At 42.9% G+C, this 72,089-nt stretch overlaps 2 protein-coding genes across 2 annotated transcripts; both read left to right on the plus strand.

Annotated features, from left to right (window-relative positions):
* Positions 1 to 1,814: 1,814 nt before the first annotated feature.
* LOC139405836 (ectonucleoside triphosphate diphosphohydrolase 3-like) lies at positions 1,815 to 19,374 on the plus strand. Its single transcript, XM_071148273.1, has 10 exons — positions 1,815 to 1,876; positions 3,871 to 3,990; positions 5,787 to 5,904; positions 7,798 to 7,957; positions 8,262 to 8,421; positions 11,609 to 11,839; positions 12,531 to 12,791; positions 12,908 to 13,018; positions 13,759 to 13,896; positions 17,762 to 19,374. The coding sequence occupies exons 2-10, from the start codon at positions 3,874 to 3,876 to the stop codon at positions 17,951 to 17,953; spliced, it is 1,488 nt and encodes a 495-aa protein (XP_071004374.1). The 5' UTR covers positions 1,815 to 1,876; positions 3,871 to 3,873; the 3' UTR covers positions 17,954 to 19,374.
* Positions 19,375 to 20,684: 1,310 nt separating this feature from the next.
* LOC139405837 (Golgi-associated kinase 1A-like) lies at positions 20,685 to 49,423 on the plus strand. Its single transcript, XM_071148274.1, has 5 exons — positions 20,685 to 20,775; positions 33,043 to 34,548; positions 47,784 to 47,906; positions 48,279 to 48,382; positions 48,790 to 49,423. The coding sequence occupies exons 1-5, from the start codon at positions 20,773 to 20,775 to the stop codon at positions 48,992 to 48,994; spliced, it is 1,941 nt and encodes a 646-aa protein (XP_071004375.1). The 5' UTR covers positions 20,685 to 20,772; the 3' UTR covers positions 48,995 to 49,423.
* Positions 49,424 to 72,089: the final 22,666 nt, after the last annotated feature.

Consider the following 72,089-nt stretch of genomic DNA (forward strand, 5'->3'; position numbering starts at 1 on the left):
TATCAACCCATTAGGTTCCATAAATTGAATCATGTGTTTTAGTGCTGGGCTGGAACAGAAGCCTGCACACCCAGCAGACATCCTGGAGTAGGGTTGGCCTGCTCCAGTTGTAATAGGGTTATACATTGTGTGTCACTTTTATCTGTATACTGCTTTTGGTAACATACACTCTTAGAATAAAAGTTGCTACCTAGAACCTAAAAGGGTTCTTCCGCTGTCCCCGTAGGAGAACCCTTTGAAGAACCCTTTTTGTTTCCAGAACCATTTCCACAGAGGGTTCCACCTGGAACCAAAAAGTGTTATATTATGGGGACAGCCGAAGAACCCTTTAGGAACCCTTTTCTCTAAGACTGTAGGTATACATATAACCCAGTATACAAGGATACCCTTAGTCTCTTGGGACATTCATTAGGACCTCATCTGAAGACAGGCTTTCATAGCTCTCCGCATCTGAGGACAGAAAACATCACAAAGAAACAGACTTCATTATGCAAAAATTAGACGGGCACTGTATATTATATTGCTCTTATCTCTCTGTCCTAATAGTTTCCCTTACTAAGGACTGGAACTGGAGAATCTTTTCATAATGTCCTCCCAGGAAATGACCTGCCGTATCCAGTAGCCAACTCTCTCCCTTTTCTGACAGCTGGAGCTGCAGTCCTTTCACCCTCTTCCATGGCATCTACATGCATTTGGATCTTGTGATTTTACCTTACAATTCTAAGAACTTCAAGTTAGCTAGCTAATAGGAAGTTAGCTAGCTGATGATATTTCATTCACTTAGCTACACAGTAAAGTCAGCTAGCTAGCAGCTCATACACAGTGGCATATCTGTTTGCTTTGCCACACCAGTGGAACCTTTCCAGGTCAAAAAGGTTCCATGAGGAACCAATCTGAGAAGGGTCTTCAAGGAACCTCCGTGTAAAGGTACAAACCACAACATTTTGGTGATGGGAGAGGTTCAATTTTGAACCTTTTTAATAATATATTGTAGAGGTGGCAGCCTATCAGAAGATTGGAGGCATGGATTATTGGAGGCATGGATTATTGGAGGCATGGATTATTGGAGGCATGGCTTTCAGATTGTTATTTTTGGCTACCCGTTAGAGTAAATGTCATATTAAGTTGTTACACTGCAAATTTCTACATACCTTGAATAATTATGCATATTCTTCCAATATAATATTAATATTTTAAGGTTACTGATTACATATAGTCATAGAATGGTAACCATTCCAACTTTGGATTTGCATAAACTCTTGAAGATCTCCAGGGTTCCTCGAGTCACCACAAATTCTAAGAGTATACTATACTGTATGTCAAATAGGTTGGGTTGATTCACTTACCTCACCTGTGTTGGAGGGTGAAACTAAACTTGCTACAGTGCACCCAATATTGGGTCAAATTCTAACTAATGTTCCATGCATTGTTTTCTTCACTGGGTTTCTGTAGAACTCTGCCTTGTGTTTAAACAATCAATCAATAAATGAAACACTTACCAAACACCCAATTGCAGTCAGTGTATGAGAGTGATCTACTGTAAATATTTAACTCTGGTCATTATTGCAAAAGAGAATGTGTTCTCAGTGACTTACCTAGTTAAATAAAGGCTGTTGTGTGATAGATTATCTCTATTGTCTATTTCTCGTAATATAAATTAAACAAACATCCACCGCTTTCTTGATATTTGTCTTCTCAGATGGGAAGGGCCTCTGTTGGGTGTTGCTGGCCTGTGCTTGAGGCCCCTCCTTCTTGGAGTACAAGTCTCCTGGCCTGTTAGGCTGATCAATGAGGAATGAGGAGCTGTATTCTTCAGAACACTTACTTATGCTCTGCTGCTTCCAACTGACGAAGGAAGGTCAACACTCACTCTGAGGTAAGCTAACAGATCTGCTCATTCATTCAGAAAAAGACCAGGGCGGATGTATTGTTATCTGCAGGGTAAGATACTGTGTGAGACTACTCATTCTGACCTTTCATATTTAAGCCTATCATTTTTCCTATCCGTTTTTTTGTGTATTGCAGTTCATTTGAGTAATTCATGAAGGTAATGTAATAACGATTAATTAATAATATCAATACGCTTTATTCCAATTTTGTATTGTCCTTTGAAGGAATACACCTTCAAACCATACTGTGTTAATTAAGCAAATGTTGAACTTTAAGAGATTAACAAAATGAACATGCATGTTTAACTAGGTAAAGAGGTGCAGAAGGACAGGTTTTGCCTTATTCCAAGCACCACAGCAAGAAACACTGTCTTGGTGTGCATGTTCTCGTGGAACTCTTTACCCGTAGCAAGTCATGTGAATAAAAACATTGCTGGTATTGTGCCTTGCCTTGGGGTGGAGACTGCTCAGTAGAGACGGAGAGTAGTAAGGTGCTTGGGGCACAGTGCCAATAGGTTGGGGGAGGTCAACATCTCACCCTCAGACACTAAAGGCAACATGATACATAGAAAGCAGCAGTATAATGCATTCTCACTGTTCCCAATTAAAGATTATTGGTTAGTTAACCTGCTGAATTTGATATGCATTCTGCTTCAGTATACACATTTCTCCATGTAAGAATGTGCAGGACAGTTAATACTCTGTGGTTTGTATTATTTCCATGTATGAAGATGAAGTGAATGAAACAACAACATGTTCTGTATCTTAATTCATTCAAATCAGTGATTATGTAAGCTCTTTCAAAGCAGGTAGGCCTAATGCTTTGTGACCTCGATTTTGTGTATACTCCATATGGTATTTGAGGAAGTAAAATAATATATTTGTTGTTGGCTACTTTGTAGTCATCCTTGACATTAGGATGCAGTTACAACAGTGGTTACCAAGATGGTCCGAATTAAAAGGTCAGAGGTTAGGACTGTAACCCTATATGAAACTTCATGTCTTTCAGCAGGCAAAAACTTAAGAGTTTAGTGTTTTGGGGGGGGACAACATTACCACTGCACTACATTACATATCAGATCGCTATGCAATTAGAAAAGGTCTACAGCAGGGGTACTCTACTCTTACACTACGAGTTCCGGAGAATGCTGGTTTTCTGTTCTTCCTGATTATTAATTGCAAGCACCTGGTATAAATCAGAAGGGAACAATGACAAAATACAGTGGAACTGGTTTCGAGATCCAGAGTTGAGTTTGAGGGGCCTACAGTATCCTTGTAAGAAAGAACAACAGCCTTGTTGTTAATTTAACATTAGAAAACATCCCTTACAAGGTGTGAAAAACATTGGATTACCTCTGAGTCTGTGAAAGGCTTTAGCTCTGGAAATAGCTCCCACAGAGTCTGTCATCTCACAAATGACAACTGTGACCAGTGTGCTTGTTCACAGAGATAAACAGAAACAGTCACTTTATGGCTAAACTAGACCACTGACAGTCCTGTAGCTGATGACACAGCGCCCATGTCCCAAATGGCATCCTACTCCCTGTATAGTGCACACATTTTGATCAGTGCCTATAGGGCTCTTGTCAAAAGTAGTGCACTATGTAGGGAATAGGGTGCCATTTGGGACACAAACAATAGGTGATGACACTGACACACAGAAGAAAGAGATACTGGTGATATAATTGCTGTATTTATCAGCAGTTGCAAGCATGTAATTACTGTGTCATAACGTTCTCAAAAAAACAAAACAAAACAAAAAACATACTGTTTATTTAGCTTATCAACCAGCTTATTATTAGAATCAGGTGTGCTAGATTATAGGGTTGGTGCCAAAACCTACAGGATGGTATAGCGCTCCAGGTACAGGGTTCAGCAGCCCTGCTTATTGCATTGGGGTTTGTTCAGTCTGTGTAAGGCCTGGACAACATGATAAATGTCAAATGTCAATGGCTAAAACATGCTGTCCTCTGCCCTACAGGAAATGGCAGGCAAGTTTTGGACATATCTAGCTTTCTTCTTTCTCCTGGCTAGTCTGGCTGTCATCATTACTATGTCCCTGATCCAGGGTCATAAGCGTGTCTTTGAGTCACGTCTGAAGGTAAAAACAACAAACACATTTCTGATCCTTCTCTTCTCAAAAATCTGTGTTGACAGTGTAAAGCATTTGCTAAATGACTAAAATGTAAATGAATTACCTAGTATTTACCCAGACATCAAGACAATCATCACAAACAGAAGGTGACAGATCAGACTGGGTCTCTACAGCCTGTTTAGGAGTCAGGCCAAACTACAGTGAATGGGGGCAGTTAGCGTAGATGGCATTATAAAGACCAGGGTGGTTTGTATTCATGGCAGGTTGGTGTTGGGGAAACATTTGCTGCGAGTGGGACACATTCAAAAGGAAGGACAAAGGGACACTTGACTAGTTGACTTGATACAGCTTTGGGTAACAGGGTTAATACATGACTTCCTATTAATCAAAAGATGACTAACGTTTAATAACTCTGTGAAATGGAAACCAATCACCTTTAGTCAGCACACCAGGTCTATATAAGAGAAGGGAAAACTAACTTCAACTCTGCAGGAACTGAGACTCTGAGGTTGGTTCAAATAGTATTTGTTTTCTTTCCAAAAAATGTAGCAGTGCTTTATTTAATCTTACTTGACGCAATGGAATGGTACTAATGGAAGTAATCCACAAAAGTGCAAAACCTGCCCATCTACCACTCCAGGACAGGCTCAAACAAACACTCAAAGATAGCAAATACTTGGCCTGTTTGAATCCATGTCTGGGTCTGGAATGTGTATTGTTGCTGCCTTTTTACATTTTTTATTAGGATCCCCATTAGCCAACACCAATGGCAACAGCTAGTCTTACTGGGGCCTGACACATAACATTTACCATTTACATACATTTAAAAACAATAACATGTAGTGTGGGCATGTGTTTGCATCTATCAGTACATGTCAGCACATACACACAAAAAATACACACAATCAGTCCTTTTGGACAGACGTGAGGACACACTTGAACCAGATTCTAGTTCCAGAGGGCAGAGCAAATCATTTCTATGGATTTGTCTTCATGCCTGAGTGAGTGTTTCCTGTGTTTACAGAGTAGCTGCATTTTTCATGTCTTTACGTTCTGTCCCTGTTCTCAGCTTTATGGAAGTAATAATCACACCATAATGGAGTGCAATCATTGTGCTTCTAGTCAATCAGGAACGGAGTGCAATAACTGTGTGATAATGATGAGGCATTTGATGGACTGTACTTTAGGGGATAGTGGTTGTTTACCATAACATACATGATTGCCTTTCATTATACAACGATTATGTGCGTGCCACTGCATCATTTCATCATCTGATAGAATCCTCCTCCTCTTGGACAGCAGTAAAGAGTATGTTTTATCAATTGACTTTGACCTGTTTCGTTGTAAGAGTGAAGTAATCCTGCAGCAGGAGGATTTGATCATTCCAAACCAGAACATCTGATCATTTCTAACTGGAAATGAGTTTTGATAGGCTAGAGTAGGCTATAATTTAGGTGTAGCCTATGGTTGCATTTCGGATACACTTGTATATCGTAGTAGAGATCAATATCTATCTTGTGTTATTGAGCTATATAAAACAAAGGTTGTGTATGGCTGCATTTCAGATACATTTCTGTACGTTTGAATGTTGCAGCAGTAAGACCTAAGGTAGTAAGGCATTTATTCTGTCTGGTTCTTTAGCGTTTGAGCCAGCGAGAGAGAAAGAGAACTGTGGGTTTTCAGTGAATTAATAGCAAGGCTCATCTGCAACAAACAAAGTGATCAAATGAAGATAAAACATCTGTATATGAACTAGCATCTTGGATATGTAGTGTGATTTCCCTGCTCTCCTCTATATGCAGTATGGCATAGTAATCGACTCAGGCTCCTCCCGCTCTACTATGTATCTGTATCAATGGCCAGCCGAGAAGCAAAATAACACTGGAGTGGTGAGCCAGACACTCAGATGCATGGTCGCTGGTGAGTCTGCATGTTTTTTAAATGGTATTTTATTGGCCCAACCCTCTTCAGAGAACTAAAGAAATGTTTTATTTTCACAGCTATTTTGTGAAATAGACATTTTACATATATGCACAGTATTACAAAAACAGAAATATATGTTTGGGATAAACACATTAAATGTGGATACATAATACTGAGACATATCCGGTGTACATGATAGTGTTTTTGGTCCTAACTATTCTAGAGCATCAGCTTTTAATCCCACCCCTCAGCTACTTTCAGCCCATCCCACCTATCTCTTGATTTCAATGTGACATATATTTTTCAACTGTGCTGTGATGTCTTACATCAATTCTGAACCTTTCCAATTGCATAGTATCCACAAATTGTAAGTTAAAGATGAATATATTTGCTGAGAGTATTATTATATTGCTGATATATTGACTTTTGCTTTCCAAATCGTCCAATGGTACAATTTGTAGGGTTAATTTTAGATGAATGTTGTTATTTTTCAGCCTCTCCTGAACCTGTGACCCCAACAAGCTACATGGGGGCAAAACCAGAATCAATTATCAAATGATTATGTCTCTTCGCAGTTAAATCTGCAGAGCTGAGATGGTTGTATGCCTCATATACTGTATACTGTCTAACATTATGCAGCAAGAATGCTGTATAATAATTTACATTTAAAAACGGAGTCTGTATGTTCATATTGAGATGCAGTGTCACTGGTGAGTCTGCATCGTAATGTGATGAACCTGACACATTCTCACGCAGGTCACAATCTTGTCCTCATATTTTATTTTTTTTTTCTTGTATTTTACCCCCTTTTTCTCCCCAATTTTGATCTTGTCTTATCGCTGCTACTCCCCAATGGGATCGGCAGACAAAGGTTGAGTCATGCATCCTCTGAAACATGACCCGCCAAACCGCGCTTCTTAACACCTGCCCGCTTAACTCGGAAGCCAGCTGCAGGAAACACTGTACAACTAACGACCAAGGTCAGCCTGCCTGGCCTGCCAGAGCGTGATGAGACAACTAAAGCCCCCCCAGCCAAACTCTCCCCTAACCTGGACGACGCTGGGCCAATTGTGCTCCGCCTTATGGGACTCCCGATCACGGCCAGTTGTGACACAGCCTGGGATCAAACCCAGGTCTGTAGTGACACCTCTGGCACTGTGATGCAGAGCCATAGACCGCTGCGCCACTCGGGATGCCCTTGTACTTATCCTTTTTATGAAGATGCCATAATACATTACATTTTGGAAAAGGACTTGCATGTGAAATGCACTTATCATCATTCAGCCTTTCAGTACTGTATGTCATACTCCTTTTATATACTATGTTGAAGGACAATTCCGCCACTTTTCAACCTCATATTCATCATCTCCAGCACCAACAAGTGTCTTAATATGTGAAAAAAAGCGTGTTTCTATGATATGTGGTTAAAAAGGTAAGAAGAAAGGTCCTAAAACAACGCTTCTCTGTGACATCACAAGGTAGGATGAAAAGTTTAAAAAACAGCGATTTTCAAAACCAGCAACCTAAGTTTCTAGACCAAGGGAGGGTCTTTTCTTGCTCCCACGTCACTGCGAACCTCATAGTGTTTGAAAATAACAGTTTTTTTTACTTTTGATGATGTCATCTGGTAGAACTTTTTAACTTAATATTTTTTTCTACAAAACATGTACTGCTTTCACAAATGTTGAAACTGGTCTTGTGCTGGAGATAATGAAAATGAGGTTGAAAAGTGGTGGAGTTGCCGCTTAAGCACCTGGTTTAAAAGCACTATACATTTAATCCAGTGTTGTATAGTGATGCAGACTTGCTAGCTATCTAGTGCATCAATTGCTTGTGACTTTGAGAACAGGTATTGTATGACTCTGAGCTCAGTCTGATTTGATTCCCTAGGCCCTGGAATCTCGGATATGTTAGTTGACAATGCACAGGACCAACAGTCCTGGGTGTCGATCAGAGAATGTATGAACAACATCACAAAAATCGTCCCCGCAGACCAACACAATTCAACCATCCTCTACCTTGGGGCAACTGCTGGGATGAGACTGCTACAGTGAGTTGTGGGTTTGTCTTCCTCCAGTGTGAGCGTACCTCACCAATCTTCTAGGTATGGAGTCCTTTACAGTCTATCTGGCTGACCTATCTCTGTTGTTGCACTTCTGGGAATGGATCCATGGTAGATACAGAAGTAGACGTGTGCATGCGCACACATGCACACACATACTGATCCCACACACAGAATACTAATAGGTTTTACACCATATTGAATCAACCTACTGTAGGTCTATTATTGACCTCTACATTCTCTACTGGAGATAATATACAACCTCAAAATGTATCTCTCTCTTGATTACAAGTTCACAGAATGAAACTAAATCCAATGAGATCTTAAAGAACCTGCAGAACTACCTCCAATCTCTGCCGTTTAACTTCCAAAACGCCTCCATCATGTCAGGGGATGAGGAGGGGCTGTACGGCTGGATCACCGTCAACTATCTGATGGGAAACTTCCTGGAGGTACATTACAATTTTACATTAACTTCAAAACCTTTACAATAACTTTAGAATTACCTAAATAACTCGTAGGCATACAGTGGGGCAAAAAAGTATTTAGTCAGCCACCAATTGTGCAAGTTCTCCCACTTAAAAAGATGAGAGAGGCCTGTCATTTTCATCATAGGTACACTTCAACTATGACAGACAAAATTAGATTTTTTTTCTCCAGAAAATCACATTGTAGGATTTTTAATGAATTTATTTGCAAATTATGCTGGAAAATAAGTATTTGGTCAATAACAAAAGTTTATCTCAATACTTTGTTATATACCCTTTGTTGGCAATGACAGAGGTCGAACGTTTTCTGTAAGTCTTCACAAGGTTTTCACACACTGTTGCTGGTATTTTGTCCCATTCCTCCATGCAGATCTCCTCTAGAGCAGTGATGTTTTGGGGCTGTTGCTGGGCAACACAGACTTTCAACTCCCTCCAAAGATTTTCTATGGGGTTGAGATCTGGAGACTGGTTGAGATCTGGAGACTGGCTAAGCCACTCCAGGACCTTGAAATGCTTCTTACGAAGCCACTCCTTCTTGTTTGGGATCATTGTCTTGCTGAAAGACCGAGCCACGTATCATCTTCAATGCCCTTGCTGATGGAAGGAGGTTTTCACTCAAAATCTCACGATGCATGGCCCCATTCATTCTTTCCTTTACACGGATCAGTCGTCCTGGTCCCTTTACAGAAAAACAGCCCCAAAGCATGATGTTTCCACCCCCATGCTTCACAGTAGGTATCGATCCAACTCAGCATTCTTTGTCCTGCAAACACGACGAGTTGAGTTTTTACCAAAAAGTTATATTTTGGTTTCATCTGACCATATGACATTCTCCCAATCTTCTTCTGGATCATCCAAATGCTCTCTAGCAAACTTCAGACGGGCCTGGACATGTACTGGCTTAAGCAGGGGGACACGTCTGGCACTGCAGGATTTGAGTCCCTGGCGGCGTAGTGTGTTACTGATGGTAGGCTTTGTTACTTTGGTCCCAGCTCTCTGCAGGTCATTCACTAGGTCCCCCCGTGTGGTTCTGGGATTTTTACTCACCATTCTTGTGATCATTTTGACCCCACGGGGTGAGATCTTGTGTGGAGCCCCAGATCGAGGGAGATTATCAGTGGTCTTGTATGTCTTCCATTTCCTAATAATTGCTCCCACAGTTGATTTCTTCAAACCAAGCTGCTTACCTATTGCAGATTCAGTCTTCCCAGCCTGGTGCAGGTCTACAATTTTGTTTCTGATGTCCTTTGACAGCTCTTTGGTGTTGGCCATAGTGGAGTTTGGAGTGTGACTGTTTGTGGTTGTGGACAGGTGTCTTTCATACTGATAACAAGTTCAAACAGGTGCCATTAATACAGGTAACGAGTGGAGGACAGAGGAGCCTCTTAAAGAAGAAGTTACAGGTCTGTGAGAGCCAGAAATCTTGCTTGTTTGTAGGTGACCAAATACTTATTTTCCACCATAATTTGCAAATTAATTCATTAAAAATCCTACAATGTGATTTTCTGGATTTTTTTTCTCATTTTGTCTGTCATAGTTGAAGTGTACCTATGATGAAAATTACAGGCCTCTCTCATCTTTTTAAGTGGGAGAACTTGCACAATTGGTGGCTGACTAAATACTTTTTTGCCCCACTGTATGTATATGTACTGATGTGTAACTGTCAGTAATGTGTGTAAGTGTATGTTGGAACTATTTTTGGTTATATTGTTCTTATTTAAAATGTGTGTCGTTCTGTCCTTGACCTGTTCTTGTTTATTGATGCTCTGTATTATGTAATGTTTTATGTTTTGTGTGGATCCCAGGAAGAGTAACTGCTGCTTCAGCAACAGCTAATGTGGATCAAAAAAATAAATAAAAAATAAAAAAATGGAAATTTGAACACAAAATCAATGTTTATACAGTATATACTGTATAAATGTAGGGGTTAGATCAGCTTAAATATTGCAGACAGATTGTGGTTTATATCAGTGTAATAATTATATGGAAAGTGGAAATCAAAACTGGATGGTTTTGAAGGAAAATATGTATATTTAAAATATATATATATATATATATATATATATATATATGGGGGGATTGGAAATGATGCAGACAATTATTTCCAATCCCCCACATATTTTTTCTTATTTTTAAAATATATTTTCCTTCTTTATTATTTGACCATAACCCTACCACCCCTCCCCTAATTGAAGTTAACTCATGGACAACAATACTTAGGCTCCTACTTCCAGCTTTAAAACATACCATATACATTTTATGGACACGGTACAGTTTACATCAGTTACCTTTTATTTGATACATTTTTTACCCTTCAGCTACCCTCAACCCCTCATTTATTTCTATTTGCAATTTTTTCTTTAACTGCGCTGTGATGCTTCACAAAAGTTCTGAACCTTACTATTCTCAGTTTCTATAGATTGTAAATGAAAGATGATTTTTATAAAAAATAGTTATATTATATCATTGATCGAATGACCATGGCTTTCCATGTCACCCAGCAGTGCTTTTAGCAGAGTTAGCTTTAGGTAAATGTTGTGATTTTTCAGACATTCCTGAACCTGCGACCAAAAACAAGCTACTGCTATGTGCAGTACCAAAACAAGTGACCTAATGAATCTGTCTCCTTGCAGCAAAATCTGCAGAACTGGGATGGTTGTATCCCCCAATCCATTAAATTGGTTGCAAGGATTTTGTATAATCATTTAAATTGAAAAACTCAAAGTTTTGAATCCGGCGTTGTTTTGTATATCAGTTAATAAACCATGTGCTATGGAATCAGCACATCAAACATCTCTTCCCATCTACTTTGCAACCTGTATGGCGCAGCTGTCATTTTTTGTCCTTAAATGGAACTGGTGTATTTTTTTATTGATCCAAAAAGATTTTGACCAACTTTGGTCTTCAATGCAGGGCCGACAGACAAGTTCCTTAGCTTCTACAATGCTTAAAATAAGACTGTTTTGCAGCTCTATATTGAACCTTTTTGAGGGCCATGCATGAAGCGAGCCATTGAACCCTTCAATATTTATTCTATCAGTGTAGGGTTTATATCTGAATGAATTTATCACAATAGAGTACAGTTCTTATCACTGTGTTTCATAAAGATCATAATTGATTTGAAAACATCAATCTATCCTCTGGTTTGTAGAGAAACATATGGAACATGTGGGTGCGTCCTGCCGGAGGTAAGATGGTGGGCTCCATGGATCTAGGAGGGGCGTCCACCCAGATAGCGTTCACCCTCCCAGATCCCAACGCCCGGGGAACAGACATCATGCGGGTCTCCCTCTATGGCTACGAATACAACATCTACACTCACAGCTTCCTGTGTTATGGGAAGAACGAGGCAGAGAAGAGAGTCCTTGCTGCTTTAGTGAAGGTACTGTGTAAAGGAAATTTGGGTTTACTTCAAATAGTATTTGTTTTCTTCCAAATACCTGATTGGTCAAGCCTGGAGTGCGAAATGGGCTGGGACTATTCCAGCGGTAAAGTAGTTGAAAGAAAATAAACACTATTTGAACCCAGAATCTGTTAGGATGTCATCCCTCACATTCATTCCTGGCAGCATTGTCAACATGATGATGATGATGCTGCTTTTATACTTAGCTAAGTGTTGTTTTTTGTGTAATTAATGCAATCCCTCTGGCTAAGTCCACAACACCCATTAATATCTAATTACCACACCCTATGAAATCTGAGGACACCTCATTACCTTGACACTTTACTGTCTCTCGGAGATGAGGCAAAGTGCATTATGGTATTAACCGTATTGATCTGTCCATTTCTATATGGTTTGCTTTGCAAGCTTGGTCGAAAAGTGTCTGTTTTGCTAGGATGGTAGATAATGCATGCACAACTGAAGACAGCCATTTTGAGGAGACAACAATGTAAATAGTGGTCCCACTTTACTTATAGTAGTTCTTATACCTGTGTAGCCTAGTAACACTGTAATTACTACAGTAGACAAGAGGTTCAAGCTCAGCTATTGATCCTTTGGATTCCTTCTTCATGAATGTTCAAGTGACATACTGTAAATACTTTTACTGTGCTCTCTTTGTCTCACTGATCAGAACTCTGAGAACGCTACACATGTGACCAACCCCTGCTTCAATCTTGGTTACAACATGACTGTGTCGGCTGAGTCCATCTTTGGGACTGAGTGCATAAAAACGCCTGCCGACTATGACCCCAAGCAGATGATCACCCTGAAGGGGTCATCAGACAACGGAGCCTGTAGGGATGTGGTGCAATCCATATTTGACCTGACCTGCACGAAGAACTGTTCCTTTGACAGAGTATACCAACCATCCGTGGGACCCGGGGACTTTCTGGTACACGCGTGCACGCACACAGACAGACAGACATACTGTATATATAGGGCATATTTTGCAGTTATCCATAAAATCTTGTGTCTGTCTGAGCTCCTAACGTGTGTTCCATCCCTCAGGCCTATGCTGGGTTCTTCTACACTGCTCAGGCTGTTGGGCTGAAAGGCATTTCACAACTGGACCAGTGGAACTCCTCTACCTGGGAATTCTGCTCCTGGGATTGGCCCACCGTGAGTCCATGTTGTTGTTGTAGTTGTTGAGGTTTTTGTTGTTGGTGGTGGTAGAGGTCACTCTGCTCCATGGACTGGACCCCTGGGAGTCCTTTTACACTGGCAGCTACTGACGTAGGATCTTAATTTGAGCCAGTGTGCTACAGCAGGAAAATAATCCTGCAGCAACAGGAAATGTGAATTATTATGTGGATTATAATTAATTGTATTTTTTGTAGGGGATTATACTTTTTTTGTTAGGGCAAATCAAGTCTGAAATTTCAAAACTAGAATACACTACACGTTTCTCAGCAACAAAAGAGTGGTCATATTAAGATCCTACATCTGTGCAGCAATTTTCACATTTATAGCTGTGACAGAGAAAGGGAAGAGCTTGACATTAGCTAAAATAGGGGTAAGCATAGAAGTAAAATATGAGTAAATAGATGTTCTATTTAATGATGTGGGGTAAGCTTACTCCACCTGAGAAAGAGTGGCCATGCATTCCACTGTACTGTACCATCTGAGGTTAATTTATGAGGACCTTTCCTGGGTGCTGTTTTACATGGAACTTCATACAGACAACAGAGACATATTTTGTAAGACGGGTGCTGTCCAACAATTATCAAGGTTATTGCAATTATTAGATGGTTATTGTACTATTAGAAATGTATCAGAAGAAATTATTAGAAAATTGCCTCAACACATGGAAAATATAATGGATAGACAAATGGAATGTTGTTTTTTCTCTTCTTTTTTAGCTCACGCTAAAAAAGGGCTGGATAGCTGAAAAATACAGAAGGTCCTACTGCTATTCAGCACATTACGTCCAGACATTACTTGTAAATGGCTACAAGTTCAATAAAGACACTTGGAAACACATTGACTTCCAAAAACAGGTAAGTGTGGCAGAATACAGCCAGGTACCTTGGAGGATCCAAACACATGCTTCCAAATGAAACGCATGTTTTTATGGTCATATACTGTACTGCAAAAAGAGAAACCAATATAAATGGTGGGTATACTTTCATTAACAGAGGTCAAGATCTTGACAAGGATGCGGCTAGAATCGTTTCCTATGCCCCCAGGAAATGGAACTTGTGATGGAAGTCCAGACTGGAACTTCCAGCTGAAGTCTTTGCCTGTTAGACTCAATTAAGTTTTCTTTCAAAATCAAAGCACAACACAGACTGGTTACAGTAGCTTGTTTGACATGATGAAAAATGGGGGATTTGTCCCCCAAGATGACTATTCTCTGTTTTTCATTCTTACAAACAAGCGAGCTACTGTCTCTCTGTCCTTTGTGTTTTGGGTGTCAGGAGAAATTGATGCCCTTTGTCCCATCATCAGAGGGGATTGAAAGGCATGATTTCTTCAGTGGAAGAAAATACAGATTTTAGAGTCATTTTCCCCCTGGGGGGCATAGTTTGCCTCAATTATTTATAAACGGCAATTACTCTTCTAACTTGTAATGTTCATTATTCATTGTTGTCTTTCAGCCTTTTCCAATAGACTATTGATGTTAAAAAAGAAGGCAGGTCGCCCTAGATACAAGTCAGTATTCCAAGTCCATCCATGTCTGATGATGTTGGGAGACGATGTGGAAACCGGCCAGTAGGGGCAACAGTGAGCTCTGTTATCTTCAATTAGGTTTAGGTTTTGCTAGGGCGTTGTTGACGGGATGGCGAATGGGCGTAAGCATCTATAACTTCGAAATTTGACGTTTGAGAAACATGGATGAACGTCTAATTCTGATGTGAGACTGTGAGAGCTTGTAGCAAAAAAAGATATGATAGAGGATGCCATAATTGGGAAAAGGGTCAGGATTTCTGAACTCCAAATCGACCACTAGTCCCTACTCTCCTGCCACTCATGTAGATCAGAGAGGATTGGAGAGGTGGAAGTAGTAAGGAGATATTTCCACCTAGCCAATCAGAAGGTAATATTGACCTAATTTTTATACTGTATCCATCCAATCCTATCAGATCTAATGTAGTAATGTGACCATTTGGAATTTAGCAATAATCTGTTTTTAAGTCTGTTTGTCCCATAAATCTTAGGCTGGGGTGGGGTGATGGGGTGATGGAGATAGGGGTTTATAGGTGTGGCAGTGAAACATTTGAGGTTTTGCAAAGATAGGTTTAAGCTTCCTCAACTACATAAACCGAGGCAATGCATTCCATGACTATTGGGATCTGTAGATAAATAAGGAGAACAGGTCAGTTGAGTTGAACCATCTGGGGTTAATTTATGAGGACCTCAGGTAGCCTAGCCTAATGGTTAGAGCATTGGGCCAGTAACCGGAAAGTTGCTGGATTGAATCCCAAAGCTGACAAGGTAAAAATCTGTCGTTCTACCCCTGAGCAAGGCAGTTAACCCACTCTTCCCCGGGCGCTGAAGACGCGAATGCCGATTAAGGCAGGTCCCTGCACCTCTCTGATTCAGAGGGGTTGGGTTAAATGCGGAAGACACATTTCAGTTGAATACATTTAGTTGGATAACTGACTAGGTATCCCCCTTCCCCTGTCTTGTCTGTCCCCTAGGGTGTAGGAGACAGTGGTATTCAAAGGTGGGATTGCCAAATTTAAAACGTTTTTAAAATTAAGAGTACATACTATTTTATTGGACAATATAATTTTTTTTTTTTGTGAAAGATCATTTGAAACTACAATTTTATGGAATAAATGTGTTTATTGCTTCTCTTCATTTTTATAAGAGAGCTGAACATTTCATGAATTTAAGGTTATTTGTTGATGTGAAAATCAAAATATACCAATTTTAAGGTTGTATTATTAGATTTGGGGTGGGCTGGGATCGCCATAATTTCTAACGAAAAAAATGGGGCACCCAGAAATTCCTTGTTCCGTTTCCGGTTCTTGTTTTATCATCTCTTCATATGGGACCCAGAACTTAATCGAGAAGCTGACCAAAGAATGTAGTTTTGGGTTAACCAAGATTAGGTTGTAGGGCAGGGCAGACTAAACTGGGGCCCGTGGACCAACGTTTGGTTTGACCCGCCAGAATAATTTTTTAAGCTTAGTCAGAGTTAGAAAAGTAGAATACACAAGGTGCAATTTCGAAATTTGGTAGTGCATTAGGAGTCTACAATTCTACTAGTAATCATCACCAAATGAACAACCAGGCACACAGGGCATGTTCCCTGGAGCCCTGACCTCTAGGGGGGCCCCATTGATTTAGTTAGTCACTCAGAAAACATATGAACATGGCATAAGTCATGGCAAAATGTGTAGAACGGCAGGAAATTACCTTTGAAACTGCAACATTTTCTCAACTTCCAATGGAAACATGAATAGAATTGCATGAAAATTGTTTTAAAACTGCCACATTTCTCTACACCTATGGCAAATGTGTAGAATTGCAGAGAATTTACTTTAACACTGAAAAAAAAAAAATACCAAGAGGGGTGGCACTAAAATGTTTTGCCCACGAGGTGGGTGGGTGGGCCTTCCAACCAAATGTCGATTAGGGTCCCCAAAATGGCGCTTCTGCCTGATGTTTTCCTGAAGGTTCCAATACCTTTCTGATGCATTTCTGTTACTTCCTGCTGAAAATACAAATTGTTACACCTTCCTATTTTCAAGTTATGAGCCTTATGAACATATAGACCGTTTCTGTGCCACAACGGTTACATTTTTTCATTCATCTTTAATACTGGTAATAAGAATGTGTTGATAGGTGTCAAGTTATATTGCTACAATTTTATTAATGCTTGAAGTGTGATTTTACGATGGCTTACTGAAAAGTTGTTGTTTAAATACCCTAAAAAGCTATTGTTTACCTGTCATTTTTCTAAATAGATAATGTCTATTTGTTCAGCCTGTGGCCCATCACTCAGATTATATTTTGGCCCACCAAGCCCAAAAGTGTGATCACCCCTGGTGTAGGGGCTATGGTGTAAGGCAGGGGTCCCCAAACATTTTTGGTCTGTGATCCCATTTTGATATCAATAAAATGTTCGCCACCCCATCATGCAAAAAAAGTGATGTAGTCAACGGCCAATATTAACTTTTTAAATAGGTGCTATGACAGTTTATTACAAATCAGTCTGACAGAACTTCAATCTGAAGAAAGTATAGTTTGAAGTGGCTGAATTGCATCAGAAAGGTATTGGGAGGGTCAGAAGATCATCAGGCAATAATATTGTATGATCTTCTGTGTAGAAAATAACACATAATTGATGTTCTCCCCCCCCCCCCCCCCCCCACTATGATTTAGTATTGTCCACTCTGTTCTAATGAGGCTTGTGGACATTGTGGAGGGAAACAGACACATACGTGTTCCTGAGAGTCTCATCTTTCAGTGATGGGGTCATAGTATTTTGTTAAAACAGTTAACAAGTTAAAACAGCTTAAACAGTTCAAAAGATAGAGCCACATGTGTAGGCAGAAAACAGAAACTCTGTTCTTTATTACAACCACATCTAGCGGCTACCAGAAGTTACTGACACAATAAATCAAGCGACCCCGGTTTAGTTTCACTCGCGACCCCATTTTCAAATCAGGAGACCCCTAGTTTGGGAAACACATGTCTGTTTTAAGTGAGTCTGTCTGTCTTCAAACTGTCTTGTCAATCCTCTACTGTGTGGTGTGCCCCCGAGGGGTCGGCAGGGGGGCACCGGGTAAAATGACCCAAGTGAAAAAGTCTGGGAACCCCTATTCGCAGGTGTAGGGGCTTGTGGTCAATAGTCTGTTTTAAGTGAGTGTCTGTCTGTCTCTCCTCACGCTGTCTCTCTGTCCCCTCCAGGTACATAACACAAGTATAGGCTGGAGTCTGGGCTACATGCTACATACATCTAACATGATCCCTGCTGAGGCCAAGCTGGTGCGTCTGCCCATGGCCAACTCTGTGTTCAGTGGCCTCCTCTTCCTCTTCACCGCCCTCACCATCGTCAGTGTCATGTTTCTGATCATCAAGGCTGTGCGTGCCTGCTACTGACCCCCACTAGAGGGCAGAGTGTTCAAATTACAGTTACACCTAGGGTTGCAAAATTACAGTAACTTTCCCAAAATGTGTTTTTTCCAGAAATCCGGGTTGGAAGATTCCTGGAATCAGGAGGGAATGAGCAGGAAATCTGGGAATCCTCCAACTGGGATTTCTAGAAAACCTTGGAATTTTGGGAAAGTTACAGCAGTTTTTCAACCATAGTTACACCCGATGGAGGAAAGTGCTTCTGGTCCCACCCAGACACAGTTACAGCAGGCAACAATAGAACATGGATAGGAGGAAGGTATTATCACCAGGTATTATCATCATCAGTTAAAGAGATTTAACAGGATCTTAAAGCTCCCATGCAGTCTTATTCATTTTATTTTTTAAATCAACACTATATGTCTAATAAATCACTGTGTGTGTTTATTTCATGAAAATAACTCCACATATATTTGCTATTATTTATTTTCCTGAGCCTCCTTTTGCCATTGAAATGCTCAGTCTGATCGTGTGGGTGTGTTGATACAAATGTAAATATATTTACATACACATCCCTGATTGGCAGATAGGATCGTCTAGACTCTAGACTAGAGCCTACCCCGCTTACCCCTTCAAAGTAGGATGAAACATATGCAAATAAAAGTTGACTGGTCATTGGTCAAAATAATCAGATTGTGTTGTCATACTGTGGGCCAAAACTTCCCTCCCACCTAAACAGTGTTGTTTTGACCTCATAGTGTAGAAATATAATTTAAAAAAAGGGGAAATCACGTTTTGACTGCACTGCCCCTTTAAGCACTTACAAAAGCATAACATATTGTACAAATTTAAATTCGTAACATATCATATGCATTGCAGGGGAATAAAAAAAATCATTTTGCAAGAGGATCATATCATACAAAATGGATACAATTGTACACAATTGTGCAACATTTTCGGGGTATTTTGGGGTACTTTCAAAACTACTGGCTGAAATTATACAAAACATAATAATGTATCTTAAACTGTTAAAAGGATCTCCATTCCATGTGTTTGAGTGTTTTCAGTGAGAAGATACACTTGAGGGTCAGTAATGCATTATAAGATCTTGTTCGGTGCTTTAGGCTCATCCCAAACAGATGAATGAGACAATTCTAAGAGATTCAGTGACTTCAAACACTCAATTCGTCTTTAAAGTATGATAAAAGAGAACTATTAATTGCATAATGAACTGCTGAGCAAAAATGATCGCCATTTGCACTAAGTCATCAGCTATACAGTGCTGGAGATCAGGAGGTTGAATTAAGGTTGAAGGTAGCATGGTAAACACCTGAAATGACTAAAATCTCTTTATTCCATATTTTGCTGGATGGCATGGCATTGTCGGTTATTTACCTCCGAGATCTTGCATGTTTCTCGTCTGATGTACTATATCAGCAAATCCTTGTCATGCGGTCATTTTTTGTTGGTTGAATGTTCCATATTAACAATAAACTGAACATTACCCATGATGTTATCATCTCTAGACTCCAGCTAGTTATATCTGTTTCCTTCCTTCCTCTTTTTTTATTTGACCTAGCCTACGTCCCCCTGTAGACTTTATGTATGTGTTCTGGTTCACCACATTTGTGTGCACCTGTACTTTCCCCTTCAGAAGGGTGGAGATTTGGGACGCATTTTCCTTTTTTAATCCGTTTTTGACTGCAAGGTTAACAGCTACAGTACCAGAAGGGGGCAGTCCTTGACCATAAAGATTTACCTAGTGAGCCAAGAATTGACATCCTTTGTCCATTGTCTTTTAATCCGTTCATGGTTGAAAAGCACCTCATCTTCAGAGAAATCAAACAGTTTTTTCTTCATCTCTGAAGAGGATAGAACCCTATGGGCCAGTTTCCCAGACACAGATAAAGCCTAATGCTAGACTAAAACGCACTTTCAATGGAGATTAGGTTGAGCATGTTTTTTAGTCCAAGACTAGGCCTAATAATTATTACAAAAAATAGGCTATGTGTTATTAGTTAAAGTTATAGACCTAATTGGTAATGGGTCTCTGTTAGATCTGTCCCCTGTGACTAATTTGCCAAGGAATGGATAGTGAGCCTAATTCTTTGCAATTCAAGCACATTTCAAAGTGGATAAAAAGCAACATTAATTCATTTTTATGGGTCTGGTTCTTATCATTTATTGCTCTCATCCACCAAGGATATTTATTGTCTGTTATTCAAATTAGGCTTCATGACTCATTTAAAAACGTGATCTGCAATTTCAAGGCGCCTGTCTCCAGTATATGGACAGCTAGACCACGCAAGCGCTGCGCGGGCAGGCCGTCTGCTCTCAAATTACAGCGCATTCCTAGAGTCTACTAAATTCCCATCCAGTCCCAGAAAGAGGACTTTTACAGTGAAATAACCTTCTCCGAAACGCACGGGTCCCTCGGGAGTGAGGGCTGCTTGTGATATATGCCTATGCTCCACTAAAGCAAAACTGTGGGTTGGGATTTCTTCTGGAGAAGTAGGCTACCACGAAAGTTTGAAGCCACTGAAGTATTGTAATTTGCGAGATTTATTGTTACCTTTATTAATGCCAAAGTACCCTACAATAACAACTGCAATGTAGCCTATAGAAGGAGATTAAACATAGCTCAATTCAAATTATCAAGTGATGGTCTATTGAAAAAGCACTGTGGAGAAACCGGAGACTTTACGCACGCTGCATCTTCAGAACCATTGCTGTCTTGTCTTCAATAACGTTTGTGTAACCATATATACATGGTGTCACCGGACGTGTTTGCACTATAATAAACGCTGTAAACTTTTCTTGTGGAATGCACCCGAGTGGGGAAAACGATGGTAAGTGTGGTTCATGTTTCCTTTAAATCATCATTCTATTTTTGCTGCCCGATAGCACAATTTCAAACTTTGTTTTAGTCTGTGCATCCACGCGAAAGTGTTGCATTTGCATAGTCTTGCTGCACTTTTGTTGATTCTGTTCCTGATAAAGCTGCAGAATAGACAACTTCCAAACCGTTTGGCTAAAAAAGCTAAACCAATTTTATCTGTAGACTACACTATATCGCCAAAATAATGTGTGCCTTTATTTCATGTGATATGGAATTGTAATCCTATTTAGCCGGAAGGAAAAGAAGCAAGAAAGTGGTCAGCCCAGAGCATTTGTTATCGGTCATATTTTGACACATCAGCACCAAGAGCTGACCTCCATGATCCATTCTGTCTGTTCTGCACTGACACCTGATCAGAGAAACTTGTGAAGTGTCATTACTTATGGTATCAGAGAGTATCAGTAGAATGAGTGAAGAGACTAGAAGTAATAAACGTTTATATTCCGATTATCTTGCATATTAAGAAAGAATGATAATTTATTATATTAATCTGATAGAAAATTATATGTTCATGCCTTACAAATATTAAAGTTGATAGTAAACCCTCTTACAGAAAGTTTTAAAAGGTTTTAGTCAAAACACTCTTTCAACTAGGTGATCAGGGATCAAGTCTCCCAGTTCCACCAGCCAGACCCTGCAGTCTCACAGTTTCTTAATTGATTCCATACATGTAGACAGGAGACCCTGGTTTGAACAGCTCCATGGAATCCAATAATAACTCCAACTTCTCATCTATTGGACCTTAAATGAAGCTTAAGGAGTATTGTGTCATGAGTTTTACAACCTGTTATTTATTGTGTTATTTTTACATTTTGAGGATCACTACTACCCCTGGTAAAAAAAAAAAGTGTTTGGCACCCTAGACTGTATTGGAATAGTGACCAGCTCCTTCTGCATGCAATGTTTCTGTGCTCAGACATAAACTCAAAGCTCAAGTGAGGTAGAGAGAGGCATCTTTTCTCTTCAAACACAAGCATGCACTGACTACAACCTCAACCTCAAGTCTGCCTCAAGTCATTCAAGGGGCACCATTGGAATTCACTGCTGTACTCAGACACACAAAATAAAATCCAGACCCACAGGATATTGGTTAGACACAATGCACTGTGAGTCCCGTCCATCCATGGTTGTATTCTCAGCTGGGATTTCAGTTCCTGGGTTTGCTTTGAAAGGGAAAGCAGTGCCATAACTTTGTGCGCTTAAAGGGAGGGCCAACCGCTGTCAAATACCATATTCCAGGCAGTATCGGGTCTCGGAGCAGAGCAGTCCACATAAGAACATGGTTCCTGTCTCAGACAGGATGGAATGCTTGTTGCCTCAATGCATTATGAATGACCCATGTAATATTGGCTTCCAAGTAAATCTGTTAGGAGGACAGGACTCCACACCACTGCAGTTCAGGGGGACAAAACAACGGCCTCTCAATTTAGAAAACACTTAACATTATGTTGCCCTTATGCCATAAACTAAAGATAACATTAAGTACTTAAAATGATTGAATTGTAATGAAAAGACTGGAGTCAAATACAGTTTCATATTAGTCCTAAACAGGTTCTACAGTACCCGTGGATCTCTTTATATGGACTAGTAGGACTCCGTGATTTAGGCAAAAATTACCATCCAAACACTGACGTCTGAACTTTTATAACTCACACACTTTCCGTCTAGGTTTTAGTGTATGTGTGTGTGTGTGCGGTCAGTGAAACCTATACAGTATACACTTTCATAGGTTTCAGTGTGCACTGTGCAGGAATTCTGCCTAGTGAGCTGACCTTTTCACTGGGAAGAAGGAACATGTCATAACAGCTCTGAGAGCTGGCTACAAGCTCCTGTTTTATGAGGCCTGATGGGTTTGGAGCGACTTTACATCTCCCAGTCCCAGAGAGCATTAGGGGAAAGATGGCTCCTGGTAAAAGGTTGGTTGATTAGACCGGGGATGTGGCTGCAGGACTGTGTGGTACCGAGGTGTCCAGAGTGTGTATATTGATGAAAAAATAGGTCCATCTGGGGACCAGGAAAAACTCTGATGTGTTGTAGGTTGTTTATAATCTCAGTAATCCTCATAGAAAATACATTTGCAGGAGGGGAGAGGATGGGAGGGGAGGAGAGGTCTGGCAGGAGGTTTCTATCACCAAATAGTGGTGATTTTGTTGGTAAATCAATAATTTGTCTTGTTTTTGTGTTACGATAAAGAAAGAATGTAATGTTGCTTATTCTGGGCCAATTTTGCACCAAAAATGTCATCCTTCTTCTGAGGTTCCTCTCTTGCCATGGCATGTCAGATTAAAAGCAGACCTTCTTAAATGTGCTCACACACTGCAGCCATATGGTTAGAACATTCTTGCTCATGTTTTTCATAGCTGTGACTAAGGCATGAAGTTTAGAACACACAGTATATCCCTAGGCATCATTCCTTAATTAACTAACATACATGACTGGTGGAAGCATGACAATTCATTTCAATTATTTCGTCTATCAGGCTTTTTAGTGAAATGTTTAGATTCTGATTTCAACTTTAAACAGTTGAAAAGGCAAACATGCTCTCAAGTCGGTACCAGTGTGTGTGTGTGTGTGCGCAGTGGTGGAAAAAGTACCAAACCAAACAAATCATTTCAACATTCAGACATCATTTACAAACGAAGCATGTGTGTTTAGTGAGTCTGCCAGATCAGAGGCAGTAGGGATGACCAGGGATGTTCAGGTGATAAGTGCGTGAATTGTACTATTTTCCTGTCCTGCTAAGCATTCAAAATGTAACGAGTACTTTTGGGTGTGAAGGAAAATGTATGGAGTAAAAAGTACAATATTTTCTTAAGGAATGTAGTGAAGTAAAAGTAGTCAAAAATATGAATACTAAAGTAAAGTACAGATATCCAAAAAAACTACTTAAGTAGTACTTTAAAGTATTTTTTACTTAAGTACTTTACACCACTGTGTGTGTGACATTATTTATCACTGTGCAGGCAGGGTCTGGCACGGGGCCTAAAAAGGGCACTGCAGAGAGCAGCGCCTCACTGACTACTATTAAGGCTCCTGCTTAACGTCTCTGTGTCTGTGTGAGTGTGTGCGTGTGTAGTAAATAGCAAATGTATTCAGCCGGCTAAATGCATCAACAGTGTGCCCCATGGGAAGTCAGTTGGCCGGCATTCATTTACATGCATAGAATACAATGTTATCAGCAGCTAGCCACACTGCCACAGGACAGTCAATTGACCTTAAGCAGTTTATACTGCAGGTGGGTGATATCAATTTGTAATTCAAAATCACACCAGGACATGCTGCTCTCATACATCATTTGAATAACTGAAATATTTGACATTTAGTACAAATAAATGCACACTAGTGTCCTGTTCAAATTGCCATTGTTCTTTGGGTATATCTTGACAAGTAACTGACTGATGACCTCACCGTAGACTACACTGATCCTCTTGTCTTGTAGGCTTTACCTTGTAGATTTTCCTCTGACACAGTGGCAGTATAGCCTTGGGGAATGTTTGGATCATGACTATCCTGTATCTCACACATCCATCCATACAGTACTGCACATACAGTTCGCCTGTCACACTTCAAGATGTTTTCCACCGTCATTCAGAAAACCTGCGATGGTTTGACTACTGTGATAACAGGATCTTGACAGTGATCCAGAGCTGTCCCCACCTGTCTCTCCAGGCAGGCCCTAATCTGCTCGCTGCTCGGGAGGTTGTGTGTGTGTGTGTGTGTGTGTGTGTGTGTGTGTGTGTGTGTGTGTGTGTGTGTGTGTGTGTGTGTGTGTGTGTGTGTAGAATATGTGTAGTGGTCTCTATTTGTCTCTTTTGTGTCTGATTGAATTTGATTGATATCAAGTAAACACAATCAAATTTATTTCTAAAGCGCTTTTTACATCAGCTGTCACAAAGTGATATAATCAGCACTGGGCTGACTTCTTCAGTCTCACACTGTGTGTGAGTGAATCATTGACTGCAGCAGATCGGCTGTTGTCACACTCCTATACTGTGTGCTGACGTCTCTGCCATAACAAAGAGGCGTTGCTGATCATGCACACGTATACACACACGTATATACACACGTATACACACACGTATACACACAGGCACATACACGTAAACACACAGGTATACACACAGACACATACACGTATACACACAGACACATACACGTATACACACAGGCACACACACGTATACACACAGACACACACACGTGTGCACACACAAACACACGTGCACAGGACAGGCTAAACAGCAGACGGTTGCCCCTCTTCTCCTCTTCCCCTCTCTATCTCCCCATCTCTCTTTCACTCTCTTACTCTTTCTCTCTATCTGTCCTCTCTTTCTCTCACACACCTGCAGACTTCCCTTTGTAGATTAACATCATCAAGTCATTACACTGAGGGTCTCTCTGTGTGCAGTGGAGAAGCACATCTGTATCAGCCTGGCTGTCACTCAGAGAGAGGCTCGGTTAAAGAGGACAATAAAAGCACTGTTGTTCTGTTTGGGCCCCTATCTCACCACTCTTTCTCCCAGGTCCCGGGGTATAAAGCAGAATATAGACCTATGACTAGCCCATTATGAGAATGGCTCTCTGTGGTATAGTAAGAGACCAGTGGAAAGGAGGATATTGCTGATGCTGACTGGAGAGGCGAATGATGAGCAGCAGTTTCTGTCATGGGACGAGCTGGTTTCTTTTCCCATGGGATGGGGTCGTTGCAGTGAAATATGCATTATCAGGTATTGTCAAGGTCACTTGGAACACAGCATTGCTATAAATCTAGAGAGCGAGAGAGAGTGTTTGAGTGTGCGTGCATGTAAGTGTGTGTGTGTGTGTGTGTGTGTGTGTACGTGTGTGTGTGTGTGTTGCCAGTAAGACTACTTTAATCCAGCCTGGGGCTTCATGTGCATTACAGCACCACATCCTCTTTCTCCCAGTCTCCCTCATGAAACTGTGTTCAACCAAGCACACAGTTTATTCCTTTCCTTTCAGTATAGCCATCTTGAGATAATGTTTTGCTCCGTGACACTTCCGGTCAGTGTGATCTCTCAGGCAGCAGAGATGTGGTGACTGATTCAATTAAGGTCTTCCCCTGTCTGACATCAGTGGAGAGATCTCATGCTGCCTTTTCCATGCCATCATGTCATATTACTGTCAGATGATGGACTTTGTTCTCCCTCACCACTCACCAGTCAACACTACAGCAGAATTGTTTGTTGTGATGTTCTGTATGGATTTACAAAGCAGTCAGGGGATTTATTGCATTCTTTGTTAGCCTTTTTGTTGTATGTGGTTTATTGAAAGGGAGGTTCTCGCTTATTTTTCTCTTTCAAAGTTGCCTCAGCGCTGGGACTGAATGGTCATGTGAGACAGTAATTATTCCCTATCTTTGACTAGAACATCTATTTAATGCACACAATAATAACCTACATGAACATGGAAGCAATTCATTTCATGTTAGAATATACCCCCTAAACCTCCTGTGCCCATTGTCACAAACCGGCTCGAAGTTCGTAACAAAAGGGAAACAACGTGGAGACAAGGAATAACAAAATATATTTATTAAATAAAGTAAACTAAATACGATTAATAATGGTGTGTGTAATCAGTAGTGTAAGTGAGTGTTTGCTTGCTTGCATAAATGAGATAATGCAGGGTGTTGAAAGGTGCCAAAGCAAACAAACAAAAGGCCACAAAGATAACCACAACAAAATCTATAAAGGTGTCTGCATGGAGAGAGTCTCCCCCATGAATGGGGAAGAGGTGTATTTATCCCGGGACACACCAGGGCCCAGGTGTGTCCCATGTTGCATGCATGGTGGAGCCCTCCCGGCTCCACCCACCAGCATCCTAATAAGGAAAACGAGAGCAAAGAGAAAGAATACGGCAGACAGAGTGGGAGGGTCGTCACGCCATACACACAGATAGACACACATGCACTTAAGCGAATAGATATGTTTTCACACAATTTCACACGTACAATTCATACATGCCCATTACCAAGTAGATGAGGCCCATTAACGGAATAACATTCTGTGTGTAGTCACAGTGTATCAGTTTTGCCATGCTAGAATGGAGAGAGAATGTACTCCTTTGTCCTGTCATGCAGGAGTTTCTTTCTCAACGGGTGATTAACTACAACATATCAGCAGGAAAGAGAGAGAGCCTCCCTCCACATGCTAGTGTACGTGGTTATGCTAATAGAGCTGCAGCCCAGTGCTTTTCCAGAATATGACTGTGACAGTCCCTAAATCCTGACCACCAAGCCAGTCTGTTCTCCTCCCACTGAACAAGGCTACTTTGGAAGCTCTTTTCAGATGCTATTCTCTGTGTAATATTAATGCTATTCGTCTACAGTATTCACCCTCACCCTTTCTCTCTCTCCCTTTTTCTCTCTCTCCCCTCCCTACTTCCACCTTCCTCTCCTCTTTCTCCTCCTCCCCCTCTCCGCTAAACATGGAAAATAATGAGACTGATTTTCTCCTAATCTTCTTTGAATCCTGTAAAGCATTTGTTGCATGTCTCAGCATTCCTGCAAACCTGTCCTCGAGCGTTCCGTCTACTAAAAGAGAAGAGATGTAAAAAGAATGGACCAGAAGGTAACGGCATCAGACACCTGGCCTGCTGAAACGAGTGGGAGGCTATAGCCTAATAGAATTCCAGCCTTGCGGTTGTCATAGCTGGAATTAGACTGAAGTGGAACACAGACAAATGCTGAACAACAATTGGTAAAGATCACTGCAAGAAAGGTAATTGTCGAGGATGACTCCACTCAATAAAGTGAAACTGTATTCTTCTAGTGTTCTTTGTGTTAGATAGAGTTGAAGTCGGAAGTTTACATACACCTTAGCCAAATACATTTAAACTCAGTTTTTCACAATTCCTGACATTTCATCTGAGTAAAATTTCCCTGTCTTAGGTCAGTTAGGATCACCACTTTATTTTAAGAATGTGAAATATCAGAATAATAGTAGAGAGAATGATTTATTTCAGCTTTTATTTCTTTCATCACATTACCAGTGGGTCAGAGGTTTACATACACTCAATTAGTATTTGGTAGCATTGCCTTTAAATTGTTTTCCTTGGGTCAAACCTAGCCTTCCACAAGCTTCCCACAATAAGTTGGGTGAATTTTGACCCATTCTTCCTGACAGAGCTGGTGTAACTGAGTTAGGTTTGTAGGCCTCCTTGCTCGCATGGACTTTTTCAGTTCTGCCCACACATTTTCTATAGGATTGAGGTCAGGGCTTTGAAATGGCCACTCCAATACCTTGACTTTGTTGTCCTTAAGCCATTTTGTCACAACTTTGGAAGTATGCTTGGGGTCTTTGTCCATTTGGAAGACCCATTTGCGACCAAGCTCTAACTTCCTGACTGATGTCTTGAGATGTTGCTTCAGTACATCCACATAATTTTCCATCCTCATGATGCCATCTATTTTGTGAAGTGTACCAGTCCCTCCTGTAGCAAAGCACCCCCACAACATGATGCTGCCACCCCCATGCTTCACACGGTTGGGATGGTGTTATTCGGCTTGCAAGCCTCCCCTTTTTACCTCCAAACATAATGATGGTCATTATGGCCAAACAGTTCTATTTTTGTTTCATCAGACCAGAGAACATTTCTCCAAAAAGTACGATCTTTGTCCCCATGTGCAGTTGTAAACCGTAGTCTGTCTTTTTTATGGCGGTTTTGGAGCACTGGCTTCTTCCTTGCTGAGCGGCCTTTCAGGTTATGTCGATATAGGACCCATTTTACTGTGAATATAGATACTTTTGTACCTGTTTCCTCCAGCATCTTCACAAGGTCCTTTGCTGTTGTTCTGGGATTTATTTGCACCTTTCGCACTAAAGTACGTTCACCTCTAGGAGACAGAAAGCGTCTCCTTCCTGAGCAGTATGACGGCTGCGTGGTCCCATGGTGTTAATGCTTGTGTACTATTGTTTGTACAGATGAACGTGGTACCTTCATGCTTTTGGAAATTGCTCCCAAGGATGAACCAAACTTGTGGAGGTCTACAATTTTTTTTCTGAGGTCTTGGCTGATTTCTTTTGATTTTCCCATGATGTCAAGCAAAGAGGCACTGAGTTTGAAGGTATGCCTTGAAATACATACACAGGTACACCTCCAATTGACTCAAATGATGTCAATTAGCCTATCAGAAGCTTCTAAAGCCTTGACATCATTTTCTGGAATTTTCCAAGCTGTTTAAAGGCACAGTCATCTTAGTGTATGTAAACTTTTGAACCACTGGAATTGTGATACAGTGAATTATAAGTGAAATAATCTGTCTGTAAACAATTGTTGGAAAAATTGCTTGTGTCATGCACAAAGTAGATGTCGTAACCGACTTGCCAAAACTATTGTTTGTTAACAAGAAATTTGTGGAGTGTTTGAAAAACAAGTTTTAATGACTCCAACCTATGTATGTAAACTTCCGACTTCAACTGTAGGTGCTAAGATGTGTTGTGTAGCCATGTATCAGATCATATAGCATGTGAGCTGAAAACCGTTCAACAGCAGCCATGCAATACAACAATGACTTTGTGTCAATTTCGTACTATTTTGTTTTTGTGGTGATTAAAATTCCTATCAAATATGACACCAAGGCATTTGTCTTGTTGTTTTTTGTGCTATGGTTTGGTGTTGAGCTGTGTATCATACCCCCTTGCTGTGCATGTCTGCTATAGAGAAGTGCTAAAGCCACTAAGAAACAACACAATGTCTTCATGTTGACACAGTCACACGGTCACACAGACACACAGACATACAAGGTGCTACATGCCTGACCACTAATTAGAGCTGGTTGGTCAAACCAGAACAAAGCTATATCTATACCATAGCCTATATAGCTATACCATAGTTTCTATAGCTCTATACCATAGCTTATATATCTCTATACCATAGCCTATATAGCTATACAATAGCCTCTATAGCTCTATACCATAGCCTCTATAGCTCTATTCCATAGTTTCTATAGCTCTATACCAAAACAAACTGAGTCACTGGATTTGGAAAGGGTCATGACAGGGTGCATCTGTGTCACTTCCACAAAATTCCAGAACTTTTGGAATGTGATTAATGTGTTTTTGGAGAGCAGGTTCCATCAGTGAGTGTGAGTGAGTCTTCTGGCTTTGCCAGGTGGAGGCTGGTGCAGTGCGTCACTGGAGTGAGGGGGTGTTGGACCGTGGCACAGTGAAGCTTCATCCACCCACCGCCAAAGAATATCTCTGCTGCTCAGGAGCTTATTACAATGTACATTACAGTATAGGTGCAGGACATATCTTATGCAAATTAATCCCTAGATATACACCCTATGGGTACTTCTGTAGATATGAGAGGATTGGATAGGTGCAAGCAATATGGCGGGAATTTCACCTGGCCTATCAGAGGGCAAGATGGAGCTACCACCATATTCTGGTGGTATACTATATTCTACCTATCCAACTATCTCAGATCTACTATTCATATGCCTGGGGGTTAGCTGGGTAAGTCAGCTGGGTAAGTGGTAGATCTTATTCAGACAGGGATCTCCACGGACATCTAAAAGCCCATCAGGACCCTGACTCAGTCAGAACTACTGGCATGACATTCTTTCAGAAGAGCATAATAAAATCCATTCACAGGTGGGGTCTGGGAAAGCTGTAAAGCTGTCGTCAGCCACCGACTGGGAAAATATCTCACGGGTTTGAAACAGTCCTTAGGTTGAATTCCCTCAGAGAGAAAGAGAGGAGCGAGGACAGGACAGAGGCAGGCAGAGGGACAGCTGATGTAGGTTGTCTTTCTGAGAGATGACTGCTTTCACCTACTATTGGTTATGTAATTAGTAGAGTTGCATTGTGGGCCAGTAAAGCTGATCCTTGATGGCAGTTTCTCACTAGTCACTGTTACTAAATATTAATCTAAATGTAACACAAAATAGAAAAGATTAGAAACAAAAAGATGGAAGAAGCTAAGTTATATTCATAATAATACTGTATGTATGTGAAGATCGAATGGAACCATAATATTTAGTATTTTATTAGGATTCCCATTAGCTGTTTCTAATTGGGATCTTCCTGAGGCCCAAACAGAAATTAAACATGACATCATACAAAACATCATACAAATTTACATTATTGTATTACAATTTTACAATACTATATTACATTACTAAGAATAATGTGTGGGTGCGTGTGTATAGCATGTGTTAGTGTGTGTCTTCAGAGTCCACGTTGTGCAGTGAGGTGGTGTTTTTAAGGGTCATTTTTTTCTGATCTTATTGCTTGGGTTAACTGAGGTGGGAGAGAGTTCCATGTAGTCATGGTTCATAGCCTCTATAGCTATACCATAGCCTCTACAGCTCTATACCATAGCCTCTACAGCTCTATACCATAGCCTATATAGCTCTATACCATAGCCTCTATCGCTCTATACAATAGCCTCTATCGCTCTGTACCATAGCCTCTACAGCTCTATACCATAGCCTATATAGCTCTATACTATAGCCTCTATCGCTCTATACCATAGCTTCTATATCTCTATACCATAGCCTCTATAGCTCTATACCATAGCTTCTATATCTCTATACCATAGCCTCTATCGCTCTGTACCATAGCCTCTACAGCTCTATACCATAGCTTCTACAGCTCTATACCATAGCCTCTACAGCTCTGTACCATAGCCTCTATCGCTCTGTACCATAGCCTCTACAGCTCTATGCCATAGCTTCTACAGCTCTATACGATAGCCTCTATAGCTCTATACCATAGCCTCTATCGCTCTATACCATAGCCTCTATCGCTCTGTACCATAGCCTCTACAGCTCTATACCATAGCCTCTACAGCTCTATACCATAGCCTCTACAGCTCTATACCATAGCCTATATCGCTCTATACAATAGCCTCTATCGCTCTGTACCATAGTTTCTATAGCTCTATACCATAGCTTCTATATCTCTATACCATAGCCTCTATAGCTCTATACCATAGCTTCTATATCTCTATACCATAGCCTCTATCGCTCTGTACCATAGCCTCTACAGCTCTATACCATAGCTTCTACAGCTCTATACCATAACCTCTACAGCTCTATACCATAGCCTCTACAGCTCTGTACCATAGCCTCTATAGCTCTGTACCATAGCCTCTACAGCTCTATACCATAGCTTCTACAGCTCTATACCATAGCCTCTATAGCTCTATACCATAGCCTCTATCGCTCTGTACCATAGCCTCTATCGTTCTGTACCATAGCCTCTATAGCTCTGTACCATAGCCTCTATAGCTCTATCCCATAGCCTCTATAGCTCTATACCATAGCCTCTATAGCTCTGTACCATAGTCTCTATAGCTCTGTACCATAGCCTCTATAGCTCTGTACCATAGCCTCTATAGCTCTATACCATAGCCTCTATCGCTCTATACCATAGCCCATATAGCTCTATACAATAGCCTAATCCTTTCATTCATCTGAATGGATTCATCTCTATGGCATACATACTCTATATGCGATGGAGACTTTATGGAATGGGACCGGTTTGTATTTAGGCCTATGCCACAGAAAAGTAATTCATCAACACAGAGACTGCAGTAGAAGTAAGACATTCAGAATCTGTCTGTGTCCCAAATGGCACCCTATTCCCTATGGGCCACGGTCAAAAGGAGTGCACTATATACCATTTGGCACGCAGTGTCTATCAGCACATTCTGGATGATCTGGCGTGCAAAAGGGAATGCTGCAATATCTATGTGTTTGCCATAGTATTTGTCTCAACTCAGTAACTGTAACTCTCCTACAATATAAGCTGAGGAAAGCCCAGCTGTGGCTGAAAAAGGCTTTATTTACACTTGTGTGCATTGCAGACGGGATACATGTACAACTCTCTCTCTCTCTCTCTCTCTCTCTCTCTCTCTCTCCTTAGTGTTTTAAACAGAATAACTTACCAAATAATTTTTTTTAAGCACAGGTTGTTTCATTTCTATGTTTTTGGTTTGCCCTTGTCCTTCAGTCTGTGTACCGATATTTGCATTTGTCAACCTCTGAGAGATTCAAGTTTCCACTTCTGTAAACACACACTGGAATCTGAGCTGTTCAGTTCAAGTGGCCGACCAGCGACCGTACAGTTTAGAGAGTAAATATATGATCTTTGATTTATGGCTCTGCTCCATTATAATCATGGCTTTGTGGTGGTTTGCTCCCAACTACAGACCTAACATTCTCTTTGTTTTCTGTTTCCCATGCATGCAGGCCTTACGAGTGTGGTCCAAGATCTGCTGCAAGAGGTGGGCAGTGTGGGCCTTCCTCCTCCTCTTTACCCTGTCTGTGGTGGTGATCAACATCCTCCCCTTCCCCCCCTCTGAGACACGCAGGCTGCCCTCACGAGGCCTGAGCTCTGCTGGAGCCAAAGGGTATAGAGCGAGGGCAAGACCCAGGGAAAGGGCCTCATTGGCCCCTCACCACCAACACCATCTTCCTCTACCCCTCAAAGGTCACAGTGGAGGTTGGAAGCAGAGTGACAAAGTCAAAGAGTCCTCAAAGCATCACCTGGTCATGGCCCAGCCCAAACTGGATAGGAGAGCAGCTAGCATGACAGATGAGAGAACTTACAACAACTACAAGAAGAATCGTAAAACTAAGGGCATCGCCTCCAAAAGGAAAGAGAAGAAAGAGATGCCGCCAAGTTCTATTAGAGACAAACAACATGATACCGCGCCATTGACAGTCAATGCTGTGCTAATAAGGCATGATGGAAGCCATCTAACCAACTGCAGTGGTTCAGAGCTCTCCACCCAGCCACCACCTCTTCCCAGACAAGGGAACCTCCACCCAGCCGTGACCCAGACTGTAGCGCACAGCCAGAGCCGCCCTTCTACTGCCGCCCTTCTACTACTCGGCCTGTCTGACTCTGAGCACAAATGTACTCCAGATGAACAGAGGCAGGACCAGGGGCAAACCAGGCAGGCAGGGCAGGCAGGGAAAGCAGGGAGGAAGAACCTAACCAAGCAGCAGGCTGTGAAAAAGGTCCCCAGAGAACTCAGGAAACGTGACAGACAGCCTTCGTCTGGGCGTAAAAAGACCCGGCCCACTGCAAAAACAGCAGCAGAGCCAGAGAAAGGGAGTGAGGGGGAGGCCCACTGGTGTAAGATGTCAGCTGGAGAGAGGGAGTTCCCAGACACTGACACACGGAGAATAAGGACTGGGGACCCTGACTCTGTGCCATGGCTCAGCAAGGACGACATTCACAAGATGGAGTTCCTCTCGGGCAGTGAGGTTGTCAGTAAGGCTAGGCTCCCAGCCCACGGACAGGTCCTGCATGTAGGGCTGGGTGCCCCTCATCATCCCCCTTCTCTTGGGGCTCCATTGGCTGACCACAGTGTGCACTGCCAACAGGGTCTGTGTGCCCTGATCAAACGTCCAGACGACTGGTTCGAAGTCTTCGCTTTCCATTTAGACCGTGTTCTCGGCTTGAACAGGAGTCTGCCCACAGTGCTCAGGGACTTCCACAGTGACATCCTGCCTTATAAATACACCAGAGGGGCAGCCAGACCCGTGGTGTGGTGGGACCCAGGCATCCAACACCTGGCTGATGATGACAATGACCAGAACTCGTTCCCTCTCACCTGGCCCCAGTACCAGAGCCTGCTGAGGGCCAGGTGTGGAAGTGGCAGCGGCGTGGCCCTCAACGAGACCCCCTGTGTGGGGGTTCACCATGCGGAGTGGGGGCACCTGGCACTCTTTGACTTCCTCCTACAGGTATAGAACAACTAATAACACTGTATCCTCCAATCACACTTGTTAAAGCCTTTTTGACAGAATTGATTTGAACGTTTAAGAGATACATTGGCTAGAGTTCAGAGGTCAGAAAAACTGATAGGTAGTGGATGTGACTGTTAGATTTTATATGTGACTGTGTCACGTTCTGACCTTTATCTCCTTTGTTTTGTCTTTATTTAGTATGGTCAGGGCGTGAGTTGGGGTGGGCAGTCTATGTGTGTTTTTCTATGTTGGGGTTTTGAGTTCAGCCTAGTATGGTTCTCAATCAGAGGCAGGTGTTGTTAGTTGTCTCTGATTGACAATCATACTTAGGTAGCCTGGGTTTCACTTTTGAGTTGTGGGTGTTTGTTTCCGTGTGAGTGTTTGTTGCCACACGGTACTATTTCGGTTTTCGTTCATGTTGACATTTATTGTTTTGTATTTCATAGTGTTCAGTTTATGTCTTAAAATAAACGTTATGGACACTTACCACGCTGCGCATTGGTCCTCCGATCCTTCTCGCTACTCCTCAGAAGAGGAGGAGGAATGCCGTTACAGACTGTTAGATTTCATATGTGACTGTTAGATTTTATATGGCTCCTAATGCCAGGCCTTCTAACCCGATCTTAATTCCTAACCGTATCCCTAACCTTACCCATAACCTTAACTCGTTTTTATCCTGATGTGCCACTCAAACGTACACATCCAAACTTCTATATCCTTTTAATCACACCATGTGAAGACAACCTATGGAAATAATGCATAGACTAGAGTTCTGATTGAAATCTCACCTCACCTTGAGAGATGTAAGTTTTGTAAAGTTGTTATTCCAGTATGCTGTATAAACTAACAGTTAGCTAGTGATTCACTTAACGTCACTATGGAGGGTCCAGTTGATAAGGACTCATGAGTTCAGGCAGACTGGGAAAACTCATGGCAGCCAATGGTCCTTGGTTGTGTCCCAAATGGCACCATATTCCCTATATAGTGCACTACTTTGGTCCTGTGGGCCCTGGTTAAAAGTGGTGCACTACAAAGGAAATAGAGTGCCATTTGGGATTCAGCTCTTGTTTTGCATTTATATTAAAGAACATTTTCACTGGATGAAATCCACCGACCTCAACTAATAGTAGGCTGGCAGTCCTTGATAATGAGCCTATTTGAGCAGTGGATTGTGTTGCCAAGGTCTTATCATCTGAAGAACTCTACTCACTAAACTGCCTTTGATTAAAAGATACCGGCCAATGAAAAGAGTGTGGAGATCTCTCTGTCTGGAGCGATAAATGTAATTGATTATCAGATAATTATGTTTTTTCATGGATCACAGGTAGAAGGGTATTGTAGTGAGTGCATCCCATCAGCTTACTAGACATACAACATAATAAGTAATTACTTCAAGCACCGGCTGTCAGTGCAGCTTACCGATCGCTGCAGCTGTACACAGCCCATCTGTAAATAGCCCATCCAACCAACTACCTACCTCATCCCATATTTGTGTAACGGTCATCGTTGCATGAAGAAGTGGACCAAAGCGCAGCGTGGTGGTTGTTCATCGTATTTTAATGAAGACACTATACATGAACAAACTAACGAAAAAACAAGAAACGTGAGAACTCAAAACAGCCCTATCTGGTGCAAACACAAAGACAGGAACAATCACCCACAAACAAACAGTGAAACCCAGGCTACCTAAGTATGATTCTCAATCAGAGACAACTAATGACACCTGCCTCTGATTGAGAACCATACTAGGCCGAAAACATAGAACTGACCCAAAACATAGAAAAACAAACATAGACTGCCCACCCAACTCACGCCCTGACCATACTAAATAAATACAAAAACAAAGGAAATAGAGGTCAGAACGTGACAGTACCCCCCCCCAAAGGTGCGGACTCCGGCCGCAAAACCTTGACCTATAGGGGAGGGTCTGGGTGGGCGTCTGTCCGCGGTGGCGGCTCTGGCGCGGGACGCGGACCCCACTTCACCATTGTCTCAGTCCGCCTTATTGTCCGCCTCCGTGGCTTACTCACCATGCCCACCCCTCTCAATGACCCCACTGGACAGAGGGGCTGCTTGGGACAGAGGGGCAGCTCGGGACAGAGGTGAAGCAGCTGCTCGGGACAGAGGGACAGCTGCTCGGGACAGAGGGACAGCTGCTCGAGACAGAGGGACAGCTGATCGGGACAGAGGGGCAGCTGCTCGGGACAGAGGGGCAGCTGCTCGGGACAGAGGGGCTCTAGCGGCCCCTGGCTGACTGGCGGCACTGGCGGCCCCTGGCTGACTGGCGGCCCCTGGTTGACTGGCGGCACTGGCGGCCCCTGGCTGACTGGCGGCACTGGCGGCCCCTGGCTGACTGGCGGCACTGGCGGCCCCTGGCTGACTGGCGGCACTGGCGGCCCCTGGCTGACTGGCGGCACTGGCGGCCCCTGGCTGACTGGCGGCACTGGCGGCCCCTGGCTGACGGGCGGCACTGGCGGCCCCTGGCTGACGGGCGGCACTGGCGGCCCCTGGCTGACGGGCGGCATTGGCGGCTCCTGGCAGACGGGCGGCATTGGCGGCTCCTGGCAGACGGGCGGCACTGGCGGCGCTGGGCAGACGGGCGGCACTGGCGGCGCTGGGCAGACGGGCGGCGCTGGCGGCGCTGGGCAGACGGGCGGCGCTGGCGGCGCTGGGCAGACGGGCGGCGCTGGCGGCGCTGGGCAGACGGGAAGCTCCGGCAGAGGCGCCGGACAGGCGGGAGGCTCCGGCAGAGGCGCCGGACAGGCGGGAGGCTCCGGCAGAGGCGCCGGACAGGCGGGAGGCTCCGGCAGAGGCGCCGGACAGGCGGGAGGCTCCGGCAGAGGCGCCGGACAGGCGGGAGACTCCGGCAGCGCTGGAGAGGAGGAAGGCTCTGGTAGCGCCGGAGAGGCGGGAGACTCCGGCAGCGCTGGAGAAGAGGAAGGCTCTGAACGGATGGGCCGGAGAGACAGCCTGGTACGGGGAGCTGCCACCGGAGGGCTGGGGTGTGGAGGTGGTGACGGATAGACCGGGCCGTGCAGGCGCACTGGAGCTCTTGAGCACCGAGCCTGCCCAACCTTACCCGGTTGAATGGTCCCGGTCGCCCTGCCAGTGCGGCGAGGTGGAATAGCCCGCACTGGGCTATGCAGGCGAACCGGGGACACCGTGCGCAAGGCTGGTGCCATGTAAGCCGGCCCAAGGAGACGCACTGGAGACCAGATGCGTAGAGCCGGCTTCATGGCACTTGGCTCGATGCCCACTCTAGCCCGGCCGATACGCGGAGCTGGAATGTACCGCACCGGGCTGTGCACCCGCACTGGGGACACCGTGCGCTCCACAGCATAACACGGTGCCTGCCCGGTCTCTCTAGCCCCCCGGTAACCACAGGAAGTTGGCTCAGGTCTCCTACCTGGCGTAGCCATACTCCCTGTTAGCCCCCCCCCAAGAAATTTTTGGGGCTGACTCCCGGGCTTCCATCCACGACGCCGCGCTGCCTCCTCATACCAGCGCCTCTCCGCTTTCGCCGCCTCCCGTTCTTCCTTGGGGCGGCGATACTCTCCTGGCTGAGCCCAAGGTCCTTTACCGTCTAGTTCGTCCTCCCATGTCCATACCTCCTCGCGCTGCTCCTGCTGCTGCTTTTTCCTTTGCCCATTACCACACCGCTTGGTCCTGTTGTGGTGGGTGATTCTGTAACGGTCATCGTTGCATGAAGAAGTGGACCAAAGCGCAGCGTGGTGGTTGTTCATCGTATTTTAATGAAGACACTATACATGAACAAACTAACGAAAAAACAAGAAACGTGAGAACTCAAAACAGCCCTATCTGGTGCAAACACAAAGACAGGAACAATCACCCACAAACAAACAGTGAAACCCAGGCTACCTAAGTATGATTCTCAATCAGAGACAACTAATGACACCTGCCTCTGATTGAGAACCATACTAGGCCGAAAACATAGAACTGACCCAAAACATAGAAAAACAAACATAGACTGCCCACCCAACTCACGCCCTGACCATACTAAATAAATACAAAAACAAAGGAAATAGAGGTCAGAACGTGACAATTTGTTTTAGTTTTTCTGCTCTTTTGCACACCAATATTTATACTTGCACATCCTCGTCTGCACATCTGTCACTCCAGTGTTAATTGCTAAATTGTAATTACTTTGCCACTATGGCCTATTTATTGCCTTACCTCCTTACTTTATTTGCACACTCTGTATACAGATTTTTTTATTGTGTTATTGACTGTACGAATGTTTATCCCATGTGTAACTCTGTGTTGTTGTTTTTATCGCACTGCTTTGCTTTATCTTGGCCAGGTCGCAGTTGTAAATGAGAACTTGTTCTCAACTGGCCTACCTGGTTAAATAAAGGTGTTCTCAACTGGCCTACCTGGTTAAATAAAGGTGTTCTCAACTGGCCTACCTGGTTAAATAAAGGTGTTCTCAACTGGCCTACCTGGTTAAATAAAGGTGTTCTCAACTTGCCTACCTGGTTAAATAAAGGTGTTCTCAACTGGCCTACCTGGTTAAATAAAGGTGTTCTCAACTGGCCTACCTGGTTAAATAAAGGTGTTCTCAACTGGCCTACCTGGTTAAATAAAGGTGTTCTCAACTGGCCTACCTGGTTAAATAAAGGTGTTCTCAACTGGCCTACCTGGTTAAATAAAGGTGTTCTCAACTGGCCTACCTGGTTAAATAAAGGTGTTCTCAACTGGCCTACCTGGTTAAATAAAGGTGTTCTCAACTGGCCTACCTGGTTAAATAAAGGTGTTCTCAACTGGCCTACCTGGTTAAATAAAGGTGTTCTCAACTGGCCTACCTGGTTAAATAAAGGTGTTCTCAACTGGCCTACCTGGTTAAATAAAGGTGTTCTCAACTGGCCTACCTGGTTAAATAAAGGTGTTCTCAACTGGCCTACCTGGTTAAATAAAGGTGTTCTCAACTGGCCTACCTGGTTAAATAAAGGTGTTCTCAACTGGCCTACCTGGTTAAATAAAGGTGTTCTCAACTGGCCTACCTGGTTAAAATAAAGGTGTTCTCAACTGGCCTACCTGGTTAAATAAAGGTGTTCTCAACTGGCCTACCTGGTTAAATAAAGGTGTTCTCAACTGGCCTACCTGGTTAAATAAAGGTGTTCTCAACTGGCCTACCTGGTTAAATAAAGGTGTTCTCAACTGGCCTACCTGGTTAAATAAAGGTGTTCTCAACTGGCCTACCTGGTTAAATAAAGGTGTTCTCAACTGGCCTACCTGGTTAAATAAAGGTGTTCTCAACTGGCCTACCTGGTTAAATAAAGGTGTTCTCAACTGGCCTACCTGGTTAAATAAAGGTGTTCTCAACTGGCCTACCTGGTTAAATAAAGGTGTTCTCAACTGGCCTACCTGGTTAAATAAAGGTGTTCTCAACTGGCCTACCTGGTTAAATAAAGGTGTTCTCAACTGGCCTACCTGGTTAAATAAAGGTGTTCTCAACTGGCCTACCTGGTTAAATAAAGGTGTTCTCAACTGGCCTACCTGGTTAAATAAAGGTGTTCTCAACTGGCCTACCTGGTTAAATAAAGGTGTTCTCAACTGGCCTACCTGGTTAAATAAAGGTGTTCTCAACTGGCCTACCTGGTTAAATAAAGGTGTTCTCAACTGGCCTACCTGGTTAAATAAAGGTGTTCTCAACTGGCCTACCTGGTTAAATAAAGGTGTTCTCAACTGGCCTACCTGGTTAAATAAAAAAATGTTTCAAAAATATATAACATATAAATGAACATTATCATTCTCCCTACGACAGTAGATGAATGTATCAACGCAGTTCAATAAAAAAATCAACACAGTGTTTGTCTCTAATTTAGCTTCAAACTCGTTTATGAAGTTGGAGATCTTTATTGTGTAATAAATGATGGCTGATGGTCCTTGTAAGAGCCAGATGGAGGATCATTGTGTGTGTGTGTGTGTGTGTGTGTGTGTGTGTGTGTGTGTGTGTGTGTGTGTGTGTGTGTGTGTGTGTGTGTGTGTGTGTGTGTGTGTGTGTGTGTGTGTGTTTGTAAAGCTGAGTAATTCTGCATGGCGAATATCTAAGCTGCCATTAGGGAATGAGAGGTGGCAATGAAGCCAGCAGCCCAATGATGTTTATTGCATGTAAGAGAGAGTTAGTACGTATGGTATAGAGAGAGTACAATGTACTCGGTCTTCATCAGGCCTCTAAAGACCCAATGACTGGCCGCTGGCAGTGTGAAGTCAAAGTCAGGGTTGCCATGGTGATGCTCGGCAATCATGGATGCCTAAGTCCACATTAGGAAGGACTGAGAGGAAAGTGATAGCAGCTGCTCCTCTCGCTGTCTGTCTCTATAGCCAAAAGGAAGTCCATTTCTTTGTTTAGAAAAAAACCCCAGAAGAAATAAACAGTGTGCTGGTGCGCTCAAATGGGTAAAAACTACAAGTCCATGGAGACTTGGTATTAGGTGCTCCAAAATATGGGGATGAAGGACACCACATAGTAAACAAAACATTTAGAAAAATTCCATCCATTCCTTTGTTACTGCAGGGTGAACAGTCATCGTTACATAGCCAATACAGATTGCGGGCAGAATACATATTGTTTCAGAAAAGAATGTCTTACAATGAGAAGGAAACAATTTTTCTAAGGCATAAAGAGGCTGAGTAAACATAATTTTTTTGAAATGCCTCGAAAAGAGATTAGTCACAAATTGCATTCTTTGATTGTGTTCAATCTAAATTCTCTCACTTTGGAGGCTATTACAGCGTTTTATCCATGCTACCCATTCTATTAAAAATAGAAAACTATTTAATAGAGCACCCAACCACTGAACCAACTCAGCTGTAGAAAAATCTGATAAAAATAAAGAAAGACTGTCTTATCTCTCTGTGAGATGGAATGGAATGGGTAACTAAAGTGTGGGGGGAGATAATAGTGGCTGAATTCAAAATGGAACGCTATTCCTATATAGTGCACCAGATTTGACTGGCTCTGATCAAAAGTAGTGCACTATATAGGGAATAGGGTGCCAGTTGGGATGCGATTAGCCACTGCATGAATAATACATGAGTAGTCTCTTTGCAGAAGTCAATACCTGTAACATGGCCAACTGTATTGACTGTATTGATTCAGTGGAATTGCTGACTGGGACCCTGTAACACTTGTTCCTACCTGCTCATTTAACACATCTAATGGCTCTGATGTGGAACCTAACACCAATTAGCAAAGGGAACAGTGTGAAGGACACACAGTCACACACGCACTTTGCCTGGGAAAAACAGAGGAGACAGAGGACCAAGTGTCCTCGTTGTTGGTCATTGCCTTGGATGCTTTGAATTGCCATTGTAGGCTAAGAAGGCTACTGATGTATTGCTATGAACTAGTTGTGAGTAGGCTTGTTGTATTGCTTGTGATGTTATTGTGTGTGATATAGACCTTAATAGCATGTCCTATTTCCCAGAGACTTGGTGATGGTGTAATACTGTATGTCAACACTGGAACCGTTTCCAGGAGACTCTTGTACTCTGTCCCTACGCGAATGAGTGTATTCTAGTGTAAGGGTGAAATGTAGTAGGGATGTGAGAACTCCTGAAGGCGCTAAAGAAGTGAAGTGAAATGGTGTGGTGTGAGTTTTACCACAGAGAGGCCCAGACAGACCTGGGGGCATATCTCACCTTGGTAACTCTCAGAGGAGTGTGGCAATGCCTTCACTTCTCAGTTTAACAACAATGACGACATTGCTCCCTTCCTCCCCTGATAGTTGGTTTGTTCTGCGGTGTAATGGGGAAGAGAATGACACCACAGGTGTTGATGTTGCATCATTATAATTAGGGATTTTTTGTGTGAAAATGCAAAAACAAATCAACTGCAGTGAATGCATACATGCATGAAAAAAATATAATATGATGGGTGTTAACTTTGAAAAAAGTCAAGCTTCCTTCTTTAAACAGTGATTATTGAAGTTGGTGAAGTGGAGAGAAGTCAGTCTGAAGTTACAATAGAGATAGCACTCTTGTTCATAGAATTGGACTTAATGCAATAAATGAGGTGGCAAAAGAAGCAGTCTTACTGCTTTCGCTAGCTTGCTCTGGTTTGCCCTCACTGTAGGTGATTGACCTACAATGACCGATCCACCTCTTACTGTAATCAACTCTGCTGACCTCTGACCTCAAAGTCAAAGTTCCCGCAGGGGTCTGTCTCACACAAGTAACTACTACCTCATCATCCCTCCTCTCACCTCCTTTCACCATCCCCCCACTCCTCCTCTCACCATCCCCCCACTCCTCCTCTCACCATTCTACTCCTCCTCTCACCTCCCTCTCCCTCTCGCTCTTATGCCAAAGGCTTAAGCTGTAACTGTCACTGACTCTATCAACACTTTGCATTTGGATTTCTGTCAACAAAATGATCAATGACTGCATAGCGAACAAGCGGTAAGAGTTATTTGCTATGGTTGATGATTTCAGAAAGTAAATACATGTTCTACTTGTTTCTTGTAGTCACCCTTGATTTTCCTCTTGGAAAGCTGTTCTGGAGTCTGAAGTTCTTTATAAAGAAAGGACCGATCCTATAAATCAGGAGATCCCAACCTTTTTTCACCAGGGCCCCTTTTTCACATGTAAAACATGTCATGCACCCACCACTTTTTTATGACTGTTTATTGAGACAGCATATATTAAATACACGACCAGCTTGAATTTGTTTCATTTGTGGGACCTAGGAAAACAGTGTTGTTCTGAAGCTAATTTCCAATTTTTTTTATTATTATATATTTTTTTTACCTCGTTTTCTCCCCAATTTCGTGGTGTCCAATTGTTTTAATAGCTACTATCTCGTCTCATCGCTACAACTCCCGTACGGGCTCGGGAGAGACAAAGGTTGAAAGTCATGCGTCCTCCGATACACAACCCAACCAAGCCGCACTGCTTCTTAACACAGCGCGCATCCAACCCGGAAGCCAGCCGCACCAATGTGTCGGAGGAAACACCGTGCACCTGGCAACCTTGGTTAGCACTTCCGGCGCCGACAGAGATGGCCGCCTCGCTTCGCGTTCCTAGGAAACTATGCAGTTTTTTGTTTTTTTACGTGTTATTTCTTACATTAGTACCCCAGGTCATCTTAGGTTTCATTACATACAGTCGAGAAGAACTACTGAATATAAGATCAGCGTCAACTCACCATCAGTACGACCAAGAATATGTTTTTCGCGACGCGGACCCTGTGTTCTGCCTTACAAACAGGACAACGGAGTGGATCCTATGCAGCGACCCAAAAAAACGACTCCGAAAGAGAGGGAAACGAGGCGGTCTTCTGGTCAGACTCCGGAGACGGGCACAGCGCACACCACTCCCTAGCATTCTTCTTGCCAATGTCCAGTCTCTTGACAACAAGGTTGATGAAATCCGAGCAAGGGTAGCATTCCAGAGGGACATCAGAGACTGTAACGTCCTTTGCCTCACTGAAACATGGCTCACTGGAGAGACTCTATCCGAAGCGGTGCAGCCAACGGGTTTCTCCACACATCGCGCTGACAGAAACAAACATCTTTCTGGTAAGAAGAGGGGCGGGGGCGTATGCCTCATGGCCAACGTGACATGGTGTGATGAAAGAAACATACAGGAACTCAAAGCCTTCTGTTCACCTGATTTAGAATTCCTCACAATCAAATGTAGACCGCATTATCTACCAAGAGAATTCTCTTCGATTATAATCACAGCCGTATATATCCCCCCCAAGCAGACACATCGATGGCTCTGAACGAACTTTATTTAACTCTCTGCAAACTGGAAACGATTTATCCGGAGGCTGCATTCATTGTAGCTGGGGATTTTAACAAGGCTAATCTGAAAACAAGACTCCCCAAATTTTATCAGCATATCGATTGCGCAACCAGGGGAGGAAAGACCTTGGATCATTGCTACTCTAACTTCCGCGACGCATATAAGGCCCTGCCCCGCCCCCCTTTCGGAAAAGCTGATCACGACTCCATTTTGTTGATCCCTGCCTACAGACAGAAACTAAAACAAGAGGCTCCCACGCTGAGGTCTGTCCAACGCTGGTCCGACCAAGCTGACTCCACACTCCAAGACTGCTTCCATCACGTGGACTGGGAGATGTTTCGTATTGCGTCAGATAACAACATTGACGAATACGCTGATTCGGTGTGCGAGTTCATTAGAACGTGCGTTGAAGATGTCGTTCCCATAGCAACGATTAAAACATTCCCTAACCAGAAACCGTGGATTGATGGCAGCATTCGTGTGAAACTGAAAGCGCGAACCACTGCTTTTAATCAGGGCAAGGTGTCTGGTAACATGACCGAATACAAACAGTGCAGCTATTCCCTCCGCAAGGCTATCAAACAAGCTAAGCGCCAGTACAGAGACAAAGTAGAACCTCAATTCAACGGCTCAGACACAAGAGGCATGTGGCAGGGTCTACAGTCAATCACGGACTACAGGAAGAAATCCAGCCCAGTCACGGACCAGGATGTCTTGCTCCCAGGCAGACTAAATAACTTTTTTGCCCGCTTTGAGGACAATACAGTGCCACTGACACGGCCTGCAACGAAAACATGCGGTCTCTCCTTCACTGCAGCCGAGGTGAGTAAGACATTTAAACGTGTTAACCCTCGCAAGGCTGCAGGCCCAGACGGCATCCCCAGCCGCGCCCTCAGAGCATGCGCAGACCAGCTGGCCGGTGTGTTTACGGACATATTCAATCAATCCCTATACCAGTCTGCTGTTCCAACATGCTTCAAGAGGGCCACCATTGTTCCTGTTCCCAAGAAAGCTAAGGTAACTGAGCTAAACGACTACCGCCCCGTAGCACTCACATCCGTCATCATGAAGTGCTTTGAGAGACTAGTCAAGGACCATATCACCTCCACCCTACCTGACACCCTAGACCCACTCCAATTTGCTTACCGCCCAAATAGGTCCACAGACGATGCAATCTCAACCACACTGCACACTGCCCTAACCCATCTGGACAAGAGGAATACCTATGTGAGAATGCTGTTCATCGACTACAGCTCGGCATTCAACACCATAGTACCCTCCAAGCTCGTCATCAAGCTCGAGACCCTGGGTCTCGACCCCGCCCTGTGCAACTGGGTACTGGACTTCCTGACGGGCCGCCCCCAGGTGGTGAGGGTAGGCAACAACATCTCCTCCCCGCTGATCCTCAACACTGGGGCCCCACCAGGGTGCGTTCTGAGCCCTCTCCTGTACTCCCTGTTCACCCACGACTGCGTGGCCACGCACGCCTCCAACTCAATCATCAAGTTTGCGGACGACACAACAGTGGTAGGCTTGATTACCAACAACGACGAGACGGCCTACAGGGAGGAGGTGAGGGCCCTCGGAGTGTGGTGTCAGGAAAATAACCTCACACTCAACGTCAACAAAACTAAGGAGATGATTGTGGACTTCAGGAAACAGCAGAGGGAACACCCCCCTATCCACATCGATGGAACAGTAGTGGAGAGGGTAGCAAGTTTTAAGTTCCTCGGCATACACATCACAGACAAACTGAATTGGTCCACTCACACAGACAGCATCGTGAAGAAGGCGCAGCAGCACCTCTTCAACCTCAGGAGGCTGAAGAAATTCGGCTTGTCACCAAAAGCACTCACAAACTTCTACAGATGCACAATCGAGAGCATCCTGGCGGGCTGTATCACCGCCTGGTATGGCAACTGCACCGCCCTCAACCGTAAGGCTCTCCAGAGGGTAGTGAGGTCTGCACAACGCATCACCAGGGGCAAACTACCTGCCCTCCAGGACACCTACACCACCCGATGTCACAGGAAGGCCATAAAGATCATCAAGGACATCAACCACCCGAGCCACTGCCTGTTCACCCCGCTATCATCCAGAAGGCGAGGTCAGTACAGGTGCATCAAAGCTGGGACCGAGAGACTGAAAAACAGCTTCTATCTCAAGGCCATCAGACTGTTAAACAGCCACCACTAACACCGAGTGGCTGCTGCCAACACACTGACACTGACTCAACTCCAGCCACTTTAATAATGGGAATTGATGGGAAATGATGTAAATATATCACTAGCCACTTTAAACAATGCTACCTTATATAAATGTTACTTACCCTACATTATTCATCTCACATGCATACGTATATACTGTACTCTATATCATCGACGGTATCCTTATGTAATACATGTATCACTAGCCACTTTATACTATGCCACTTTGTTTACATACTCATCTCATTTGTACATACTGTACTCGATACCATCTACTGTATCTTGCCTATGCTGCTCTGTACCATCACTCATTCATATATCCTTATGTACATTTTCTTTATCCCCTTACACTGTGTACAAGACAGTAGTTTTGGAATTGTTAGTTAGATTACTTGTTATTACTGCATTGTCGGAACTAGAAGCACAAGCATTTCGCTACACTCGCATTAACATCTGCTAACCATGTGTATGTGACAAATAAAATTTGATTTGATTTGATTTGATTTTTTAGCATGCACTGCGCCCGGCCCGCCACAGGAGTCGCTGGTGCGCGATGAGACAAGGATATCCCTACCGGCCAACCCCTCCCTAACCCGGACGATGCTAGGCCAATTGTGCGTTTGCCCACAGACCTCCCGGTCGCGGCCGGTTACGACAGAGCCTGGGCGCGAACCAAGAGTCTCTGGTGGCACAGCTGGCGCTGCAGTACAGCGCCCTTAAACACTGCGCCGCCCGGGAGGCCCAATTCTACATTTTTTTAATGATAATAATCATAATAATGGATAAAGAAAATAGTCTAGGCCGTTATCAAACATGTTTTATTATGATCATTTATATGAACACTCAATTAAATTATTCATATTATATTTCATACAAAGTGAATAGATCAATTGATAGCCACAGAGTCACATTGTGTAAGATTACTCCCCAAGCAAAGGCTGAAATGACGCATAGTCCAATTTCTTTCACTCCTCGACTTTAGAAGGTCGTAGCTCAGCTTCTGAATATCATAGAGACCAATCAAATATAATCCCATGTGCATCCGAGTCGTGTCTTCCTTGGGTGTTTTACCGCTTGTTTCTAGCCTAAAGAATCACAGATCTATGTGTTGTTTTAGATCGGTATACAATCAGGAATTGTAAAAACTAAAACAATTGGGAACCTCTGCTACACAGTTCTGTATGTAATTCTATGGAAAGGACATTGTTGATGGTCAATCCCAACTAATCCATGTTCTTCCATCCCCCCGTGCAGGTGAATGATCGTCTGGACCGGTACTGCTGCGGTTTCCAGCCTGACCCAGCAGAACCATGTGTGGAGAACCTGCTACATACCAAGTGCAGGAACTCAAAAGATCTAGTGCTGGTGCACATCCTGGTAACTGTCATATCACACCCAAGAAACATCACATGGACATAATGTATGGGCCATTCTGGCTCAGACAAGGCTTACTTACTTACTTAGACATAATGTAAGACAATAGCCTGCAGGAGGTTTAGGAGGAGGCTTGTCTAAATAATCTAATAGGACAATGTAAACAGACCTCTACATATACTAATATTATTATTTCTATCCAGACCTTTTCTTCTTAACAAAGATAATTCCGATGTTGGATAAAGATGATCACTATTCTTTTACAACTGCTTTGTGGAAAAATGACTCCCTCTTTCCACTGAACCTGCTGAACTATTTGATAAGACAAAATTTATGCTAAACTATACTGTGTCTGTCTATGTTTATTTTCTACAGGTGAGGAGGGTAGAGCCTACCAGACTAGTGTTTATAGACAATGCAGGCAGGCCAAATCATCCCCATGACAACCTCAACTTCCGCTTAGTAGAGGGCATCGATGAGTGAGTACAAACATCTATTATCCAGTCTCTATTCAAGGCTAGACAGAATCATGGAAATAGGCTTAGTCTGCCAGAACTCCGGCCAAAAGTACTGCACTATATAGGCAATTGGGTGCCATTTAGGAAGCACCTTAGTGTACAGAAGCTCAGTTGAACCCTACATCAACCCCACATCACACAGCCTTAATGTGTGTTTTATAAATCCAGTGAAGCGAGTGGGCGGATCTTCACAACTCTAGCTATGCAGTGTTGTTATATCTTTCTGAATACTTCAGAGATTAAGTATAACTGTTGGTAGATTAAACTAAAATAGCCCACACCATCACAATATGCTCAGTCAATTGGGTTTGATATCCGCTGTCTGGTATTTGTCTGGATTTGACAGTCTTACTGTAATTTTCTGGCAGGTTTCCAGAGAGAGCTGTATCAGTTCTCCAGTCTGGCTGCTTGGAGAGCATGCTCCTGAGCTCTCTGTATATGGACAAGCAATTCTGGGAGAGCCGAGGGGGGGCACGTGGCCTGAAACCTCTCATCCACACTGTTGAGCAAAGAGGGAGGATACTGCTGCAGCACATCCACGACAAGAGACTGAGACTAAACAGGGATTTGTGAATCCAATGGCCCAGAAGGCACCCAGCAGCACATTAATTTCATCCAGGCAGGGGGTGCCTGCGACAGACATGGAAGCCTCCTCAAGGTCCCAGCCAGCCTAAAGACACAGGGTGTGTCTTAAATGGCACCCTATTCCCTATATAGTGCACTACTTATGACTATAGCCCTTCATTGTCTATAAACACCCTAAGAGCCCTGGTCAAAGGTAATGCACTATATAGGGAAGAGGGTGCTCTTTGGGCCGCAGATACAGTATGCCTGTTCTATGCTGGTTGTGGTTCCCATCCATGTTGTATCCATACATCTTGTCAACATCCCTCAAGCCAAACAAATTATGTTATTGAAATTGCACCCTCTTCTTCCCTGACTGTTCATGAGGTGAGTTTTGTATTTTCAAATAAAAAATAGCAGATTGAAAGATCTATTTAATGTCTGTTATATGAGATAAGCTGTCACGTTCTGACCTTTATTTCCTTTGTTTTGTCATTATTTAGTATGGTCAGGGCGTGAGTTGGGTGGGCAGTCTATGTTTGTTTTTCTATGATTTGGGTATTTCTATGTTTCGGCCCAGTATGGTTCTCAATCAGAGGCAGGTGTCATTAGTTGTCTCTGATTGAGAATCATACTTAGGTAGCCTGGGTGTCACTGTGTGTTTGTGGGTGATTGTTCCTGTCTCTGTGTTTTGCACCAGATAGGGCTGTTTTGGGTTTTCACGGTTCTTGGTTTTGTTAGTTTGTTAGTTTGTTCATGTGAAGTGATTTATTAAAACATGAGTCAAAATAACCACGCTGCGCTTTGGTCCACCTCTCCGTCAATGGAAGAAATCCCTTACATAAGCGTTTGGCTGCAATCTTAAAATGACAGATTTTAGATCAATGAATCTCTTCTGAACTGGATCGCCTACCTTTATAACCTGGGGTCGGCCCATCAGGAAGTCCAGGATCCAGTTGCAGAGGGAGTTGTTTAGTGCCAGGGTCCTTAGGTTAGTGATGAGCTTTGTGGGCACTATGGTGTTGAATGGTGAGCTGTAGTCAATGAACAGCATTCTTACATAGGTGTTTCTTTTGTCCAGGTGGGAAAGGGCAGTGTGGAGTGCGATTGAGATTCCACAATGATTCTTTGGTTGTGGACACTAAATCATCGCACCGCCTCTCTTGCTCTTGGTCCTCATCTTTGTAAGTCACCTTGATTTAGCACCTGTGTGTTTTATTAGTTTCTTTATGAAAATATTTAGTGAACTCTATGACAGTGTCTAAAGCAAGGGGCTATAGCAGCACACAAGTAGACTACAAATGCATGCTGGGCCGGGTATGCCCTCAGCTCCAGAAGTGACCACTACTGGAACGCTATTGGAGCGAGTGAGAAGGCCAAAGCTTCAGCCTTTGGGAATCTCACTCCACGCTCCAGTCAAATTGGGCACGCTCCGCTCCAACTCCGCTTCACTCACATATCTGACAGGGACTGAGGTGGGAATGGGTCGGGGTTATCTTTGTATGCATTTATTTTGCTTTTGTACCTGTATCCCTCTTTTGAAAAAAAAAAATTACCAAACTAAATAAAAAGTTGGTCACAAAAAGATTGGGCTCCTTGACAATTGATCCTTTGTTCACTTTACTATATATGACTTCAAGAAAAAAAACGAGTTTCTTTGGGTAGGAATTCACTGGTGTCTGCAAGTATGAATATGTTGATAAATCTTTTCGCAATAAAACATTTCCTTGGAGTTATGGTATGTAGGGTCAAGCTAATGACTGTATATAGTGGACCAAGCCATCGATCACGTGACGCCATTCATTCCTTTATGAAGACTCAACAGCGAATTGAAGCCAAATGAAGTCAGTTAAGATGTAGATTCATGTAGACATAACATGCACAGTTGGAGCTAATCCAAGAAGGGACGTTGCAGACAAGTTTAGTGCTGCCTCTCTCATTGAGTAATTTAAGTTGAAGGATGACCGGGATACTGCAGGCTGCCATTAGCTACTAAATTGTCCTTATGTGTGTGATTTTAAAATAATCGGTTGAAGGACATACTGTATATATGGTGTAAGAGAAGCAATTATTAGTACCATAATTGTCTTAGATTTTTATTTACACGAAGATTGACATTTTTTCATTCACTATAATGGGGGATTCTGTTTGTTGACTGTTATGAATGAAAAATTATATTTACGCCACACAACAATAACACATTGTGTTACTGAACCCAACAGTGATTGACAAGTGATCAAGTTATCAATGTTCTATGAATAATGACAATTTTCTGCATTTACAGAACAAGATGGTTCATTCTGTACTACTGAGTGAATACAATTGACTGTAATTGACATATGGACGGAGTGTACCGTTCTTCTTATCCCTGTGTGTCCCAAATGGCCCCCTATTTCCTTTATATTGCACTACTTTTGACCAACAAATGAATACACTATATAGGGAATAAGGTGCCATTTGGGACACAGACCATGCTTCATCTCCAGCATGGGTCAGCTTGATGAGTTGAAATAGGAGAACAGCAAGATGACAGCAATCTGTAAATCATTGAGACAGGACATCAGTTCTATGTGTGAATCCATGATAACGATGACAGATAAATCAGACTCTCCAGGGACAATCAAGGCAGAATAACATGGTTGTGGACGGAATTGCAGAATCTCCACGAGACCTGGACGGAGTCTGAGGACAAAGTGAGGGAAATGATCTCTGAGAAATTGAAGATGGACCACAGGAAGATTGAGGTGATAGGCCCAGGCCAATAGTGGTCAAGTTTCTGAGATTCAAGGACAAGGTAGCTGTTCTGTATAGAGCCAAGAACCTGAGAGGAACTTACAGTATATCTTCCTCAATAAGGACTGTCCTGAAGCTGTGCGCCAGAAGAGGAAAGAACTGATCCCAGCCATGAAAGCTGCCAGAGGGCGTGGAGGCATTGCTTAGATCTGTTATGACAGGCTCATTGTCCACTGTCCCTACCAGAAACCTGGAAGGGATGAGAGAGGCAAGCCTATGGGTTCATAGCTTCAACCCTGCAGCACACACACACCAATTGCTGCTGAATGTATATTTTTTTCTCTTGCTTTGTTTACTCTTTTCAGAATTATGTCTATCTCTGATAAGCTAACCAGGAAAGGGCTGAAAACAGCCCATATTAATATATGTAGCCTTAGAAATAAGGTTCACGAAATCAATAACTTGCTAACATCAGATAACATTCATACGGTATAGCCATTTCTGAGGCTCACTTAGATAATTAATTGGATGCAGTAGCAGTAGCAATACAAGGATATCACATCTATATAAGAGACAGAAAAGCTTATGGGGGAGGTGTTATTGAAGTGTTGTGGTTGCAGGTTCACTTGGCACATCTAAAGCCTTTTCTTTTGGGGTGTTGCTATAGGCCACCAAGTGCTAACAGTCAGTATCTAAATAATGTGTGTGAAATGCTTGATAGTGTATGTGATGTAAACAGAGAGGTCTACTTTCTTGGGGAAATCTACCATCAAACTCAAGGTTTATTTATAAACACACGGTAATGGGGGGAGCAGGAAAAGGGGCTGAGCTGGACCCAAGGAAAGAAACAATAAGTATACAAAAACACCCCTAAGCTAGACTAGCCTACTTTAACAACAGCTAACTAACTAACCAAAAATACAGTGGGTGGTCCGCCCAGTTCTAACTAGTGTATTTAACAAAGTTCACCTACGGGTAGTGTATGCCCATGGGCGACTTGTCTTGGTTTCCCCTTTTCCCACCAGCAATCAAATACAAACACCATAACCAAAAACAATACTCATAGGTGATGACAAAGTGCTATGGAGTTGCTCAAACAAAAGGAGAGGTTTAAGACACAAAGAGAGAGTGAAACAGAGCTCTACATACATGGCATTTACAGAGAGATTGAGCTCCAGAGCAAACAAATGATGGGGTTTTTTAACCATGGGGAAGGAACTGTGATAGGGTAGGAAACAGGAGGAGGTGTGTCTTCTGATTGAGGATTGATTGTTGACTGATTGGGGATTGATTGTTGACTGATTGGGGAGTGATGATTTTCACCTGTGAGGGGAGAAGGAGAGAAAAGAAACACACAGGATACACACACAGACACAGGACACCTGTATCCGTGACACTCCCACCCTTAAAAGAGCAACCCTAGGGGGGATTGCGATCACAGTATTACAATTAATACTCACAACTTCAACAAAGTCAACCTTACAAAACATACAAAAATCATTTTTACACAGAGACAAAGTATCTGCCAACACATTATCTGAACCCTTTTTGTGGCGGATCTCCAAATTATAATTTTGTACAATCAGCGCCCAACGCATAAGGCGCTGGTTCTGGTTGTACATCCGGTGGAGAAAAACTAAGGGGTTATGGTCAGTATACACAATCACTGGTAGGGCACTGGAACCAATGTATACTTAAAAGTATTGCAGAGCCAACAACAAAGCAAGAGCTTCTTGTTCTATTGTCGCATAGTTTGTTTGACATTTATTAAATTTACGTGAAAAATAACAAACGGGATGATCCACTCCACTCTTGTCCTGCTGCAGTAGAACAGCACCAGCACCTCTGGCACTAGCATCTACCTCAAGTTTGAATGGTTGTTCAAAATTTGGAGCAGCAAGTACAGGTGTACTACATAAGAGTGCTTTCGCAGATTCAAAAGCGCTCTTACAATCAGGGGACCACACAAATGGTCTAGCCGGACTGAGCAAATCAGTCAATGGAGCAACTACAGCAGATACTACCGCAGATACATTTTTACAGAAGCTACGGTAGTAGCCAACCATCCCTAAAAAGCGGAGTAGCTCTCGTCTGGTGGTAGGTGCAGGGAATGCAGGGCACACCTGTCCATGGCCAACCTCTTTACCGAGATAGGTAACAGTAGCCTTCCCAAACTCGCACTTTGCCAAGTTCAGGGTTAGAGAAGCAGCTGCCAACCGTTCACATACGATTGGATGCAGTGATCACAATATAGTGGCTATATCCAGGAAAGCCAACAATCCAACAGCTGGGCCTAAAATAGTGCATAAGATTTTGCTGTGACTCTTCTGTAGATGATGTTAAAAATATTTGTTGGTCTGATGTGATTAATGAGGAGCATCCAGACTTGATGAATTTATGAAATTGCTTCTTCCAATTATTGATAGACATGCACCTGTTAAGAAACTGACTGAACTGTTAAGGCTCCATGGATTGATGAGGAATTGAAAAACTGTATGGTTGAATGAGATGAGGCAAAAGGAGTGGCTAATAAGTCTGGCTGCACATCTGACTGGCTTACTTACTGCAAATTGAGATGTGACTAAATTAATAATGATGGAAAAAAACTTGAGTACTTTAGATGAAATGATGGGCAGAAAGACAAATTCAAATCCACCTTTCATCAAATCAGATGGCTTATTCATCACAAAACCATTTGATGTTGCCATTTATTTTAATGATTATTTCATTGGCAAAGTGTGCAAACTTAGGCAGGAAATGCCAACAACGAACAGTGAGCCATCGTATTCATGCATAAAAAAACAAATAATGATATAAAAGCATTGAAAGTTTGAATTTTGTAAAGTTAGTGGAAGTGAAAAATGATTGTTATCGATCAATAATGACAAACCTCCTGGCATTGACAACTTAGATGAAAAGCTACTGATGATGATAGCTGACTCTATAGCCACTCCTATCTGTCATAGTTTTAATCTGTGCCAAGAAGAAAGGCTTTGTCCTCAGGCCTGGAGGGAAGCCAAAGTAATTCCGCTACCCAAGCTTGGTAAAGCAGCCTTTACTGGTTCTAACAGCAGGCCTATAAGCTTGCTGCCAGCTCTTAGCAAACTGTTGGGAAAAATTGTGTTTGACCAAATACAATGCTATTTCTCTGTAAACAAATTAACAACATACTTTCAGCATGCTTATAGAGAAGGGCATTCGACATCTACTACACTGACACAAATGACTGATGATTGGTTGAAAGAAATTGATAATAAGATGATCGTGGGAGCTGTACTGTTAGATTTCAGTGATTGGTCGCTGTGGGTGAAAGAAAGAGGAAATTAGGAATATACTGTGTGTATAATTATTTAACTACAGGTAATATATATATGTGAGAGAAAATAACTGTAAGTAACAGTGGAAGTATTGTTGTCCGTTAGTTTACTCCAATCAGGGTACGGATGGTAGGGATGGTACGGTTGGTAGGGATGGTACGGATGGTACGGATGGTAGGGATGGTACGGATGGTAGGGATGGTACGGATGGTAGGGATGGTAGGGATGGTACGGATGGTAGGGATGGTACGGATGGTATGGATGGTACGGATGGTAGGGATGGTACGGATGGTAGGGATGGTAGGGATGGTAGGGATGGTACGGATGGTAGGGATGGTAGGGATGGTAGGGATGGTACGGATGGTAGGGATGGTAGGGATGGTACGGATGGTAGGGATGGTACGGATGGTAGGGATGGTAGGGATGGTACGGATGGTAGGGATGGTAGGGATGGTAGGGATGGTACGGATGGTAGGGATGGTAGGGATGGTAGGGATGGTAGGGATGGTAGGGATGGTAGGGATGGTAAGGATGGTAGGGATGGTACGGGTGGTAGGGATGGTACGGATGGTAGGGATGGTAGGGATGGTACGGATGGTAGGGATGGTAGGGATGGTAGGGATGGTAGGGATGGTACGGATGGTAGGGATGGTAGGGATGGTAGGGATGGTAGGGATGGTAGGGATGGTAGGGATGGTACGGATGGTAGGGATGGTACGGATGGTAGGGATGGTAGGGATGGTACGGATGGTAGGGATGGTAGGGATGGTAGGGATGGTACGGATGGTACGGATGGTAGGGATGGTAGGGATGGTAGGGATGGTAGGGATGGTAGGGATGGTACGGATGGTAGGGATGGTAGGGATGGTAGGGATGGTACGGATGGTAGGGATGGTAGGGATGGTAGGGATGGTACGGTTGGTAGGGATGGTACGGATGGTACGGATGGTAGGGATGGTACGGATGGTAGGGATGGTACGGATGGTAGGGATGGTACGGATGGTAGGGATGGTAGGGATGGTACGGATGGTAGGGATGGTACGGATGGTACGGATGGTACGGATGGTAGGGATGGTACGGATGGTAGGGATGGTAGGGATGGTAGGGATGGTACGGATGGTAGGGATGGTAGGGATGGTAGGGATGGTACGGATGGTAGGGATGGTAGGGATGGTACGGATGGTAGGGATGGTACGGATGGTAGGGATGGTAGGGATGGTACGGATGGTAGGGATGGTAGGGATGGTAGGGATGGTACGGATGGTAGGGATGGTAGGGATGGTAGGGATGGTAGGGATGGTAGGGATGGTAGGGATGGTAAGGATGGTAGGGATGGTACGGGTGGTAGGGATGGTACGGATGGTAGGGATGGTAGGGATGGTACGGATGGTAGGGATGGTAGGGATGGTAGGGATGGTAGGGATGGTACGGATGGTAGGGATGGTAGGGATGGTAGGGATGGTAGGGATGGTAGGGATGGTAGGGATGGTACGGATGGTAGGGATGGTACGGATGGTAGGGATGGTAGGGATGGTACGGATGGTAGGGATGGTAGGGATGGTAGGGATGGTACGGATGGTACGGATGGTAGGGATGGTAGGGATGGTAGGGATGGTAGGGATGGTAGGGATGGTACGGATGGTAGGGATGGTAGGGATGGTAGGGATGGTACGGATGGTAGGGATGGTAGGGATGGTAGGGATGGTACGGATGGTAGGGATGGTAGGGATGGTAGGGATGGTAGGGATGGTACGGATGGTAGGGATGGTAGGGATGGTAGGGATGGTAGGGATGGTACGGATGGTAGGGATGGTAGGGATGGTAGGGATGGTACGGATGGTAGGGATGGTAGGGATGGTACGGATGGTAGGGATGGTAGGGATGGTACGGATGGTAGGGATGGTAGGGATGGTAGGGATGGTACGGATGGTAGGGATGGTAGGGATGGTAGGGATGGTACGGATGGTAGGGATGGTAGGGATGGTACGGATGGTAGGGATGGTACGGATGGTAGGGATGGTAGGGATGGTAGGGATGGTACTGATGGTAGGGATGGTATGGATGGTAGGGATGGTACGGATGGTAGGGATGGTAGGGATGGTACGGATGGTAGGGATGGTAGGGATGGTAGGGATGGTAGGGATGGTACGGATGGTACGGATGGTAGGGATGGTACGGATGGTAAGGATGGTAGGGATGGTACGGATGGTAGGGATGGTACGTATGGTAGGGATGGTAGGGATGGTACGGATGGTAGGGATGGTAGGGATGGTAGGGATGGTAGGGATGGTAGGGATGGTAGGGATGGTACGGATGGTAGGGATGGTAGGGATGGTAGGGATGGTACGGATGGTACGGATGGTACGGATGGTAGGGATGGTAGGGATGGTAGGGATGGTACGGATGGTACGGATGGTACGGATGGTAGGGATGGTAGGGATGGTAGGGATGGTAGGGATGGTAGGGATGGTACGGATGGTAGGGATGGTAGGGATGGTACGGATGGTAGGGATGGTAGGGATGGTAGGGATGGTACGGATGGTAGGGATGGTAGGGATGGTAGGGCAGGAAAGAAAAGAAGAAGAAAAATATTAGACTCTTCATACAGCATCTCCCTATGATCAGATAATGGTTGGCACCTTAACCCTGAAAATCTGCAGTACACATGTTAAACAGGGCTGTGTCCTAAATGGCAACCTATTTCCTATAGGCCCTACGTAGGAAATAGAGTGCCATTAAGGATGCGGACTTAGTCATATTATTATAATGCATAGCTAGGTGAGTCATCATCATGGTGGATGTGTTGTGAGTAAGAGAGCCTCTGGTCTGGTGTCTTGTCAACCCCGCTATGTCAGACAAACACGCATACACATTCTTAAGGGAGGAGCACAGCACAGCACTCTCCATGAATAATTGAAGTAACAGGAGACAGGTTAGGGCTAGCATGCTATGAAAACATTACACGTGGAGAAAATCTCCTCCCAGCTACAATGTTATTCATCATGACAGACTGACCATCTGTGTGTGGAGCGGTAGTGTATTGCTAGTCCATTTCTTTGTTACCGCAGGGTGAATAGTAATCGTTACATAGCCAATGTCTATGAATTGGGGACAGAATACAGATTGTTTCAGAAAAGAATCTCACAATGAGACGGAAAACTATTTTGTAAGGCATAATGAGGCTGAGTAAACATAAAAAAAAATTGAAATGCCTTTGCATTCTTTGATTGTGTTCAATCTAAATTATCTTACTTTGGAGGCTATTACTGTGTTTTATCCATGCTACCCATTCTATTAAAAATAGAAAACTATTTAATAGAGCACCCAACCACTGAACCAACTCAGCTGTAGAAAAATCTGATAAAAATAAAGAAAGACTGTCTTATCTCTCTGTGAGATGGAATGGAATGGGTAACTAAAGTGTTTCCTATGTAGTGCACTACATTTGACCAGGGCCCTGGTCAAAACAAGGGCATTATTTACAATGATAATACTAATAACAACATTTTTGAGGGTGCTTATATTTGTCCTGCTACACACAACCCACTGGGCACACACTGGTTGAATCAATGTTGAATCAAAGTGGAATAGACGTTGGATTGACGTCTGTGTCCAGTTGGAGGTATGTAATGGAAATATGTTTCTTGCATATCCCAACTCCCCCTGAGACACCGCAGGGATTGGGGTCATGGCCAGGGTCACCATTGTACAGTGCCCCTGGAGCAATTAGGATTTAGTGCCTTGCTTGTGCCATTCGGGACCGTCCCATGGATGGTACTGTAGTATCCATCTACAGTCCAATGGCTTAGCAGTCAGTCAGTTCACAGTTGTGCTCTTTTTATAAGAGATAACCTGATCATTGGTAAAACATTTATGACAACTTTTAAAAAATACATTTTTAGTGCATGAAGTTACTTCATAATATCTACAGATTTAAGAAGTCTCTTTCTCCAAAAAATGCTAAAAGCTTCAGACAGTGGTACTCCCAATCCATGTGAAAAGATTCAAATGGATGACAGATATTGAGGAATAGTGATTGAGTTTGCTCCCTGACATTACATTCACGTTGATTCCATATCGTTCCAACATGAGAAGAAACGCCTGAATCTGAATGATAACCGTTAGGTCTCTAAATTCTATACGTCTTTTGTAGTTAAATAAAGTTGTGCACTTTTTTCAATTAATCACGATAAGAATGTTATCATATTTTCTTGTCAGTTTGATGTAAATGTACAGAAAGGATATTTGTCAGTGCTTCTACTATAAATACTGATTATTCCAACCGTGCAAATCTTTAGGCTCAGCTCATTTTATAATCTATGAGTTCCCCCTGAAATCTTCCCATGATTGGTAGTCCATTCCATGCATGCTATTATTCTGCTACCCAGACATGAATAAAAGACATTTACACATTTGCTGCCGTCTTCAGATTTTGAAAATGTTCTTGACAGACGTTAATGTACCACAAATAAACCCTAGCAGGGTGCTTGTGTAAGAAGTGGTCCAGGACCTTGGTTGCCTGATGACTAACCTTGCCTGAAATTTGAGGACTCGCATTAGCTCCTGTGAGCTAATGCCTAGGCTTCAGCTCAGCAGGCTAACTCAGTGTTGATGCTTGGAGGACTTGTCGCTTACCAGTTAATTTTCATGTAAATGTTAAAGTTAGTCAGTGCAGATAGACATGGCCCCGAGCCACCTGTCCCTCCCTCTTCAATCTGACTCATCCTCTGCCATTGGGCCACTTTGTAATTTGGCCTCAGATAAAGGCAACATTTTAATGGCTTTGAAAAAGCAATGAACTCATCTCTGATCTTCAACTGGCAAACATGATTTATTGTCCTCTTTTATTATTTTCAATCTCCTTCATTTTGTCTTATTTTTCAATGATCTGTTTGCCAATGGGTATGTGCCTTTCCACAAAAGTTGCATTTTAGTGGATCTATTTACCAAAACTAACATTTAGTCTTTTAGGGGAGAAAAACTACACCACCAGACATAACATAAATAAAGGCACAGCCTCCAATCAAATGGAATGCACTGTGGTTTCAAACTTAGTCCTCACAACAGAGTCTCAAATGTGTTTCCTGAGCTTGTAATTATTTTTATGGCAAACTTTCAATTAATCATAACTAGGGGAGCAACTGTTATAAACACAGAGATTATGATTACACAGAAAGAGAGAGAGAGAGAGAAAAAGAGAGAAAGAGCGAGAGAGCGAGAGTGAGAGAGCTTTGAGGTAATTATACATCTCTCAGAGAGCTAAGACTTCGTTCTCTTGCGTCTGCTGACTGGTAGGCCCATCAAGAGAAATTCCTCCAGGCAAACCAGCACTTAGCAAAGCTACAAAGTTGCAGTGCAAAACTGAGGATCTTATCTAATGTAACCTCACACCAAACACCAGTCTGGTACTTTGTCAAGTAAAAGCAGACTTACATTTCACCTGAAATCACCATGTGAGGCAATTCCAAATAGGCTACATGGAAAGGGCTGAAAGCAAAATATGTGTAAAGACATGCAGCTTCTAAACCTTCTAAATCATGGAATATATCATGGAATGGTGAAAGGGGTTGAAATGAATAGTTAATGGACCAGTGAAACTGGAAAAAGAGGATATTCAACAGGACAGAAATTCACACTGGAGAACAGAATGTTATTTTCACAACCTACACTCTCATTCTGCTCACTCCCTCTCCCCTCTGGAAAGTATGAACTGTTCCAGTAAATTTGCCAGTTTGGAAGTGTTTGGATGATATTAACCAGTGCACTGGCAGAGCTAGTTTCCTGTTACTAAATTGCACCGACTGCACCCAAGAGTGGTGGGACTATGTCAGCTGAGCTCAGTGTAATATGACTCATTATGGGGCACCGTGCAACAAAATCTCATAATGCTAGGGGCTAGATGCTAGATGTTTTAGTGGTTGCCATTTTACGATCATTTCCGACTGAGCTGCAGTCTCCGCTAACACTGGAATGTTGCCTTTAAATGTCAGTCATGCTTTAACTCAGATCTTTCGCACTACAGATTTAATCTAGGCCTAGGTCATGATATGTATTGCTAAACTAGGGTTAGGGATAGGGTTGGTGTTACAGCTGTGCATAGTGTTAGGGTTGAGGCTTCATGTCCACATCCTGGTTCAACTCCATCCTCAACCACAACCCTAACCCTAGCTTCATGTCCACATCCTGGTTCAACCCCAGCCTCAACCACAACCCTAACCCTAGCTTCATGTCCACATCCCATTTCAACCCTAAACTGATACTCAACCCTAACCCTAGCTTCATGTCCACATCCCAGTTCAACCCTAAACTGATACTCAAATCTAACCCTAGCTTCATGTCCACATCCCAGTTCAACCCTGAATCTATCCTCACCATAAGCCTAATCCTAGCTTCATGTCCATATACCAATTCAACCCTAAAACTATCCTCAACTCAAACCCTAGCTTCATGTCCACATCCCAACCCTAAACCGATACTCAACCCCAACCCTAACCTTAACCCTAGCTTCATGTCCACATCCCAGTTCAACACTAACCCTAGTCTCAACCACAACCCTAACCCAAACACTAGCCTCAACTACAACCCTAACCACAACCCTTAAGCGTTAAGCCTAACCCAAGCCTTAACACCATCCTTGTGTGAATACAGTGTAACAATGAGTAAATAGAATATAATACTTGTTTCACTGTATTTATATAAATAATTACACACTAATAACACAATAATAACAGTAATACCAACAATGTAAAGCGTGACCAACAATTAACATTTTAAACCCATTTTTGTAACACTTGCAAACTCATCACTCTTTGCCCTTTGGAATCCATGTGTGATGTTCTACCTCTTTGTGGAATACTATTTTCTGGCTCTTGTTTTTTTCCCAAAGGACTTTGATTTGTCCCTCACTTAAATATATGTTTTATCTTTGGGCTTGTTCCCTCGGCTTGGAGGGAAGTTTGGAGGGATGAGGAAAAGGTCATGCTGGAACAGAGGGAAAGGAAGGAAAGGAAGGGAATGGGAAAGCAAATGAAAGGGAAGAACAGCGAGAAAAGGGAAAGGAAAAACCTAATACCCTTTCTATTATTCCAGGTACAGTGCCTTCAGAAAGTTCACATCCCTTGACTTGTTTCACATTTTGTTTTATTATAGCCTGAATTTTTAAATGTATTAAATTGACATTTTGTGTCACTGGCCACAATGTCAATGTGGAATAATGTTTTAAGAAATGAAAAGCTGAATTGTCTTGTGTCAGTAAGTATTCAACCCCTTTTATTATGACAAGCCTAAATACATTCAGGAATAAAAATGTGCTTTACAAGTCACATAATAAGTTGCATGGACTCAGTCTGTGAGCAATAATAGTGTTTAACATGATTTTTGAATGACTACCTCATCTCTTTACCCCACACATACAATTATCTGTAAGGTCACTCAGTCGAACACTGAATTTCAAACACAGATTCAACCACAAAAAACAGGGAGGTTTTCCAATGATTCACAAAGAAGGGCACCTATTGGTAAAAAAAAAGAAGCTGACACTGAATATCCCTTTGAGCATGGTGAAGTTATTAATTACACTTTGGATGGTGTATCAATACACCCAGTCACTACAAAGAGACATGCGTCCTTCCTAACTCAGTTGCCGGAGAGGAAGGAAATCACTCAGGGTTTTCACCATGAGACCAATGGTGACTTTAAAACAGTTACAGTAGAGAATAAAAACATATTTCAAAACATGCATCCTGTTTGTGGTAAAGAAATAAACGTAATGTCCTGAATACAAAGCGTTATGTTTGGGGCAAATCCAACACAACAAATCACGGAGTACCTCTTTTCATATTTTCATGCATGGTGGTGGCTGCATCATGTTACGGGTATGCTTGTCATTGGCAAGGACTAGGAAGTATTTTTAGGATAAAAATAGAATAGAACTAAGCACAGGCAAAATCCTACAGGAAAACCTGATTCAGTCTGCTTTCCACCAGACACTGGGAGACAAACTCACCTTTTAACAGGACAATAACATAGTTGCTTACCAAGACAACAAAGAATGTTCCAGAGTGGCCTAGTTACAGTTTTGACTTAAATCGTCTTGAAATCTATGGAAAGACTTGGAAATGGCTGTCTAGCAATGATCAATAACCAACTTGACAGAGCTTGAATAATTGTTTAATAATAATGTGCAACTATTGTACAATAAAGGTGTGCAAAGATCTTAGAGACTTACCCAGAAAGACTCACAGCTGTAATCACTGACAACGGTGATTCTAACATGTATTGACTCAGGGGTGTGAATACTTATGTGAATTAGATATTTCTGTATTTAATTTCCAGTACATTTTCAAAAAATTTGAAAACATGTTTTTACTTTGTCATTATGGAGCATTGTGTGTATATGGGTGAGAAAAACAATCAATTTAATCCATTTTGAATTCAGGCTGTAACACAACAAAATGTGGAATATGTCAAGGGATATGAATACTTTGTGAGGAAATGTACCCAAGGCTCTCTCAAGTAGGAGGCTGTCTGTGATAATAATGAGAGAATTTTTATGGCTCTCTTAGGTATGTTGCTGTAACGATGAAAGGTGCATTGCCATAGCATAATTTGCAGCACCTTCTTCAGGCTGGTCTCAGGTGTTCTGCTAATGAACAAGTCAGCGTGCGTGTTTTTGAAACTTCTCAGGTGTGTTTTGTTAGCAGCATATGTTGTCAAAATAACATTGAGTTTACTATGAGGATATTATTGTGATATCACAGAGGAAACTTATTGTATACTACAGCACTACATTATGTTGGGTGCTAAATCCCCAAATCCCCAAAGTCACCTTAACCCTTTACTAAGAGGTTTAAAGATAAAACACAGAGAGATGGAAAAGCTGCACTATTTTGAGTTCAAAGCAGCCTTGAGTAGCTTTCCCCTTTCGTGTATAGTCAATGAGACATAACCCTGACTTCAAAAGCCGGCAGATTAACCTTCTCCCCTTGTTTCAGCGTTGGGGCATTTCTGCAAATATAAAAAAACTACTGGTGAGTCACTGCTCTCTTTTGGAGGAAAAAGAGCCACTGATTTAAGACGCAACACACTCTGAATACAAATAAGAAAGACTCATCCACTCCCTCTGCAGTTGGACACACAGGCCTACACGAGCAATTCAGTAGCTGCTATCTGCCAACTTCTGACTTCCCTAAAGAACATATTTTGCACGTTGAATGTCTTGGCTTGTATGAGGCTCACTGGTGGGACCTTGAGCAAATAAAAAAATAATAAATTTCTACACCCAGGCTAGTCCTTTGTGACCAGTTGATTAGAGACAATGCGGCTGATGCCCTTATATTTAGACTGACACCAAGTCTGCATGGATAAATGGCTTTCCAGAAGGTTCATCACCACTGCGGCTACCATCACATCAGGCACGCTTGCTGCTTCACATCATGGAGAGGGAGTAGAAGGGAAGAGTCCTAAGCTTTTCATGATGAGCATCTTCCCACAAATCATATTGTCACACTAGATGTTATGTCCCTCCAGCTTGCCTTTACACTAAGTAAGGTGAAAAACCTCTGGAGCCAGAGACTGAAGGTTAAAGAATGGATTGGAGGATGGGGTCCACTTAAGCCTCAGCCCCTGGCTCCTTCTGTTCTGCTTCTTCAGAGCCACTGTGAGAGTTATTCTCATTCTTCCTCCATTACAGCCATTCACTCCCAAATGGCACACTACATAGTGCACTACTATTGAGCAGAGCCCTATAGTCAAAAGTAATTCACTTTAAATAGAAAGGGGTGTCATTTGGGACGCACACTCACTCTGCTGTGCTCTGCCACCCGGCTCCCCCTGACACTTCTCCACTCTGGGGGCAGGCACTGTCACTTACATCCGTATGCCGGCGCTGCCCATCTGGGCTTGTCAGAGCGCATCTCATCTCCCAAGCTAAGCTGGCAGAAAAAAGCCCAGTGGACAAGAGGGAGGGATGGGAGGGAAGAGAATTAGGGATGCCGGGAGGCGACTTGTCTTCCAAGGGAAATGCAGGTAGTCTACTTTTTATAGGACAACGTATGATGATGAGACCAAGAGTGCATGCATTCACTTTCTGTCTCAGATGTTTGTTATAATTACATTGATGCAGTACAGTTTGTTCTGGAAGACATGTGTAACTAAAAAACCTGTATGTATGGCCTAAACTATCTTTAGAGCCCCCAAAAAATTAACCAAGGTAATGCCCTTATTTAGAACCTAAAAATGAGCAGGTAAATACTGCTTTGAGTTTGACTCCGTCTCGGAGTATCAGTTATAGAAGTTCTAGGTTGCTCTTCTTTTTCGTCTGTGCAATTTCCTTCTCATTCAAACATGATATTGATGACATGTGTAATATGAATTTCATTTCTTAGAATGCTTATTCTCATGAGATGTTTGTCAGAGCTATGAAAAAGGGCAGTCTACAGTACCAGTCAAAAGTTTGGACACACCTATTCATTCATGGGTTTTTCTTTATTTGACTGTTTTCTACACTGTAGAATAATAGCGAAGACATCAAAACTATGAAATAACACATGGAATCGTGTAGTAACCAAAAAAGTGTTAAACAAATCAAAATATATTTTACCTAGTCAAACCTACATTTTCCATTAACTAAACATACTAAAGGATATACATTGCAACACGTTTTTTATGAAACAATATCCAAAAATAACATTTACAACAATACATCACTACTGACAGTGTCTTTCAATATGCCCATTTACATGAATGAACCATTCGGGACAGGCACTACAAAGTCAGCCCAATTCCCTTAGCTCGGGTCCTTATCCAGCATACCCGGAAGCTACAGAGATAGAGAGGAACAGAACAAACAATGCGCTCATCCACAACATATATAAGTATAATAAATATTGCTTATATTAAATATGAACACTGACAAGTGTGAAATGTATGTACTAATTAATTTGTGTGTTGACCCACATTGTTAACTTATCTTATAACGGAGCAGGGAGGAGTGATGAATATGTGCGTGCGTTAAAGTACCAAATGCTGCCCGCGGCCAGTGACGGACTTCTACGTCACACATGTGCAACCAGGGGGAAAAAAATCCTAGACCACCTTTACTCCACACACAGAGATGCATACAAAGCTCTCCCCCACTCCCCATTTGGCAAATCTGATCACAATTCTATCCTCCTGATTCCTGCTTACAAGCAAAACTAAAGCAGGAAGCACTAGTGACTCGCTCAATACGGAAGTGGTCAGATGACGTGGATGCAACACTACAGGACTGTTTTGCTAGCACAGACTGGAACATGTTCCGGGATTCATCCAATGGCATTGAGGAATACACCACCTCAGCTTCATCAATAAGTGCATCGATGATGTCGTCCCCACAGTGACTGTATGTACATATCCCAACCAGAAGCCATGGATTACAGGCAACATCCACATCGAGCTAAAGGCTAGAGCTACCGCTTTCAAGGAGCGGGAGGAGACTAATGCCGACACATAAGAAATCCAGCTATGCCCTCAGACAAACCATCAAACAAGCAAAGCGTCAATACAGGATTAAGATTGAATCCTACTACACTGGCTCTGATTCTTGTCAGATGTGGCAGGGCTTGAAAACTATTACAGACTAGAAAGGGAAACCCAGACACGAGCTGCCCAGTGACGCGAGCCTATCAGGTGAGCTAAATGCCTTTTATGCTCGCTTCAAGGCAAGCAACACTGAAGCATGCACGAGAGAACCAGCTGTTCTGGATGACTGTGTGATAACGTTCTCAGTAGCCGATGTGAACAAAACCTTTAAAAAGGTCAACATTCACAAAGCCGCATGGCCAAATGGATTACCAGGACGTGTACTCAAAGCATGCGCGGACCAACTGTCAAGTGTCTTCACTGACATTTTCAACCTCTCCCTAAACCGAGTCGGTAATACCCACATTTCAAGCAGACCACCATAGTCCCTGTACCCAAGGAAGCGAAGGTAACCTGCCTAAAGGATTACTGCCCCGTGGCACTCATGGTAGCCATGAAGTGCTTTGAAAGGCTGGTCATGGCTCACATCAACAGTATCCTCCCGGACACCCTAGACCCAATCCAATTCACATACCGCCCCAACAGATCCACAGATGATCCCATCTCAATTGCACTCCACACTGCCCTTTCCCACCTGGACAAAAGGAACACCTATGCGGGAATGCTGTTTATCAATTACAACTCATCGTTCAACACCATAGTGCCCACAAAGCTCATCACTAAACTAAGGAATCTGGGACTAAACACCTTCGTCTGCAACTGGATCCTGGACTTCCTGGTGGGCAGCCCCCAGGTGGTAAGAGTAGGCAACAACACGTCTGCCATGCTGATCCTTAACACTGGGGCCCATCATGGGTGTGTACCTAGTCCCCTCCTGTATTCCCTGTTCACCCTCAACTGCGTGGCCAAACATGACTCCAACACCATCATTAAGTTTGCTGACAATATAACAGTGGTAGGCCTGATCAGCGACAATAATGAGACAGCCTATAGGGTCAGAGAAGTGGCAGTGTGGTGCCAGGACAACAACCTCTCCCTCAATGTGAGCAAGACAAAGTACCTAATTGTGGACTACAGGAAAAGGTGGGCCGAACAGGCCCCCATTATCATCGACGGGGCTGTAGTGGAGCGGTCGACATCATCAATGAACTATCATGGTCCAAACATACCAAGACAGTCGTGAAGAGGGCACAACAAAACTTTTTCCCACTCAGAAGACTGAAAATATTTGGCATGGGCCCCCAGATGCTCAAAAGGTTCTACAGCTGCACCATCGAGAGCATCCTGACCGGTTGCATCACTGTCTGGTATGGCAACTGCTTAACATCTGACCACAAGGAGCTACAGAGGGTAGTGTGAACAGCCCAGTACATCACTGGGGTCAAGCTTCCTGCCATCCAGGACCTACAGTTGAAGTTAAAAGTTTACATAAACCTTAGGCTTATACGTTTAAATTCAGTTTTTCCTAGTAATCCTAGTAATCCTAGTAAAAATGCCATGTCTTAGGTCAGTTAGGTCACCACTTTATTTTATGAATGTGAAATGTCAGAATAAGAGTAGAGAGTGATTTATTTCAGCTTTTATTTCTTTCATCACATTAACAGTGGGTCAGAAGTTTACATACACTCAATTAGTATTTGGTAGCATTGCCTTTGAATTGTTTAACTTGGGGCAAACGTTTCGGGTAGCCTTCCGCAAGCTTCCCACAATAACGTGGGTGAATTTTGGCCCGTTCCTCCTGACAGAGCTGGTGTAACTGAGTCAGGTTTGTAGGCCTCCTTGCTCGCATGGACTTTTTCAGTTCTGCCCACAAATTTTCTATAGGATTGAGGTCAGAGCTTTGTGATGGCCACTCCAATACCTTGACTTTGTTGTCCTTAAGCCATTTTGTCACAGCTTTGGAAGTATGCTTTGGGTCATTGTCCATTTGGAAGACCCATTTGCGACTAATCTTTAACTTCCTGACTGATGTCTTGAGATGTTGCTTCAATATATCCACATAATTTTCCTGCGTCATGATGCCATTAATTTGTGAGGTGCACCAGTTCCTCCTGCAGCAAAGCACCCTCACAACATGATGCTGCCACCCCCGTGCTTCACGGTTGGTGTGGTGTTCTTCGGCTTGCAAGCTTCACCCTTTCTCCTCCAAACATAACGATGGTCATAATGGCCAAACAATTCTATTTTTGTTTCATCAGACCAGAGGACATTTCTACAAAAAGTAGGATCTTTGTCCCCATGTGAATTTGCAATCCGTAGTCTGTATATTGTATATTGCACAAATCTGGCCTTTATGGAAGAGTGGCAAGAAGAAAGCCATTTCTTAAAGATATCCATAAAAAGTGTTGTTTAAAGTTTGCCACAAGCCACCTGGGAGACACACCAAACATGTGGAAGAAGGTGCTCTGGTCAGATGAAACCAAAATTGAACTTTTTGGCAACAATGCAAAACGTTATGTTTGGCGTAAAAGCAACACAGCTCATCACCCTGAATACACACCATCCCCACTGTCAAACATGGTGGTGGCAGCATCATGGTTTGGGCCAGCTTTTCTTCAGCAGGGACAGGGAAGATGGTTAAAATTGATGGGAAGATGGATGGAGCCAAATACAGGACCATTCTGGAAGAAAACCTGATGGAGTCTGCAAAAGACCTGAGACTGGGACGGAGATTTGTCTTCCAACAAGACAATGATCCAAAACATAAAGCAAAATCTACAATGGAATGGTTCAAAAATAAACATATCCAGGTGTTAGAATGGCCAAGTCAAAGTCCAGACCTGAATCCAATCGAGAATCTGTGGAAAGAACTGAAAACTGCTGTTCACAAATGCTCTCCATCCAACCTCACTGAGCTCGAGCTGTTTTGCAAGGAGGAATGGGAAAAAATGTCAGTCTCTCGATGTGCAAAACTGATAGAGACATACCCCAAGCGACTTACAGCTGTAATCGCAGCAAAAGGTGGCGCTACAAAGTATTAACTTAAGGGGGCTGAATAATTTTGCACCCCCAATTTTTCAGTTTTTGATTTGTTAAAAAAGTTTGAAATATCCAATAAATGCCGTTCCACTTCATGATTGTGTCCCACTTGTTGTTGATTCTTCACAAAAAAATACAGTTTTATATCTTTATGTTTGAAGCCTGAAATGTGGCAAAAGGTCGCAAAGTTCAAGGGGGCCGAATACTTTCGCAAGGCACTGTACATTAATCCCCCCTTGTACACTGCTGCTACTCGCTGTTTGTTACATATGCATAGTCACTTCACCCTCACCTACATGTACAGATTACCTCAATTAGCCTGTACCCCTGCACGGTGACTCGGTACAGGTACCCCTGTATATGCCTTGTTGTCATTCTTATTGTGTTACTTTTATTATTACTTTTTATTTTAGCCTGCTTGGTAAATATTTTCTGCACTATAGGTTAAGGGCTTGTAAGTAAGCATTTCACGGTAAAGTCTACACTTGTATTCGGCACATGTGCCAAATAACGTTTGATTTGACTTGATATGTCCATTGCTCATGTTTCTTGGCCCAAACAAGTCTTTTCTTGTTGTTGTTGTCCTTTAGTAGTGGTTTCTTTGCAGCAAATCGACTATGAAGGCCTGATTCATGGAGTCTCCTCTGAAAAGCTGATGTTGAGATGTGTCAGTTACTTGAACTCTGTGAAGCATTTATTTGGGCTGCAATTTCTGAGGCTGGTAACTCTAATGAACTTATCTTCTGCAGCAGAGGTAACTCTGGGCCTTCCTTTCCTGTGGCAGTTCTCATGAGAGCCAGTTTCATCTTTGACCTTGATGGTTTTTGCGACTGCACTTTGAGAAACTTTCAAAATTCTTGACGTTTTCTGGATTGACTGACCTTTGTGTCTTAAAGTAATGATGGACTGTCATTTCTCTTTCCTTTTTCGAGCTGTTCTTCCCATAATATGGACTTGGTCTAAAAAAAAAAACCTGGAATGAGTAGGTGTCTCCAAACTTTTGACTGGTACTGTATATAAAATAATGTTGCTTTATTCAATAACTCAGTTACTCAATACTTTAAAAAAATGTATCATTATAGTAAACATAATACATGTACACTAGTTTCTGGCACACTTCAGTCTTAGCAAATATATTTTTTTTACTGGAGGTGGTATACACAACCTAACAAGCAAAAGAAACACACAAAATACAACATTACATTGAACAACAACAGTTCAAAATAATCTCTTGAATACAAACACTGACAGAACTGCATTTGAGAACATCTTTTTTTAAAACAGTTCAAGTTGGACTTTCAAACCGAAACATCTCAAGTCAAAAAGGGACAAATTCCAGTTAATGTGGAATTTAGTTTGTCAGTAGGATACCTCAATGGGTACAGCACAATGGGTAGGATATTCACATACTAGCAAGTCTGCACTGCATTTAAATCCCTTGATTATTATGACACCATTAATGTCCATTAAATTATTATACCAATAATCAACAATGCAACACATTGCAAAGTCTATGAATTGGCACTGGCGATCTGTGTGTCACTAGTGCTGTTTTAGGGGAAGAGAGAAACCCAATCCAATGCTATTGATTCACAGATTCCTGTCACCACTCTCAACCTCCTCAAAAACCGTTTCAAACCTGTGCCCTCTGCTGAAAACTCAACCGTGGGACAGAGAGATCTGGGGCCGCATGTCAAGCGCTCAGAGTAGGAGTGCTGATTTAGGACAGTTTAACCTTTTAGATCACAATACAGTGCCTTCAGAAAGTATTCACACCCCTTGACTTTTTCCACATTTTGTTGTGTTACAGCCTGAATTTAAAATGGATTCAATTGAGATGTTTTCACTAGCCTACACACAATACACCATAATGTCAAAGTGGAATGATGATTTCCCCAAAAATTCTAAATTATACTGAACAAAAATATAAACGCAACATGTAAGGTGTTGGTCCCATGTTTCATGAGCTGAAATAAAAGATCCCAGAACTGTTCCATATGCACAAAAAGCTTGTTTCTATCCTATTTTGAGCAGAAATGTCTTTAAATCCCTGTAAGGGATTATCTCTCCTTTACCAAGATAATCCATTCACCTGACAGGTGTAGCATATCAAGAAGCTGATTAAACCCAGTGGGTGGGCCTGGCTCCCAAGTGGGTGGGTCTATGCTCTCCCAGGCCCACCCATGGCTGCGCCCCTGCCCAGTCATGTGAAATCCACAGATTAGGGCCTAATGAATTTAAATGGTCAGTAAAATTGTTCATTGTTGCGTTTATATTTTTGTTCAGTATAATTAAAAATGAAAAGCTCAAATGTCTTGACTATAACTATTCAACCCCTTTGTTATGGCAAGCCTAAATAAGTAAATTTGTTTTATTTAAAATAAACAGACATTGAATATCCCTTTGAGCAGCTGTGAAAGGTGAAAACTGAGGATGGATCAACAAATTTGTAGTTACTCCACAATACTAACCTAATTGACAGAGTGAAACTAAGGAAGCCTGTACATAATTCAAATATTCCAAAACATGCATTATGTTTGCAACAAGGCACTAAA

Source organism: Oncorhynchus clarkii, chromosome 3, assembly GCF_045791955.1.
Source record: "Oncorhynchus clarkii lewisi isolate Uvic-CL-2024 chromosome 3, UVic_Ocla_1.0, whole genome shotgun sequence".
NCBI classification, from domain to species: domain Eukaryota; kingdom Metazoa; phylum Chordata; class Actinopteri; order Salmoniformes; family Salmonidae; genus Oncorhynchus; species Oncorhynchus clarkii.

Coding starts and splice junctions, on each gene's coding strand:
- LOC139405837 (XM_071148274.1), top strand. Junction 47,907..48,278: donor TAGTGCTGGTGCACATCCTG/GTAACTGTCATA, acceptor TATTTTCTACAG/GTGAGGAGGGTAGAGCCTAC. Junction 48,383..48,789: donor TTAGTAGAGGGCATCGATGA/GTGAGTACAAAC, acceptor ATTTTCTGGCAG/GTTTCCAGAGAGAGCTGTAT.
- LOC139405836 (XM_071148273.1), top strand. CDS start 3,874: ATGGCAGGCAAGTTTTGGACATATCTAGCTTTCTTCTTTCTCCTGGCT. Junction 12,792..12,907: donor TGGGACCCGGGGACTTTCTG/GTACACGCGTGC, acceptor TCCATCCCTCAG/GCCTATGCTGGGTTCTTCTA. Junction 13,897..17,761: donor ACATTGACTTCCAAAAACAG/GTAAGTGTGGCA, acceptor TGTCCCCTCCAG/GTACATAACACAAGTATAGG.